The 52,946-nt window shown below is 38.3% G+C and overlaps 2 protein-coding genes, 1 long non-coding RNA gene and 1 pseudogene across 6 annotated transcripts; all 4 read right to left on the bottom strand.

Annotated features, from left to right (window-relative positions):
• Nucleotides 1-18,993: 18,993 nt before the first annotated feature.
• Nucleotides 18,994-19,749, bottom strand: LOC113297141 (F-box/kelch-repeat protein At3g23880-like). The gene has a single exon (XM_026545587.1). It carries the CDS (start codon nt 19,747-19,749, stop codon nt 18,994-18,996), a length of 756 nt encoding a protein of 251 aa, XP_026401372.1.
• A 1,253-nt stretch (nt 19,750-21,002) lies between these two features.
• Nucleotides 21,003-22,724, bottom strand: LOC113284603 (annotated as a pseudogene).
• A 229-nt stretch (nt 22,725-22,953) lies between these two features.
• Nucleotides 22,954-26,006, bottom strand: LOC113284593 (F-box protein CPR1-like). Its single transcript, XM_026534091.1, has 2 exons — nt 25,764-26,006; nt 22,954-24,175 (listed from the first exon to the last, which is right to left on the bottom strand). Exons 1-2 carry the CDS (start codon nt 25,775-25,777, stop codon nt 23,269-23,271), a joined length of 921 nt encoding a protein of 306 aa, XP_026389876.1. The 5' UTR covers nt 25,778-26,006; the 3' UTR covers nt 22,954-23,268.
• A 1,401-nt stretch (nt 26,007-27,407) lies between these two features.
• On the bottom strand, nt 27,408-30,638 carry LOC113284608. 4 transcript variants are annotated; one of them, XR_003328277.1, is made up of 9 exons: nt 30,401-30,638; nt 29,833-29,923; nt 29,652-29,717; nt 29,420-29,557; nt 29,232-29,325; nt 28,827-28,914; nt 28,516-28,577; nt 28,242-28,365; nt 27,408-27,817 (listed from the first exon to the last, which is right to left on the bottom strand). It is a non-coding gene; the product is annotated as an uncharacterized LOC113284608 (long non-coding RNA). The 4 variants fall into 4 exon arrangements; XR_003328285.1 differs by having other exon boundaries at nt 29,420-29,577; nt 29,833-29,906; XR_003328273.1 differs by having other exon boundaries at nt 29,833-29,906.
• Between the last annotated feature and the right edge of the window lie 22,308 nt (nt 30,639-52,946).

Below are 52,946 nucleotides of genomic sequence, written 5' to 3'. Positions count from 1 at the left end.
CCATACCGGCCTTCCCTATGTGGCTACCAAAACGAAGGCGTGCGACGATCAACAGCCACCCTTCAATCCTAGATGCAAATCCTAGTTGTCCAAGGTCGCCAGACAACGCATGCCTTTGGCCCCAAACCCTAGTTTTGGCCACGCCAAACCGTGCCAAGGCATGCCATGCCACATGTGCCAATGGCATGCCAACCACCTTGTCGGGCCATGCCATACCGTCCTTCCCTATGCGGATGCAAAAACGAAGGCCTGCAACGATCAACGACCACCTTTTCATCTAAGATGCAGATCTTAGCCGTCCAAAGTTACCAGCTAACGCATGGCAACTTTTGTCCCTAGTTTGGTCGCGCCTAAACAAAGCCAAAACCCTAACTTTTGGCCACGCCTAAACCAGGCTGTATTAAAGCCATACCGAGCATGCTTTCATGCCACTGGCTACCAAACGAACGGTTGAAATAATCAACGGATACCTTTCCTCTTAAGATGCAAAATCTCGACCGTCGAAGGTCACCGAGTCGGCAAGTCTCCCAAGCTCGACTTTCCAGAAGACAACAACATGCTACATGTTTTCCACGACAACGCCCGAGACATCAACACATATCACAAACTGGAGGATGCTCATTGGGTATTGGTTTGGCGGTTTACAACGTGCGGCGTACACTACGCCCGTTATAAGAAAGTGTCATAAGGATGAGACGGTTAGTAAATACAGGGAGTAATGGTGAAACACTTTCTTTTATGGAACATCAATTCCAGGCGTTACCGGTGACCACCTCCTCCCATTTAATCACCCGTTTTCCATTTCTTAATGAGACCAAAGTACGTTTCACTTCGACTTGTATAAATAGGTATTACCTATTTCCACCGAATAACAGGTTCTGTTCAGGAGCATACAACACTCAGAAAACATTTTGCTAGCTTTCCCATCTGTTAGCTTCCCACTTTCTGACACAAGTCGTCAAACAACTACTCTTCCGGAATCAACTATTCTGGTCTCAACACTCTCTTCGCTTCCCTCCCCAAAACCAACCCTTCTCCTTCACTTTGTTACCGAATCAAGTCTAGAACGACCATTTATTGGTTTAGGCCGGATTTGTACAAATTGATCTCTCGAATATAAAGTACTCCCTTGCAGTACATTGTTTAGGGTTTAAGCTCGCTTCTCATCCACAACACACGAAATTACCGAAACCGGCAGAAACTGTTTTCACCCTCAAACAATTGGCGACCACAGTGGGAGATTGATCTTTCGGTTACAATGTCAATTTTTCAATCCTCGATCTCATACTTCGACCCAGACGTCAGGATGGTAGAGGCAAACGATCCGCTCATGGATCGACGACTCAGCTACCAGACGGCCGATACGATCCGCTCAGGGATCGACGACTCAGCTACCAGACGGCCCGATACGATCCACTCAGGGATCGACGACTCAGTTACCAGACGACCCGATTACCAGTCATGACACCGAAGGGGCGACTGGGGACTTCCCAGAGGTTAAAAGCAAACGATCCGCCCAGAGATCGACGACTCGATTATCAAGTGACTTAGGGACGACTGGGGACTTTCCACAATCGCGGTGCTTCCCACAAAACTCGTACTTGCACCTGACTCATTTTTCGTTAGCACATAAAAAACCGAGTAAGTCTTGCCTAGACAAAATACATGGTTTACTATTTCAAGTTTCACGGGAATGATAAAACTGATAGCCATGTTATGTTTCATCCCATGTCATCTACCGACACGCAACGTTCACGGTTCCATATCTTCCCTGGGATGTTTGTGTCAGTTACAATCATAACCAAAAACGGCATCATCCTAAAATAGTTTATCCCGAATAATGATCCAAAACCCTCATAGGTAACACTTGTCTATCAACCCAAAAATCCAGAAAATCAAACCATAAACCAAGTGTTTTGTTTGACTTACAAAAAAAAGAAAAAAAAGAGGAAAACCCTAACGCCCGGTTCTTCGTGGAATCAGTCACCTACCCGTACGTACCCATTTTGCATAATAATGATTACCTGTCACTATTCATGAGGTAGCCGACGCTACTACGGTGATATTCGAATAGTAATTGTTTACGATGAATTATTTCTACAAGTTTATGAAAGGCATCCGTACGGCTAGGGTTTACACCAGTTCATAAGAACAATATTTCTATAGATTTATGGAAGGCATACCTATGGCTAAGGTTTGCACCAACACAAGAAAAACAAGAAAATAAATTGAAAGAGAAACACTGGAGTACATACCTGGAATATGATTTCCCACTTTATTGCTACCGCGCCATGCCAAGCCAACGCCCATTCCAAGCCGATCTAGCGCTAACATCTTGCATCCATCCAACGCTAACAACTTTCATTTTTCCAGCGCCAGAAGCTTGCATCTCTTCCATCGCTGACAACTTTCATCCTTCCAGCGCTAACAACTTGCATCCATCCAGCGCTAACAACTTTCATCTTTCCAGCGCCAGCAGCTTGCATCTCTTCCAGCGCTGACAACTTGCATCCTTCCAGCGCTAACAGCTTGCATCTTCCCAGCGCCAGCAGCTTGCATCTTTCCAGCGTTGCTTTTGAACGCTCAGTAGAAGGGAATCAGCAAATCCAATTTCATCACACGTAGAGATCATGAACGAATTCTCCAAAATCAAGGCAAGGAGATCAACAACCCCCCTGAGTTCACAAAGACTCTCTTCCCGTCAGGAGATGCATGATTTCGGGGGACTTCACCCACAAAATTGTGCTGTCTATGGTGGAACATTTATGAGAGATTTTATATTTTACCAAGGCGCAACGTCAAGACATATTTGCATCCCTCAACCGCGCTGTCAGGAAAACATTTATTTCCAGCCAAGAAGTCGTTCCCAAAAACATCTATTTCCAGCCAAGAAGTCGTTCCCAAACCCCTACCTCTCTTGGAAAGAACAATAGATAGAACTGGGGACTCCTAACCACTGTTCGCTTGAAGGGTGTCCAGTTTGATAGCATACTGATTGACGCAGCCTCTCTGCTTCAACGTTCTCCAGCAGCGGCTCCGCTTCAACGTTCACTTCAGCAGCCGCTCCGCTTCAGCATTCTCTCCATGAGCTGCTCCATGATCGAAGCCGAAGCTTCAGCATTTGTCTTCTTAAGTTTCAACATACTCTCCAAGAGTCGAAGACGCCTCAACGCCGCTTTCTCCTGCCAAGGATCGTACCGGGGCCGCCACTCCTTCCTGCAAAGGGTCGTACATCCACGCTCCCCATGTCAAGGATCATGATCGCAGCCAACCAATTTTCGTAGTCATGATCGCCTTTTGATCCATCCCGCCAAAACTCATGATCATGGACAGTTTGCTCGCTTACGCATCCATCCAATCCTTTTACTTCCATGGATGCCCATACAATTCCAACCAACCTACTTTGTTACCACGACAATGTAGTCTCTTCTGATTACATCTGCTACCAAGAACTGTTACCACTCATTTGTTGATACCATCCAGAGCTTCATCACAGCAGCAATCGCTACCTAGATGAAAACATGTAAACCATACTTGGGGACTGAGGATATACGCGGAATCCCTTCACTGCCAAAGCTCAGAAGACACAGTCAACCAAAAAGCCATAGCCACAACAAGGTCATCTACTCTTCAAGGGTGAAGTGCAAGAATATCATCACCTCTCTGTCTAGAAGACGCCTTCAACACTTTGCGAGGCCGCGGAGGATCCCAAGCCTTCTTAGAGGAAAACAACTTCAGAAACTAAATAAAAATGCGACTGGGGACTGCTCATCGCACTCGACGACCATCAAAAACTCATGAGATAACTCCAGAGACGTGGCTGAAACATTTTCTTGAAGAAATAGAGGAAGCCACGATAAACAACATAACTTTCTCATTTCTACCTCTTCGCTATCCAGAATATTTCGTCCATGTGATATTCTGAGCATCTCAGCGTCGCATCCAAAAGAATACAATAAGCTTGTATCAAACCCCGTGGACGTGGAGTCAAGACGATGCAATGAAAGTAGGATACATATGGGTACTACCAGCATGGGACGCTTTCACTCCCCTCAACCAGGTAATTTCTGATTTCAACATCATCACTGTCGAAGTTTTACGATCCACAGGAATTTCTCAACACAAAGTCGTACATGTGCATCGAAGACTCCAAAAGCACGCCACAGAGATACATTCACATGTTCGGTCGTGCCACTGGATCTAACAGAAATATAACTGGGGACTGCTCACCGCATCTCATTCCATACGATAGTCCAAGATTTAGAAGATGGTTCGAAGGATGTCTCTTGGAACAAAGTCCTTGAAGACTTGATAGCAGCACGTCGGTAACGAAACGTCTCCCAACTCATCTATTTCATCCAGTGGCTCCGGAAGATTTCGACCATACAAGCATCCACAACATACTGTCATCGCGATCAGAAGGTCCAGGACAGAACAACCTAAAATCAAGGACGGACCGAAAACGCAACCACATCCACCCGTCCCAAGAATGCAATGAAGTTTGGTAAATTTTGGAATCCACTGGAGAGATACTGCAGACGAAAGCACGGATCCGGACGAGCGACAAAAAAAAAAGTCAATACCTCTATTTATACGGACGGAGTTTCTTGAGTTTGCACCAAATAAAGTTTTCTTCTTGCTCCATGAACGGGAATAGATGACTCGGTGCGACTATGTTATCCTGGGCCCGCAACATCCTTCCTGAATTCTTCCTGAGTTTCACTGTCGGGCCGTTTTCACCCCCTAAACGAGCTCAAAACCTAAATATTCCCGCTTAAGGAGATAAAAAAATTCTTTTCCGGTCAGATGGAGGGGCGGACCGTCAAAATCCGAGTTCGTACGAGAATTTTACAACGATTCTAGTAAGGGGCGCTAATTAGGGTTTCGGCATGCCAAACCCTAATTTAGACAAAGTTTCCAGGCGCCATCACTACCATTTGATAACCGAAGTTCCAGCGTCATCACCATCGTTTGGTAGCCGAAGTTCCGAAACCATTTTACACCATTCTGCGGACTGAAGCCAGTTTCCTCCCACTCCAAGCCGACAGACGCCTGCGGCTCCTATTCCAAGCCGACCGACGTCTGCGGCTCCCATTCCAAGCCGACCGACGCATGCGGCTCCCATTCCAAGCCGACCGACGCGTGCGGCTCCCATTCCAAGCGGACCGACGCCTACGGCTCCCATTCCAAACCGACCGACGCCTACGGTTCCCATTCCAAGCCGACCAACGCCTGCGACTCCCATTCCAATCCGACCAACGCCTGCGGCTCCCATTCCAAGCTGACAATCTACATCTCACCACTTCACGGTCTATCCAGCAACACCACAAGTAGAATCTATGCAAGGCCTCCAACACGAGAATCACGAACTCTCCTTACCTCTCGAAAAAGGTTAGCTGGGTCTTCTTGACCATCTTTTCACGACTTGTCATTTCGATTTTGTCCTCGCCTGTCACCATCTTATGCTTACCTCACAACAATGCTCATGTTCCGAGCTAATCAGGGGACTTAATGTTTGAAAAAGCGGGGGTCTAACAACACCACCCAATATTTCGTTTGGCAATCTGAATAGACAAACTCCGATATACTTTCTAGAGAATCAACTAGACAGTCAGACTCAATCTAGAGTAAAGTATATCAAAGAGTTTAATATCTCTATTTCAACACAATCAAAGTTAAACAGAAACAAGTCTGTAAACCTGATTTTAGTGTGAAGCTCTTGAAACAAAGTCTTTTGTTTTAATCACAACCTATTCAATATCCACCGTGTATAAACCTCTTTAAGCAACAATCACTAAAGGAATATTTCAACACAGTTTCCACTTGAAATAGGGTTAGTCCAGACTGGTCTAACAATGTGAAAATAACAAAATCAATTATTCAAGATCAATCAAGTCTTATCCAACAAACAAGGTCGGATTTAACAACTATGATTGACTAACGTACAACCTGTATTATTTCAATTATATAAATAAAATATAATGCGGAAAAGAAATAACACAGACACATATTTTGTTAACGAGGAAACCGCAAATGCAGAAAAATCCCGGGACCTAGTCCAGAATAAACACACACTGATTATAAGTTGTTACACCAAATTCCTACTACCTATTCGGACTAGATGTAATACCTTCTTCAGCACTTGTATAACTCCTAGCAGAATACCGATTCTCTTTAGGAACTCTTCACATAAATCTTCTAGCAGAACCAAAGTTCTCTTTAGAAGATACACCACAACGATCGATACGATTTTATATTTTGTCTGCACAAAACACCAGTTTGATTTCCCTTTAGATGTGAATCAAGGTTTTGGAAATCTTGTGTTTATTTTGATAGAAACAATTACTAGGTAAAAGTAATATCAAAACAAACTTGTAGATTAGGGTTTTAACTTACAATCAGTATGCGTACACACAAGGAGTCCGTGAACCTGTTTTCCGTAAGTAAACTTGGGTGATTCCAAAGATCAATTTCCAAGTTAAGAAAACCCTAATAAATCTACCACAAGAACAACTAGAATAAATCTAGAGATATCTTGTTTAAAACTTCTCAAGGATTTTTACGAGATGCCTCAAAAGAAGTTTTTCTTTCTAGTCTCCGATTTCGACTAACAAGTGTTGGTATACGATCGGAAACTGAAATCTATCAAAACCTAGGGTTTATGATCAACAACTCTTGAATGGTTTTATATCAGAAGAAAAAACCTTAGAATAGACAAGAGGTGAAAAACCTAGATTACAAGTTGTATGATCAACCACGAAGATTAAATCCAACTTGGCTTTGTGATCCCTAATACAAAGACTTTTATCTCACTCTCGTTCACGAAGAACGAAAGACGTGGAAAACAACCTGCAGAGCTTATGCCAATTTTCCAAAGGGATGAAAAACTTGTAAACTCACGAACTCCTTATTTATAATGAACAATAGCTTGGAAGCTAAGCAAAGCTATTTTCCGTTTACAAGACTCTCCTAAATAAAGGAGTCTTTCCTAAGTTAAAACTCTTGCCAAAATAATTAAATAAATAACTTATTTAGCAAAAATTATATTTATGTGAATAAATCACATTTTAACTTACGCAGGAATCACAAACACTTTAATATGGTAATCAAAAGTGTTTGGACCAATAGCTAACTTGCCTAGATAAGGAAACATCACCAACTTGACCAAAAATCCCTTCTAGTCACGTATTGGGCCCAAGTTCGCGGACCTCTCCAAAGCCCATGGAATGTTTCCTACTAATGAACTTAAATCACTCATAACTTTGTCGTTATAACTCGGAATTGAGTGATTCTTGGCTCATTGGATTCGCAAGTTCATTCACTATAACATGAGATCCTTTATAGGGATAAAAGTTTATTATCACCAAAGTCATGAATCAAATAACCTCAAGTATATATACATAAATGTACATTTACCGTCATCGGAATTGTTTCATATAGTGAACATATATCTTGATAGATTAGAAAGGTAGAATAGAACAAGAATCCAAATGAAATCAATCACATACCTTTGATGAAGTATTTGTTGATGTCTTCTTGTAGTCTTCAATCTTCATCCTTTAAGAATAGCTTCGATTCAACTTCTTAGACCTAATCTAGTCCGAAACTATCTTTAGTATGCTAAATCAAGAATGCATTTTGGCAACTAAAATTGACAACTAACTTGACATACCAACGCTAGTGGGTTCAACCGATCAGTGTTCTAAAAATCTCCCCCTTTGTCAGTTTTAGTGACAAAACCATTTTACATATGGCTTGTACTTGTTAAAAGTAAAAACAACAATCTTGATTTCCTTGGTTCTTCAACTCTTCATGTGTTCATCATGTACTTGTTGAAGATCCATCATAGTATTATTACACAGCATCAAAGTTTCATTGTATCACAACTTTGACAATAATACTACGGTGATATGTATCACTCCCCCTTAGTCAATACTCCATCTCTCATGGAAACCACTCCCCCTTACACAATGATCCGAAAACCATATGTATATGTAGTAGAACTACACATTAATTCTCCCCCTTTTTGTCAATAAAATTGGCAAAGGTACAAGAACGGGTTCCTAATGAAATTTTCAAGAAGAGACGTTTCACATACTAAAAGAAACATACATACCAACTTAATTTAGATGCAATCATAAAGCCGAAGCTAAATGCATTCATAAAGGAGTTTTAAGATACAAGATAACCCTTATATAATTCCACAGCCGCACACCCCGCAAGATATTACCATTAAGCACAAGTTCAAAAGAACTCTCCCCCATTTGATGTCATTCCCGAAAGAACAACAAGAGAGACCTTACTCCAGAGAGAAGGATTTATAATGGATCTTAGAAATCCTACAAGGAGATATGATTTAAGAACCAATCATTGAAAGTCTCTCATGAGGTCATGTTACTAAAAAGTTTAGAACTATCTCGTGGTAACAATACACAATATGTGATCATTTTTCCTAAGATACAAACTTGTATAAACAAGACTTGATATGCTTAGGAGGAAGAATAAACTTTTCCACAAGGATTTACACCAAGAATGGTTATCATAAGATTATGAAAAAGTTTCTTTGACAATAAAAACCAGCATCCATGGATTTGATAATTGCTTCTAACCTGTTATATTTAAGAATTTCAATCACAAATCAAGTTAGGTAATTAAGACTCATACATGTGGTATCTATCCATATGATCACTTCCATATAAATCATATTCTTCTTCACCATAACTAATTCAATTGACTCAAATGAACTAGTTAGAGAGTTGTTCAATTGCTATGAGATCTTATGTAACTACACAAGACACAATTGAAACAAAGATGATTCGATTTGATGAATCGGCTCATGAACTTTATAGCCACGGTTTGCATAAAGCATTCCTTATTAATTTAAGTTTCATGTTCATAGCACATCTTTAGATCGTAACCTCTTAAGTTCACAAACAAGTTCGCGGACTTAAGTTAATCGGTTGAGTTTTCCAAACTCAGCAGAAATTCTCGGAAAGAGAACTTCCGCCAGTTCGCGGACTGGGTTCGCGTACTGAGTTTGCGGACTTAGCACACAAATGAGTTTTGGAAAATCCAGCAGAAATTCTCGGTCGAGAACTTCCGACAGTCGCGGACTTGGCAAGCCAATTCCACAATCCTTCCGAATTCTCTTGATCAACAAAGTTCGAAAACTTCGGTTCAAAGAATACATGGTTATGTAATCTAAACTCTCATTTCAATCATTGAGACATTCTCAGAGGACGATATGTAGCCTTTATTCACAGACTAATTCACGTCAGAGCAATTCTCAAAGTGATTGAAACTTTTCATGACTTTCGTCACTTGGTAAAGATAAACTTGATCAAAGCGAAATCTTACCAACACATGTTTCGAGGAATATATAAGCGAGTTAAACTCAACTCAAAACAATAAATTGTTCCACATATTCAGAAATTTCCCAACTTAATATGTGCGCCCCAATTCTTTTGTAATCATCACCGCATTTATTAGGGCTTCTTGGCGAGGATGCACTTTCAACACAATCAGGTTGTGTTGAGGTGAGCAAAATCTTGCTCACTATAGGTATTCGAAACAAAATCATGCATGGACTCTAGGAATTTAAAAACTTCCATGAAACTTTCAATAAATGTTCCATACCTTTTTAAGATGTTATCCCTTTTCAAACTCTTGTCTGGGAGATCCTTCTTAATAGAACTCGTTGCTTTATTGGTCTTCTTTGGTACCCATTTCTGAGTAGCTTTTGGAGCAACGTATTTCTTTTTCTCCCCAATATAATTGTGAAACTTCTTTGGGGGAATACTGAAAGAACTGATATTATGAGACTCAGTTTTTCTCCAGTTTGGAACATCAGATCTTGTCATCCTAACAGAATCATATCTGGTTTTATCTCGTTTAAGAAATATGCAATTCCTTTGCAAGTGACTTGGTTTTCCACAATAAAAACAATGTTTAGTATAATGGAAAAAAGTTATGTTTAGTATTACCTGAATGTGTATGTGCTTGCTTTGGAGCTTGGCAGGATTTCTTCTTTTCGCCATCCGTAGTTGGTAGAGATACTTTACTTTTGTCAACCGTGGAAGCTTTTGGTTGAGAAGAATATTTAGATTTGAAAATTTTTACCTCTTTACAAATACTAGGAGCGTCTATTCCTTCATAGCCCAATCCTCGTGTATCACGATGAATTCTACATGCTCCCAATATCGAGGTTAATTTATCTGAGCTGCTATTTCTAGACAAACTCTCTTTTAAGCTCAAGTTTTCTTATTCCAAACTTTTGACCTTCTCAAGCGGAATAACTATATCATTCTTGGATGGTTCACATTGAACTTTGAGATCTTCTCGTTCCGAATAAAATAACAAGTTCATCTCAATATTCTCCAAGTTATCTAGCTTTGCTTGAAGAGTAACTTCCCGATCTCGACCTTCGGCAATTTCTTCTTTAAGCTTTCGTATTTCGTTGAGATAATCTCTTGCACCAATAGAATCAAGTTGGTCTTGCAAGTCTTTATTCTGACTACGAAGTCTGTCATATTTAACTTTCTCACTGAAAATGGTGCTTTCAGCCTCTGAGAGTTTCCGATGACTTTCTTTAAGAAGATTATTAGCTACTGGATCATCATGGAACACTTCTTCGTCAGAATCAGAATCAGTATCAGAAAGAATTTTTCCAGAAGCTAATGCAACCTCGCCTATGAGCTCTTGAGGATTGTAACATTCAGGTCCATCATCAAGAGTAGGCAAATCTGCTGCATATGCCGATTGTCTACCACTCCAGCTAGGACATACTGCAGACAAGTGCCCGAAACCACGAAAGTTATAGCATTGTACATCATCCTTAGGAGATGTTAAACTTTTAGAAAAACTCTTTTTCCTGTCTCTCAAGAATTTTCTAAATTGTCGTGGAGTAACATCCTTAGTATCTGGAGAACCAGATTTATCCTTAGAGGATTCAGAATTGTTTGCAGCTTTAAGAGAAATCACCTCTTTTCTTGCGTGTTCATTATCAAAGATCTTTACCTTTCCAGCAAGAGTACTTCCAGAGACTGTAGAAAGATCGTTTCCTTCTTCAATTGAATGTTTCTTAGACTAGTATCTTGATGGTAGAGACCTGAGAATTTTGCACATAATATTTTTCTCCGGAATAGTTTTTCCTAATGAAAAAGAGGAGTTAACTATTTCAGAAAGTCTTTGGTTAAACTCATTAAAGGTTTCATCATCAGACATGCGAAGATTTTCCTAGTCAGAAGCTATATTTTTAATCCTTGCTTCTTTCTCAGCGGCATTCCCTTCGAATACGGTTTTTAAGATATCCCAAGCATCTTTAGACTTATTGCACGTAGTCACGTGGTGCTGAAGATCTGGGGTAATGACATGGATGATAGCATTCAAACCGTCAGAGTTTTGCTTTGCAGAAAGTATCTCGGCAGGAATGTATTCACCAATGTTCTTGGGAACTTTTACATCTCCAACTGTCACAACGGGCGCATCATAGCCATTAACTATATATACCCATGATTGAAAATCACGTGCTTGAAGCAAAGCTCGCATAGAAATTTTCCACCATAAGTAATTAGTGCCATCGAAGGCTGGTGGTACGTTTATAGAGATAACACCTCTGTCCATAGAATCAGATTGCTACAAACACAGACTTATGAGGTCTTAGCGTGTTTGCCTGCTCTGATACCAATTGAAAAAGCGGGGGTCTAACAACACCACCCAAAATTTCGTTTGGCAATCTGAATAGACAAACTCCAATATACTTTCTATAGAATCAACTAGACAGTCAGACTCAATCTAGAGTAAAGTATATCAAAGAGTTTAATATCTCTATTTCAACACAATCAAAGTTAAACAGAAACAAGTCTGTAAACCTGATTTTAGTGTGAAGCTCTTGAAACAAAGTCTTTTGTTTTAATCACAACCTATTCAATATCTACCGTGTATAAACCTCTTTAAGCAACAATCACATAAAGGAATATTTCAACACAGTGTCCACTTGAAATAGGGTTAGTCCAGACTGGTCTAACAATGTGAAAATAACAAAATAAATTATTCAAGATCAATCAAGTCTTATCCAACAAACAAGGTCGGATTTAACAACTATGATTGACTAACGTACAACCTGTATTATTTCAATTATATAAATAAAATATAATGCGGCAAAGAAATAACACAGACACATATTTTGTTAACGAGAAAACCGCAAATGCAGAAAAATCCCGGGACCTAGTCCAGAATAAACACACACTGATTATAAGTTGTTACACCAAATTCCTACTACCTATTCGGACTAGATGTAATACCTTCTTCAACACTTGTATAACTCCTAGCAGAATACCGATTCTCTTTAGGAACTCTTCACATAAATCTTCTAGCAGAACCAAAGTTCTCTTTAGAAGATACACCACAACGATCGATACGATTTTAATATTTTGTCTGCACAAAACACCAGTTTGATTTCCCTTTAGATGTGAATCAAGGTTTTGGAAATCTTGTGTTTATTTTGATAAAAACAATTACTAGGTAAAAGTAATATCAAAACAAACTTGTAGATTAGGGTTTTAACTTACAATCAGTATGCGTACACACAAGGAGTCCGTGAACCTGTTTTCCGTAAGTAAACTTGGGTGATTCCAAAGATCAATTTCCAAGTTAAGAAAACCCTAATAAATCTACCACAAGAACAACTAGAATAAATCTAGAGATATCTTGTTTAAAACTTCTCAAGGATTTTTAGAAGACGGGGATGAAGAACAGATTGATGCTATCTTCTGTGAGAAGAACATATCTGAATAAATCTAATAATCGTATCTGAATCTTCTGCATTATGCATCAATTTTTTATATGTACGGCTAAAATCAACCAAAACAATGGTTACATAACTTGTTATAGATGCATAACTTTGTTATGCAGATACATAACTTGTTATGCAGTCGAAAAAATGGTTGCATAATTCGTTATGCGTCTGCAGAATGTGTTATGCATTGTTTTTGGTGACTGCATAATGGTTAAGTATCAAGTTTTCAAAAAATTTCCCTATGAGGATCACCTCCGATTTTTCGTTAAAAACAAAAATTTGATATTCTTGTTTGTACTCGTTGCATAGCTCTTTTAAAAAGATTTCCAACGATATAAAATTTGTAAAATTCTAAGGCGCGGAATTTTAGATATGTTATGTCCAAGTTGCGCTGCCAATTATACCCCTGAAAAAGATAGTATGCATAACGAGTTATGCCTGGAAAGATAGTATGCATAACCAGTTATGTATTGATTCATATAATAATTTCGTATAATTATGGGTGTCACGGTATACAAAATTAATTGTGGGCCTGAGAAGGAGAATATTATTTTTTTGGGTCTCCCCCTAATTTCCCCTGACCAAAAATCCCTTTTAGCCACGTATTGGGCCCAAGTTCGCGGACCACTCCAAAGCCCATGGAATGTTTCCTACTAATGAACTTAAATCACTCATAACTTTGTCGTTATAACTCGGAATTGAGTGATTCTTGGCTCATTGGATTCGCAAGCTCATTCACTATAACATGAGATCCTTTATAGGGATAAAGGTTATTATCACCAAAGTGATGAATCAAATAACCCCAAGTATATATACATAAATGTACATTTACCGTCATCGGAATTGTTCCATATAGTGAGCATATATCTTGATAGATTAGAAAGGTAGAATAGAACAAGAATCCAAATGAAATCAATCACATACCTTTGATGAAGTATTTTTTGATGTCTTCTTGTAGTCTTCAATCTTCATCCTTTAAGAATAGCTTCGATTCAACTTCTTAGACCTAATCTAGTCTGAAACTATCTTTAGTATGACAAATCAAGAATGTATTTTGGCAACTAAAATTGTCAAATAACTTGACATACCAAAGCTAGTGGGTTCAACCGAGCAGTGCTCTAACAATGTAGATGGTGGTTTTTAACTTAGGGTTAAAATCATAAAACCATACATCTGACATGACGTCACTATGACCACTAGCGCATTTATTGAATCAATCAGCATGCCTACGTAAGAATTACCAGGGTACCTTTTTTATACATGTGTCATGTTCCACGGCAGAACCCTTAGTATTGACCGACATCATCTTCGTACATACCAAACCCTAATTCTCACGCCACCGTGCCAATGGCAAACCATGCCAGCCACGTTTCCGCGCCAAGGCATGCCAGCCGCACCACCGTGCCAATGCCAAACCATGCCAGCCACGTCTCCGCGCCAAGGCATGCCAACCATGACAATGGCATGCCATGCCAGCCACAACCCCGCGCCAAGGCATGCCAACCATGTCAGCCACATCTTCGCGCCAAGGCATGCCAACCATGCCAGCCGCACCATTGTGCCAATGGAAAACCATGTCAGCCACGTTTACCGCACCAAGCCATGCCAGCCATGCTGTCCGCGCCATGCGCCAATGGAATGCCCTTGGCCCTAGCCATGATGGTCGCACCATGCACCAATGGCATGCCAAACCCTTGGCCCTATCATGCCAAGCTGTCCAAACCCTTGGCCCCACCATGCCAAGACAACCGCACCTTGCCTTGGCCCTACCATGCCAAGCCGTCCAAACCCTTGGCCCCACCATGCCAAGCCAACTACACCTTGCCTTGGCACTAGCCATGCTGGCCGCACCATGCGCCAATGGCATGCCAAACCCTTGGCCCTAGCCATGCTGGCCGAACCATGCGCCAATGGCATTCCAAACCCTTGGTCCTACCATGCCAAGCCGTCCAAACCCTTGGCCCCACTATGCCAATCCATCCGCACCATTCTACCTTGGCCCCACTATGCCAAGCCATCCGCAACATTCTGCCTTGGCCCCACTAGGCCAAGCCGTCCGCACCATTCTGCCTTGGACCCACTATGCCAAGCCATCCGCACCATTCTGCCTTGACCCCACTATGCCAAGTCCGCACCATTATGCCTTGGCCCCACTATGCCAAGCCATCCGCACCATTCTGCCTTGGCCCAACTATGCCAAGCCGTCCGCGCCATTCTGCCTTGACCCCATTATGCCAAGACGCCCGCACCATTCTGCCTTGGACCCACTATGCCAAGCCGTTCGCACCATTCTGCCTTGGTCCCACTATGCCAAGCCGTCCGCACCATTCTTCCTTGGCCCCACCATGCCAAGCCGTCCAAACCCTTGGCCCCACTATGCCAAGCCGTCCGCGCCATTTTCCTTAGCCCTACCATGCCGGCCTTCCCTATGCGGCTACCGAAACGAAGGCGTGCGACGATAAACGGCCACCCTTCAATCCTAGATACAAATCCTAGTCGTCCAAGGTCGCCAGACAAGGCATGGTAACCTTTGGCCCCAAACCCTAGTTTTGGCCACGCCGAACCGTGCCAAGGCATGCCATGCCACATGTGCCAATGTCATGCCAACCACCTTGCCGCGCCACGCCATACCGGCCTTCCCTATGCGGATGCCAAAACGAAGGCCTGCAACTATCAACGTCCACCTTTTCATCTAAGATGCAGATCTTAGCCATCCAAGGTTACCAGCTAAAGCATGGCAACTTTTGGCCCTAGTTTGGTCACGCCTAAACAAAGCCAAAACCCTAACTTTTGGTCGCGCCTAAACCAGGCCATATTAAAGCCATACCGAGCATGCTTTCATTCCACTGGCTACTAAACGAAGGGTTGCAATAATCAACGGCTACCTTTCCTCTTAAGATGCAAAATCTCGACCGTCGAAGGTCACCGAGCCGGCAAGTCTCCCAAGCTCGACTTTCCAGACGACAACAACATGCTACATGTTTTCCACGAAAACACCCGAGACATCAACGCATATCACAAACTGGGGGATGCTCATTGAGTATTGGTTAGGCGGTTTATAGCGTGTGGCGTACACTACGCCCGTTATAAGAAAGTGTCAAAAGGATGAGGCGGTTAGTAAATACAGGGAGTAATGGTGAAACGCTTTCTTTTATGGAACATCAATTCTAGGCGTTACCGGTTACCACCTCCTCCAATTTACTCACCAGTTTTCCATTTCTTAATGAGACCAGAGTACATTTCACTTCGACTTGTATAAATAGGTATTACCTATTTCCACCGAACAACAGGTTCTGGTCAAGAACATACAACACTCAGAAAACATTTTGCTTGCTTTCCCATCTGTTAGCTTCCCACTTTCTGATACAAGTCGTCAAACAACTACTCTCCCGGAATCAACTATTCTGGTCTCAACACTCTCTTCGCTTCCCTCCCCAAAACCAACCCTTCTCCTTCACTTTGTAACCGAAGCAAGTCTGGAACGGCCATTTCTTGGTTTAGGCCGGATTTGTACAGATTGATCTCTCGAATCTAAAGTACTCCCTTGCAGTACATTGTTTAGGGTTTAAGCTCCCTTCTCATCCACAACACACGAAATTACCAAAACCAGCAGAAACTGTTTTCACTCTCAAACAACAGGATTCAAGCACATATTGAACAACAAGCTGGATTTAATAACAACCAACTTGGTGGTGGTGATGATGAGGATGAGTTTGACGTAGTAGAACCTCTAGATAATTGATGTATTAATTTGAAGTGTTTCATTTTAATTTGATATGTTGTTATTGCATTCTACTTAATATTAGTTTGAAATGAAAAGTTGATTAATTTGAAAGGTTGTTGCAGTCTACTTAAATAAGATTCACTCATTAACTTAATATTGAATAAAACAAACTACAAACAAATTAACAGTTTAAACTAAAATACATAACTTAATACTTACGTCCACCCACTCTTTCATACTCTGCCCTAAGATTCACTCTCAGATCATCTCTTAATTGATCACACAGATTCTGGTTCTGAATGTAATTTGTCTTTTCCCCATAATTTCTTGCAGGCAAGCCTCTTTGTGGTTGAATCCTAGGCCTCGGATCTTCATTTTTATAATTAGTCCACTCCTTATCTCGACGGGTTTCCTGAATTACCATGTTATGAAGAATTATGCGAGTGAGCATAGTCTTGTGCAATTCACGAGGGCTCAACCCATGATACGGCCCACAAATGATATCGAACTTCTCCTCAAAATTCCAAAAGCGCGGTCCACGTACATCCTTCCTCACAATCATTTGGTAATCGTAAAAATGCCGGTACGAATGGCCCAATGCACCAGCAGGGGGCTGACGGTAACATTGAACCAAGGTAGACCATTTTGGGTAGATATCATCCGCAAGATAATACCCATGAGTGTACTGATATCCGTTGATCATGAAACGGACTTGGGGACAAATTTCATACTTCGGATCTTCAAACAGATCAGGCGAGTTGTGCAAAACATTAATATCATATTGTGAACCCGGAAGACCAAAAAAAGTGTGTCATATATCCAACAATCATAAGAAGCATCAGCTTCAAGGATAACGGTTGGTTTCGGATAATGACCCTTATATTGACCGCATAATAAACAGGGCATCCATGCCATATCCAATGCAAGACTATCTAACATTCATGGGAATCCTCTTTCCTCATTCTCCCTCAATATTTCTCTAAAATCTTCCTCGATTGATTTTCGTAAATATGTTTGACCAAAATGTTTAATCAGTACTTCACAAAACAAAGTAAGTGAATGAAGTTGTATTACCCATGCGAAGGTACTCATTGTCCGCATCCGCTGGTTTGCCATAAAATCGACGTTGGAAAATCTTCATCAGAGTACACACAATTGGTAAGAAAATGATTTTGCATCAGCTTCTGGTGGTAAAATTCCCTCCCTTGATACGTATATCTTCTTGAGAATACTTCTTTTGGCTCTGAAATTATAGGTATTTGGCCCGAATATACGAGCATCAGGGTGTCGATTAGTTTATTATCTCCATCTTCCTCATCGTCAAGTTCTTGCAACCTCCTTCGATGCATTTCTTGCTCTAATTTAAACCGATTCATAATAATTATGAAATTAAGAATTGTGGATCCAAATACAGAAATTGGTAAAATATAAGAGATTTGAAGAAGTATTCGGTTTTCCCATAGTGGCGCAACTCGTTTGCCATGCTGCATAGGAATAGACCTTAATGCTCGGAGTTTAATAGCGCGTTTCTGCTTCTCCAGAAGGAGAAGTCAGAAGCAGAAAGCAGAAACAAAACTATTTTGATTTACAAAAAGTTAATTTTTAGACTTTTACTTCTAGAAGTGGTTTTGATTTTGTCTACCCAAACTGACTTCTAGGATCAAAAAATTATTTTTGAATGCACATCCAAACGCGCTATAAGATCAAAATCCGTCATGTCCACCAAGATTTGTGATGCACCCCAAAATTTAGATAGGCACCAGAAAATTTTAGGAGCTTAACTGCATAGACACTTAGTAGAAACCAGCTCTAATCTCCTCGCTCTCTAAACTCAAGAAGACTTAACAGCTTACGAGACACAATCTAGATTCTAATACCCTGCACCTCAACTTTCTTTCTTTTATCGGTCAAACAGAAATTTCATTGCAAAAAGGCACTTAAACCCTGCACCCCAACTTGGAGGCCAAAGAAAATCACATATACAAGATAGAAATGCATGCATGATCAACAAAAACAACGGATGAAGTTCTAAATATAGTACCTAAAGGATACAACTTAAACACTTTAGTACCTAAAATTGCTAAAGTTCGAAAGAAATGAAATAGAAAATCTGGAGTCGAGCAATCAAATTGTACCCTTGATGTCCTCTTCTTCAACCCCCGAACTACTGCCATCAGTTGTGGACAACATCATCGTTATCAGTTTCAGAATCTTCCCTTCATGAGAATCCGAGTTAAGTTTGACTAAGCTCTTCACGTACCTATATAAATATGATTGTAATTTTATATACTCAAAATGGGAACAAAACTTAGTAGGAATAGTAGCCTTTCCATTCTTTGGAACATACAACACCAAAGCCGTTGTAGTCAGAAAGCCGCTACTAATACTCTCGAGTAGAATTTCGCCAGATTTTTAACAATCAATCTTCCTCAAGTTAGCACATGTTTGAAATCTAAGTGATGGTAGTTCCAAATTAATGTTGTGCATCATTGTCCACGATTCTCTCATTCCGTAATCCTTCATTACCCATACATGGAAACCGGCTGAACCACCACTGTGAAGAATGCAAAGACTTCCCGTCCAACACATCAACATATTTGCTGTTACCCAGATTCTTGACATCCATATTTTCTGGCTCTGGAATTTCTCTTACACCCACCCCTATCATATCAAAAACTAATAATACCTTGGGGGATGAATTCTTTCTTGCAAACCAGTGAAGAGCTCCATTACAAGATACCCCGTTTGGTGCATTTTCGTTTCTATCCACATTGGTGAGTATATATGGGACATACATTTCTTTCCACATATTTGTTCTAAATGAATAAATCTGCACTTGGGATTGACTATCAGGGCTGCTTCTGCTTCCATTGCAGAAAATACGCACATACTTGTAATCATCACTCTTAAAATCGTAACCAAACCCATGTCCTTTGCCTAAAGAGCAACGCGTCTTTTTCCTAATCCCTTGAAATCCAGATCTTGGTAGAAATCTCACCTCAGTAGTACATGGATTCCATAAACAACACTGCTCCTTAACCTCACTATACATGCAAAACAAGCCATTACAAGAACCCACAACATTCGTAAGCTCGGGACTGAGTGGGCAGTCTATCTTCTTAACATGTCCTTGAATACCATCAAATAATGACGATGACAGTGTATTATTATCCAAAGAGTATGCTATATTGTCAAGTATAAGCATGACACTAAAACTATTCTTAATCATGCGAATAAATTCGGGATTATTATCAGGGACGGATCCAGGATGACGGATTTTTCATTTTAGACCCGGGCTAATACACATAATTAACCAAAAAATTGGCTAAAAGCCCCGATTAGCCCTCTCATAGATCCGTCCCTGCTGAATATCAAGAGATATCTCTCAAAAGTAACTTCCCAAGGATTTCCAGGATGGTTTCTTCTGGGAGTCTTTTTAATGTTTCCACCAATTTCTGGGATCCTACTTTGAAACTGAAAAAGAGGAAAATATACATCCCTAAATTAGTAACTACAGATAAGCAAAGCCCTAACGGATTAAGAATCAAAGAAAAAGTTTAAATTACTCACTCATTCGCTTCCATTGTCACAATTCTGTCGATCCCAACACCAGAAATGGAATCGAATTTGAAGGAACTCGAATATTTGGTGAACGATTAATGAAAAACAAGTCTCCTTCACTCTACTTTTGGCCAGTAAATGAACATTTGGGTATTTGTTGGAATCAGATAAAGCAAGCAAACGGGCGATTGGAGTGTAAGCTGAGTGTCAGAATACTTGATCCGTCATTTCAGCCCAAGAGGGAAGAAAAATTACTACAGTATCTTGGAAAGCTGAATTAATTATTTTTTATAATTAACAGAAAGAAAAGATTCATTTCTTGATATCCAAATGTTACACAAAATGCAGGATCCATAATTTAGCTAGAGTCGATCTTCAATCCGGAAGTTCAATCCATTGCTGTAGAAAAAAGTGGTTTCTGCAATCCCGACCATAAAACAAACGACTGTCAATTCTCTTTATTTTCTCTTTATTTATAGAGAAACTACATCAAATGTCCAGCAACAGATTATTACTAACCAAACAAACTACATTATCACAGAATCTGCTCCCATTTCACAACGCCAGGCACAAATGCAGCATCTCACAGAATCACAATACTATTTTAGGAATACAGAACCATAAATCCCAGGCCACAAGATTGATGATCTTGCTTGGATCATTCAATGCGGAAATGCACCCCAGACCTTCTGCTTTCAGCATGATATCGAAAGCTTCATGGGTAATGAATTTCCCTAGTTCCTACAATAATAACAAATTCGTTATCAAGTTAAAGACGGGATTAAATAAAAATACTTTGCCGTTAAAATATTGTATTATTTCAATGCTGACTAAAATTACCCTTTTCATGTAGACCGATGGAAGTACTGCAACACTCCAGCCCTGTCCACACCACACCGCAGAACAAGTATTTAAGTTAAACAATTTCGTTAACATTGCAAGCCGTAAAATTATGGGATTTGTAAGTGAGAGCATGCATTGATGTCTCCATTAAGATTCATAAAAGTTAAAACATACAAGTGAACAAACACAACAACAATTTTTAGATACAGACAAGAGCTTACATCATGAACGCATTCAAATGCGGAGATCATGGCTTGGATACTCCCTGTACACTCGATACTGTGGTCTACCCCTCCGTCAGTCATCTTAGCAATCACCTATTCATCAAACCAGAAACAATCAGATATCATCAATTGAACGAAACAAGTTCCCTAACTTAATTATTAGCACTATGAGTTACACTGAGCAAATCTCTTGAAATGGTTTTGCATGGTCATTTGGGATCACAAACTCTGTACGCCCAAATTTCTTCGCTGATAAAGGGATGTTGGGATACACAACAATACATATGAAAAAGGCAAACCATGGGAACAAAAAGGAATTGCAAAACAAGAACTGTATAAAATCAAAAATCGATCAAGTAACTTAGTTTGTTTTCACCTTCATTTAGCATTCAAATCAACCTCAATAATCCTCGATGCACCAGAAAGTCTAGTCCCTTCACAAGCCTAATCAAGTATATAATCTATTAGATGCAGCAATTTAATGAAAATGGGACATAACTACCACGGCACTAGATTTTTCTATGCAAGAATTTTCAACATGCACAATCATCAAAAGAAGAAAAGTAAATTTCTTACAGCAAGATCAACAGCTCCCAATCCGAAAACAGCAAAGGCTGAACCTTTTTTAGGTTTCGCTACATTCAGAGTAGCCCCAAGACCTGAAAAACACAAATTATTCAATAACAACCACATCGGAATCAAATCAATTGCCATACAAAAATGAAATTTCGACTGAAATCCTAACCTGAAGAGATCCCACAGCTAAGAATATAAACTTTATCAGGAGATTGATCTTAGCAAGACAACCAACATGAACAAGTGTAGTGTATACTCACTAAACGTAGAGCAACCGACAAAATTGTAAATGGGTTTGCCATAGATTGAGCATTACACCTTCTGTCAGTGTTGATTCTAAGAAAATCACACATGTTGCTTTCTTTACATTCCCCTGTGAATACCGGAAGTACATGATCTCCTGGTTAAATATCTGTCACACCCTTGCCAACACTTTCAACAATCCTGAAATATCCACAGCCCCAAGATTCAAACTCAATTAGAAACATAAACTATATATTTCTATAGAAATGTATGGCTTTGTTCAGAGAATTAAAATTTGCATACTCTCCTCCGGCTTGATGACTGAAAATTCGAGGAAATACAAGTGTCTGTCCCTGCAATTTTCCAAACAGAGGCAATCTTTCAACACCAATTACAGTAAAAACTTAATAAATTAATAAATGTGGACTAAAATTAGTGTGTTAGAATGGTACCTTGGCTTCCCAGAAGTAAACATCAGTGTGACAGAGTAAGGTGAAAAGAATCTTAATACGAACTTCCATATCTTGTGGTGATGCAACTTCTACTTCTTCAATCACTAGTAGTTTCCCTGCTTCCCATGCAACCGCAGCTACATATACACCATAACAGCATTATACCCAAACTCCATTAATGCTTACATTTTGCCAAAAAATGCTTAAAATACCATGAAATACAGAGTAGCAAAAATAGAGCTTACCTTTTACCATGAAAAAGAGCTCACTGTTTCTCAAAATTTATACCGTAATCGAAAATCCACCATCGTGTATTAGTGTCATGTGAGTAAACTGTAAAATCTGTTGTGTACTTCAAAATTTGTTCAGTAACTATGACCTTCACAAATCATAAGACGCAACTAGTTTAACCAATTGATCTTCACATGACTATATTTCCAAGTAACTGGAACGTTAGGAGTTCTTTAAAATCTACAAGAACAAGACAATCTAGTCGGAATGTATCAAAACAAAAAGACAAAAAAAAAAGACAACATCAACGTCATCGTTGTTGGTTTCAGAGTCTTCCCCTACCTGAGAGCACGAGTTAAGTTTAACAAAGCTCTTCGAGTACCTATAGGATAGTGTAGTGATCTTAATTTTGAATGCCCCAATTGCTTACGAAGCTTCAAAACTGTAGCCGTTTCATTCTTCGGATCATACAACACCAAAGCTGCAGTAGTCCAACACTCCTGAGCATGAACCTCAAGTACAAGCTCGCCAGTTTTTAAAGACTCAATCCTCTTCAAGTCCACAAGTGATTTAAATTTAAGTACTGTCAGTCCTGAAATGTTATATCATTGTCCACGATTATCTCATTCCATAATCATTCATTAGCCATACTTGGAAACCAGCAGAATTACTACAAAGAATGCAAAGACACCCATTCAACACATCAATATATTTGATACCAAATTGTTTGAAACCCGGATTTTCTGGTTGTGGAATTTCTCTTACACTCTCCTCTGTCATATCGAAAGCTAATAACACCGTGACGCAATATGATGAAATCTTTTCTGCAAACCAATGAAGAGCTCCATTATAAAATATCCCATTTGGAGCCCTGTCTGAATCCACATTGGTGAGTACATATGGGACATACATTTGCTTCCACGTATTCGTTCTAAACGAATAAACGTGCACTTCAGATCCTTCGCGTTGACTAGGATAGTAGAAAATACGCACATACTTGTAATCATCACTCTTTGAGTCATAACCAAACCCATGTCCTTTCCGAAAGGCGCAGATCGCCCTCTCTTCAATCCCATGAAATCCAGATCTTGGTAGATATCTAATCTCATTAGTACATGGATTCCATAAACAAACCGGCTTCTCATGATTATTATACATATACATGAAAAACAAGCCATTACAAGAACCCACAAAATTTGTTAGCTCAAGATGCCATCCCAAGGGAACCATTGGGCGACGAATCTTCTCAGCACATACTTTAAAACCACCATCAGATAACGACGAAGATGTCAGTGTATTAATATCCAAAGAGCATGTTCTGCCGTCAAGTATAAGCATCACGCTATAACTATTCTTAGTCATGCGAACAAATTCGGGATTATTATCAAGTTGGAAGCACCAAAATTTGGAAACACACCTGAACACCATGAGATCTCTCAATGGTAACTTCCCAAGGATTTCCAGGATGTTTTCTTCTGGGAGTCTCTTCAATGGTTCCAGTAATTTCTGGGATCCTACTCTGGAACTGAAAAAGAAGAAAATATTTTTTTTTGATGCAAACAAACAACTTTATTAATACATAGATAACTTCTACATTAACTTCTTTTCATCCCTTACAAGTCTTTCGAAATTAGTAGGGATGATTTCACCAAAATCAAAAGAAGTTTTTTTAGCTCTTGCTTCTTTAGCTATAACATGAGGTACATTGTTTGCTGACCTATTTACATAAACCACACCAAAAGATAGAACAGAACATAGGAGATGTCTTATTTCTTCTACATAACTCATATTCAACCACTGGACAGTAGAGCTGACACTGCTGATGGCTTTAACTAGATTTGTACAGTCTGAGTCCAAAGTGACGTTGTTAAGATTAAGTTGGTGGGCCCACAAGATAGCCTCCTTCATGGCCATGCACTCAGCTTGTTCAGCATTCATTCCTCCATTGAAGTACCTCCCCCTGATTCCTTTGGCTGAACCTGCAGAATCTATGAGAATTAGTCCAACGCCAATTTCTATTGTATTATGATCAAATGAAGCATCTATATTAAGTTTGAGGCAGTTATCACTGGGTGGAACCCAAGTTTTAGTATGACATTGAGTTGAAGTATGATGATTTTGTTGATTGATATCCATGCAGTTCTGTATTAGGCTTCTGATTTCATGACAGGCAAACCAGCAACTAACTCTTTTGTTTTGGAATAACTTAGAGTATCTGCTTTTCCAAATGTACCAAGCAGTACGCATTAGAGTATATAACCAGACCAGAGTGTGTTTAGATTGATTTGCAGTTTGAAACCAGCTTAAGATCCAGGTCACTACATGAATATTTTCTTGCTGAATGTGAGCCACATTAACATTCATTCTGAGCCATACTGCCCTTGCAAACTCACGGTCAATAAGAAGATATTGGATGTCTTCATCCTGACTGTTACAGAATGGACATTTCGTGTCAATTCCTCTCTTGTAATGACTAATTTTAGTGAGAGTTGGAACAATATTCCTCAGACATTTCCAAATGAACAATTTAATCTTATGTGGAACTTTTGTCCTCCAAAGATTCCTCCAAGTTTCTTTGGAAATGGAACTTCGCTGCCTAACCCGATTAGAGAATTCATTGTTAATTGTCTTGTAAGCAGACTTGACAGAAAAGTCTCCTGATCTATTTGGATCCCATATTAATGTATCTTCACCATGTTGAATTAATCTCATCTGTAATATTAAGTTGGCAATATTCTCTGGGAAGACATCTTTTATCATGTTAGAGTTCCACCTCCTAGGATTTTGTAGCATGAGATCAGAAACACGCTCAATTTTGTGATGTCCTCTATAATTATCTTTTGGGTATGGAGGATCATTTAGCCCCAAAACCCATCTGTCATACCAAACTAAAGCCTTTTGACCATCTCTTATATCCCATCTATAGTATTTCTTAACATATTCAAGACCCAATTTTATTCCCTTCCATATCCAAGAAGAGTTTTGGCACTTTTGCTGCAGATGTAAGAATTCACAATGAGGAGAATATTTTAATATACATCCCTAAATTAATTACTACAGATAAGCAAAGCCCTAACAGATTAAGAATCAAAGAAAAGGTTTAAATTACTCACTCATTCGCTTCCATTATCACAATTCCGTCTATCCCAACAGCAGAAATGGAGCAAGAAATCGAAGGGATTTGAACGAAATGGACGACTAATGAAGAACAATTCTCATTCACTCTACTCTCGTCACTATTAAATGGAAGGCGAAAAAAACAATGATTTGGGTTTTGGATATTTGTTGGGGTTAGAGCTATAAAACGAGTCCGTTCGTGTGACACGGAGATCAGCACCAATTGGCCGAGGCAACGACAGTGTTTTAAGAACCGGACCGTACCGGCCGGTTGGACCTGTAAACCGGTGAACCAGTGAGGAAAACGGTCCAGTTTTACACAGATCCAATAACATGTTAAAAAAACCAGAGACCCGGCGGATCCAACCGGTGAATCTTACGATCCAGTCCAGGTTCGAACTGGTTTTTCCAAGTGACCCGGTACATACAGCTACAAGGCAATGATTGTTGGGGGGGAAATCAGACGAAGAACAACCTATTTCTAACCAAAATTCATTCAATCACTGATCTTCTTCATTCAATTAAAGATATCATCTAGATCATGGAAAAAGCTTTAGATTTCAAAGAGATTACTACTTAGAGAATCAACCAAGACCAAAAAAACACAAAATCCTTGACTATTTGATGTTAAATCAAGAGCAAGAGAAATAATTCTTCCATCAAAATAAATGTTTGTTACAATAGATCTCAATTTATTTGTTAATACATGCTCATTACAATAAGTCTTCAATTTGTTTTAAAGGTATGATATTCTTGATAGAGGTGGTGTGTGCATCTGTAATGGAGGTAAGGGGCATAGAGAGTTGGATCTCGGCAGTGGTTAGGTAGGCGAAGGTGAGAAACTCAATAGAAGAAGAATTAGTGGTGGCAAAAAATGTAAAAATACTACTTTCAAGGGGCAAATGTGCGGAGATAAAGAGCTAAAAGGAATGCACGTGCCTATCCCCTACTGTATCATCTTTAGGTCTTTTATTAACTAAGTTAAAATATTGAATACTACACCTTTTTACACCTGTGACCCATTGACCCCAGTTGAACCACTGGTTGGACCAATTAACCCTGACCCAGCTAGTTTACCGGTTCGTTGTGCGGTCTGGGTTTCAAACATTGGGCAACGGGCGATTGGAGTGTAAGCTGAGTGGAAGAAAGCCGGAAGTTTCATTTGAACTCATTTTCAGCCCACGATGAAGAGTATCCGTTGTCCGATAATTTCTCTGGACAAAAATGATAATTTTTCTGGACAAAAATCCTGAGAAGGGATCGAGTGACGGTTGTGTGGCTGCTCTAATATTGGGATAGTTACAGTTAAAAAATAGCTTAGCTCCCTTTTCTATTTTTCCTACGGAATAATCGTCTAGGAAAATTGTCGGCCAGTTAAGCTTTTCTGATGATGAAAACGTCAGTGTGAAAAAAGGGAAATGAAAATGATATTGCTATATTCTTGTCGCAACTGCCGCGTAGCCGTTGCGAAATTTGAAACCAAAAAAACTTAGAACGGCTCCTTTTAGCCGGACCGGATTTTGTTATTCTGGTTCAAATTTTAGTAACAGCTTATCTTGCTAAAATTTGTAACAGTAAAAAAAAGTCAAGTCAATCTTCTGTTGACCTAGTCAGTTTCCTGCAACATTTACAGGCGAATATTCAAGCCAAAATGAAAACCTTTAAATACAAAACGTAAAATTATAACAAAATTTCCTTGGTAATTAAAGTTGCCAAGGTTTATGGCACAAGACATAAATCTACAGTCAGATTCATGTATCAAAAGATAAAATCTTTAAGCCAATAACAAAGATAAAGACTACAGAGAAAAAACAGATGAGCTTCATTTTTTCGTCAAATACAAAAGGAACGTACCCCAACTGGTCCTGTAACTAAAAGAACGTTCTTAAGTCCTTCATCAACACTTTATGCGTCAGAATAGTTCTCGTCTGATCTACAATCGTTATCTAGGGTGATAAACTTATTATTAAGAGCAGAGTTCTTGTTGGCTTGAGGGCGTTTTTCACACTAATAATGCCACTCATTAAGAAACTTTACGGAGTCCACAAACCTGCACAATCACATTATCCAATAAGACCGAATGTCTAAGACATACATGTTCCACTATGACAGGAAATACATGTATAATATTCAGAAGGTCATTAAGCTGCAATTTTCTGACTTCTTACACATTACAACAATGCAGTAAAATATATCCACATGCGGCAGATACTGTCTTCTATTTAGTTGATGACTCTTACAAATAGCAAACCTATTTACCATGTGTTAAGTGTCAGAGTGTCTATAATGAGTTCTAAACCTCTAACGCATGTATGGCTTAATAACTCTATGCAATAAAGATTTGACATGAACTGATTCCACTTGATTGAACTGAAAAATTATTCGCGAACACCATAAAGACACGACTTATAGAAAAACAATGGCACTAAAAGTTAACAGCATTAGCACTAGAATTTTTTAAGAAAAAGACTTACCATCTGATCAGCAAGCATTAAATCAGCCTTTGAAGAGATCTTTCGGACTAGGTCCAAGTAAATTCATGACAAGAACATTATTTTCTCCTTCGACCCCAAACCATCTCACATTTGGAATTCCTGGCTATAAATCATAGACAAAAGAAAACATGTCGTCAAAAATTATAACACAACAACACACAAAGCTATATGAGTAACAGATGTAGAGAACATCAATAAACAAAAACCGTAAATTCTTTGTCATGCACATAATGAGTAATGGTAAAAATAAAACCTTGAAGGACTCATTCGAGGGAAGCAATGTAGCAAGACAGGCTCCACCTTCAACTTTTATACCTGGCAATCACAGATAATGCTGTTAATTAGCTTCATGAACCAAACTAAGTTAAACTCCCTTAACATCTGTAAACCCATAAGCAAAGTTGAACAATGTACCTGATCAGTAAACATGAGAAGAAGATAAAGATATAAACACAACTGAATGGTATAAATTAAAACTGAACTATACAATATTGAAGTAGAGATATGATGCCACCATGTATCAATAATAAATATGAACCAACAGGTTCTGGTGTTGCTTCATACCTAGGTATCTTTATCAACCATACAATCATTAGCGTAAGTTCCTTAGTGAGTACATGGCAATCTCCCACATCGAGGATCCTTTATGGTACTATCAAACAACAAATGACATTTCACAAAGTTTAGCTTAAGAATAATCCCTGGATTGCAAGAGGTCAGCTTTCTTCTCTAATAAACATGCTAGCAACTATATTAACACATACATAACAGTAGATGTTAAAGTATCACATGTTGTCAGCTTTCCAGGCAACATATTGAATTTCTTACCATGCACAACATCCCTAAGGATCAACACATACAGATCAATTATACCAATTGTAAACCTAGTAGTCAACTATCTTTCCCGTCGCATGTTAATTAGTAATCAAAGTTATATAAATCAAAGACAAAATCTCATTGGACAGTTACCATACACCCATCCACTTCCAGCAGCCGGGAACAATAAGAACATTAGCTTTCCTCAGTACATCAACTGCTTGAGGAGTACAAGTCATAGTTGAGCCTGTGAACCAAATCATGATGCACAATTATGAGAGATACAAGTACCAAAAAAAGTGAGAAACATTTATGACGGTTTCACTATAATATTTTTTTACCTTCTACCAATATAATGCCAACCTGAGCTGACCAAATTTACAGCACCAGATGTGCAGGGAAGTGCAAGGTCACACATCTCATTCCAAGGTTTTTCATCCTCTTAGTACTTTGATCGAGTATAAGTCTTACAATACTCTCTGCAGAGTGAGGACGAAAACTAATTGTTCACTAGCGAAACAAACCTCAAAATAAAGAACCATAACTAAAGGAGTTTCGAAGCTAAACACTCACTTTCCTTTGCTGTAAGCCCTGTGTCTGTCAAGTACAGCACACCAATGAGCACGGCACAGGATTTATCTGCAAGATTTGAGATGAAACTAATACAAATAATGAAGTGATAATAGGAAAAATTGTAACAGATTTAACAATAAGGAAAAATTGTGTGGTACTTGGAAAGAATGAATGTTATTACCTTGATGGCTGGTAGTTCGAGAGCAAAAGCACTTCCTCATGGTCGATAAATCACTAATTTCATTTGATGGGTCTCTGCAACAAATCCGTTACTGATCTAAGTTTGTTAAAAACCAAATGAAAAGAGTCACAGAAAATGTAGAGTTCCAAACATTAAAGCTGAAGGTTTAGATGAGCTGATGTAAGGAGCCAAATATAGATTGAATGAACTGAGTATCTTCTATCACCCGTATCCAACCAAGCGAAAATCCAACTTTATTCAGTTAATGACAAAAAACAGACAAAATTAACAAGCCCAAATTAAGTTTGAGTGGATGCAAACTCTAAAATAAAAGAATTCAATCATGAACCCTAGAAATTTTTTGGTACTTTTTTTCGAAAATTATATCTCAAAAGGAAGATCAAGATAAAATTAATGCAGACCTCAACTTTTATCATGAATCAGAAAAGAGAGACAAGATGAAATCGAAGCTATTAGGTTACAAAATAGAAAACTTTCTTTTTCTGAAATTTCAAATCAAGATGGATATGTTAATTTATTGAACTAGAACTATAAGGAGAGATTATACCCATCCTTCGATTCGTTTTTGTTGATGAATCTTCGTTTTATGTTGTTGATAATCTTCATCAAATCTTCTTCATCGATTCAGAGCATATCTTCACGAACTGATATTGTTTATGGATCTCGTTGAAGAATTAAAGAAGAAGAGGAAGCAATACCCGATGAAGTTATGAGAGGGTGATTAAGTTGTGAGATCTTAAGAAGAAGAAAGTAAAAAGAATCTCATAAGTACGAATAGGGGGAGTTGTTTCTAGAATAGAAATAGAGAAAATGGGATAGAATGATAGAATCTAGGGTTTTAAGGTGTTACCTTGCACACGGATTGTTCGCAGATCTGCAGTTCAGGTGTTACTTTGCACATGGTCGAGCATCACATGTGGTGTGGCCAGCCGTTGCCAATTGCAAGAGGGCTCAAATTTTCGCAACTACGGGAAACAGTTACTAATATTTAAGTCGTTGCAAAATTAGTTGCGAATTCGCAACTGCATAAGAGCTGTTGCAAACTTTAGTTGCTAATCGGGAAAAATGGTGTAGTGATATCTTAACTCGTCCTTACATTCTCAACTTGGATTTTCAGTGACTTAGACTCACCAATAGATAGTTGGATCTACCATGTCCTCGTCTATTGAGTATAGGAAAGCAAACGACGGAATAGCAATGGACATTAGGATGATCGAAGGAAAGATAATCCAACGAATATCGATTGTAGTTACATATGCACAATCCTTTGTGGGATTAGATTAGTTTGATAGTGTAAATACCATAAAACTGAAACCAAGGTGGTGAAACCGAAACCGAAATTACCGGTGAGATCTTGACTACACTGAAACCGAAGACAAGAGGTCTTAAACAGTGTAGTCAAGATCTCACCGGTAATTTCGGTTTCGGCCATCAAGGTGGTGAAATGTTTGACTCCGCCGAGATTGAATTTGGCCGGAAATCTCGGTTAACTCGTCCGGAATTTGGTCGTAATTGGACGAAAATCTTGAATGAAGTTTATTTCTCTTTTGTTTCCAGTTTGAAATTTGTATGGATCTTGGTTTTTTACTATTATGAAATGAATGTTTGTTTCTTTTTTTCTTAAAATTGATCGATTGTGTTAGAGAATTGCTCGGTTGAACCCACAAGTTTTGCTATCTCAAGCTTGTTGTTAATGTTAGGTGATCAACACTATATTTGATTTCTGGTATACTAAGTCAAGTCTCGGACTATGTTAGAATTCGTAGTTGAGTATCAGAGATCATCCTTGAAGACTGAAGATCGACGAAGACTTTTGGAGAACTTCTGTATCAGGTATGTGAAGACTGGACCATTTTATTTTACTCATTATCTTATTCTATCTGTTGAGACTATGTCGTATGACTTCTAGTATATTTACAAAGAAAAAGTTTCAAATCATGCTTGCTGAAAACGCGGGGGAACCAAAATACACCACCAACTTTCTCTTAGAAAATCTTTTATAGAAAAACTCAAATATGATTCTGCGAGTTCAACTTAATGAATCTCAATCAAGAAAGAATATTTAGAGTTATATCTCTATCTCTCAAATCAGAATGTTTACAGACACAAGTCCGTGAACCCGATTTCCGGGTGAGAGTACTTGGGTGATTCCAAAGATCAATTTCCCAAGTAATCAAGTCGTACCCAACAAACAAGGTCGGATATATCTATTATGATTGATTAACGCCAACCTATGATATTTCAATTATAAAGATAAACAATATAATACGGAAAAATAAATAACAGATACACCATAAGTTTTGTTAACAAGGAAACCGCAAATGCAGAAAAACTCTGGGACCTAGTCCAGATTGAACACCAAACTGTATTAAGCCACCACAGACACTAGCCTACTGTCAATTAACTTCGGACTGGAATGTAGTTGAGAGCGAATTAAACCCTCCCCGTAATTCAGTTACAGTCGCGTTCCTTACGCCTCTTGAATCCCAGTAGGACTCCGCGCAATTGATTCCCTTGGCTTACGTCACACCAACTAAGAGTTGCTTCAACTCAATTGAAGACTTTAAACCAATATGCCTCCCACAGATAAGCTTATATGTGATTTCCTTTACAATCAAAAAGTTTGATAAAGGTGATAGAAATCGATAGCAACATACAGAGTCTAGCTAACCTCAAAATGCGGACTTATGCAACCCGAAGTGCAGCCTAAATTATTATTCAACTCACAAGTATAAAACTTATGGAATCAACAAAGTCTGATGTGAAGAGAACAAGATCAGGATACTCGAGCTATCAAAATAAACAATAGCTGGACCTGGCTTCAACAATCCCAATGAAGTCTTTGTAGTCGTTTAAAACCTAAAAGGGTTTCAGGAAGAGGACGACTCTAGTTACAACTAGGAAACACCAATAAATTTAGTATTGGGATTCAAAGATCCTAGTTGCTTGAAGTTCCCCTTCATAGACATTCAATATAGGTTTCTTTAGGTTTAAGCTAAGATAGCTTTGGAACCAAGAAATCAATATCCACCTTTAGTTGAATCTTTGAATCTAATTTACATAAACAAGATATACACTCTGGTTAGGTGAAACCATAACCGAACAGTGTATAAAGACTATGTTCAAAGTGGTTAGCCGAAACTAGCCGATTTGAACTTATAAGCTTAATATTCATTTTCATAAACGCTTAAGACTTTAACCCTGAGTCACAATCATGTGATCAAATGAGTTTATGGTGTTTTTAGAGATTTGATCAAATGTTAATTATCTCGTAGAAATAATTTTATTGCATTTTAAAATAATCAACATGGTTAGTAGATGTACAAAGTACAAATGCCGTAGTCGTTCGTGAGTCAGGTCAGTCACAGTATGTGTATCGGTTTGTATACTATCAAGCATAACCAAAAAAAAAAAAAAAAAAAAGTTCCGGAGTTCAGAGAACTATTTAGGTAAGCGTACCGCTATGTGTACCTTAAGACTATAACCGGTTTCGAAGAGTCCACAAAAATATTTTTGTACGTTACCGGTATAGATACACAAACCGAGTTCCGGAACACCGAACTTTTATGGTACGCGTACCGGTATGGATACCAAATCGGTTCCGTGACCACAGTTCCTTTTCGGTTTGCATACTGGTATGCATACCGATCCGGCTCAAGAGTTAACAGATTTATACAGGATATGCATAAGGATATGAGTACCAAGAATCTTCTTATCGACATATATCTACTCCGCTACGCGTATGAGTACATATAATACAGCTTCAGACTTATAAGAGTTTTCGCAGTTTGTAAGACTGATAACATTGTTTTATATCTGAATCTACAGTAGCTCTATATCTCTCTCTAAACCGATTCGAAACATTACCGAATAACATCAATGACACGGACCACTGTTCCAGGATTTTTTCGAATGATAAAACTTGAATCATGATTTTGATTGGGAACAATAAATTGTCCTTAACCAAAATTCATCAAGTATTACCAAGATAAACTTGCCTCGAAATTGTTTTATATGCATGGTAGTCTAATTAGTTATGAGACATCGTCTAATTAGTTATGAGACATCGTCTCATAGATAGAAAGATGAATATAACTTGAGAAATAGGTGGTTCAGTCTTCACTTACCTTTTGTTGAAGAAGTTCTCCAAAAGCTTTACATGATCTTCGCCTTCAAACGGTAAAATCTGATGATGACTGACGCGATGTCTGTTTCTCAACTACACTTTTATCCTAATCCGAGACTTAACTAATTGTAGACTAGAAATCAAGATATAGTTTTAACAACTAAAGTTGACAACAAGCTTGAGATAGAAACACTTGTGAGTTCGACCGATCAATGCTCTAACAATCTCTCCCTTTGTCAATTTTAGTGACAAAACTATCAATACATATAGATAATAAAATAAATCTTTGAAACTCCTCGAATTTATCATGCTTGATTTCTTTGGTTTCTTCAACTTCTTGAATTCTTCGTTACTTCGAGTTGCAATGATTCTGAATGTGTTCAACTCAGCATCGTTGTTGTTGAATATTCGTAGCGATAACAACTTTGAAACAAATATTCACAATCGTCGTTATACAGAAACATAGTATTATTATCTTCTCCAAAGCTCAATTGTATACCAACTCTGATGTAATACTGCGATGATATATTTCTCCCCCTTAATCAATACTTGCATCTTTTTCATAATAGGTGAAACCTATAGATTATTGATTCACTCCATCTTACATAATGATCTGTAAACCATATGTATGTAGTGAGAAACTACTAAATAATTCTCCCTCTTTTTGTCAATAAAATTGGCTAAGGTACGAAAATCGTGGGATCCTAATGAATACAACCAAAAGGTACTTCAGGATTCCATGGCATTTACATATCAACTTTATTTAGATTATTTCACATATTAAGACAATACTTAGCGCTCCTATAGGAGATTTAAGATACAAGCACACAACCACACACCCCACAAAGATATAACAATTAAGCATGAGTTCATTTAAGAACTCTCCCCCATTTGATGTCATTCCCAAGATAACAACATCAGTGACCTTGCTTTATGAAAAAAGAATTGTCGGACATTAACAAATCACATGGATTTGTATCCACAATATCGACTTAAATTAATCTCAATGCCAATTACAAACAAGGAGATAATTTTAATCGGTATGACTCAACATAAGAAAATCTTATGAAGTGTATGTTGTAGTAATAACATAAAAATGTGATCACAAGTAGATCAATACTGCGATAAAATTCTTAAAGAGTTTTCAATTTTCAGTTCATAAAAACATAATAGATTTAACTTCTGAGCATATATGAAATATCAGCTCGATTCACGAAAGACGCAAAGGAACAAATATTTCATAAGAATTTTGTAATAATTAAACCAATAATGATTACATACTGTTGCAATAATTAAACCAATAATAATTACATACTGCAAGTTCATCTTCCAACAAATCTAGAATGTAAATAAATAAATCTAAAAACATGCAAGATGAAAATGTTGGAAATAACTTGTGTAATCACAATTTGCTATACCAAATACTAGTTATCCTTCTCAAAAGTAAAAATAAATTCTCACAAGAAGTTTCCTATAAATAAAAAGAAAACAAATTAAACTAGATTTTTCCAGGCTCTTCATCGGTATTGAGACCCTTGAATTTATCATCAACTGTTTCCACGAGTTCTTCAGAGAATATATCCTCATTGAGAAGATCACGAACATGAGATTTCATGAGAACAAGGTCAGGATAAACCTTTTTCAACTCAGTCCTTAACATGTATATACCCTTAAGTGTTTCAACAAGTTCTAGTTTTGTTTCTTCAAATTGTTTTAAGAAAAACATAAACAACATTAGCAGAAGTCATCTCTTCACACTCAACATCTTGATTATCATAGGAGAAATAACAATTCACCCCAAGAAGACCTTCAAATGATTCACCAACTTCGTCATCAACTAGAATTTTCTTCTTTCCTCTTGTTTCAATACCATCGTAATTAAGAGCTTTCTCCATGCTTCCGAAGATTTGTAACACAGAAGACATGCTTGGTTGCAGAAATCCTTGGATGAGAATTTTCAATCACAAGCTAAGGTATATAAAGGAGTTTGTAAGAAGGACTTCTATGATATGGTGATATATAAAGGAGTTTGTAAGAAGGACTTATCTGAGATGGCGGTCGGTTCGTGGCCTAACTAGATATTAGGGTTTTCGTACAACCACAAAGGAAGAGTACGTGTACCTTTACGTGATACGGGACCCTTCATTACTAAAGAGACTAGACACAAAATTTTGAGTAAAGAAAAACAATCTTTTTGAGAGCACATAATAATTTTTAGTGCTGCAATTTTCTACCTTTTCTATGACAAATATTCTTCTTTGAATATCAATGCATTCTTCGCTCAACAAACCCATGAGTGTAGAGCACAAGAGAATTAATATTCGTGTAAAGAATTTTTATCAGAGAATGCTTTACTTTTGGAGCTTGGCTCAACAAGAATTTTTTAACATTCGTGTCTGATTGAAATTGTCATATAGAATACGTAAAGGTTACAATATGAAAAAGAAATTATAGATCATCACTCCTTAGTACTACTTGAGAAAAATAGTACACTTGTCACGCAGTAATCCTTATCCAACAAGATTTTTATGGATAAGGTTCCAAGACTTGTGCCTAATTTGCACAAGGGTGAGTTGTATGCTCACCAGAGGAATTATGATGTCGTCTGTTTTAACCTCTTTCTTTTGAAAAAAATCCTTTTAGAATGTGAAAACTGATCGTAAAATTACTGTCATCATTATAAGAGATATGATTAGAACCCTTACGTGAGATTGTTTCCTCGAAGAAAATGACATCTTATCAATAATATCCATATATCTTGTAATGATCAAATTCATGTTCGCTTGTTGAGATGTTTCGTTGACGAAACCATCAACTTCCGTATGAGGCATATGAGGATCTTTTCGAACCCATATTTGTGACGGTTTCACTGAGTCCTTCTTAAACCGATTTTGCATACTACCTTTTTGACTTGTTCAAATACTCGTGGACAATGAAGTACTGACATTCCTAGAAGCAGATTTGCTTGAATGTGATTTCACCTCAAGAGGTTAGACATCTGAATATCAGTTACACCCTTCAGAATTAAATCCAAGGTGTTTTGAAGACGACCAAACTGATAGTTTTCCAACCCCAGTTTACACTTTCTTTGAACATGTCCTTTAGTGTTACAGTAAAAGCAAACTTTCTGAGTTTCAACGAAATCAGAATAGGTAGTTTTATCATGCTCGTCTTGTAAAGAACTTTTCCTCTTTGGAGACACAGTTTTTTCTTGGTCAAAGAATTTTAACTAATCATCTCATGTCAAAGTAATAATACTTTGGTTATCAGTTTCTGACTGTAATTTTGTTGGCACATCATGAACAACGCGTGTTTTTACTTTTACCAACTCATTGCCTTGTACAGAGCTGTTTTCATGATAATTTCTTTGGATTCACTATGGCAACGTGGAGTAGTGTTCTTACTCGAAAATAAATCGATTTCTAAGGCATTATCTTTAAGTTTAGCCTCAAGTGAAATAACTTTCAATTTCACTTCAGCACGTTCCTCAAGAAGCATCCTTGTTTTAGAATCTCGTTCAGAAATCATACCAATGAGATTGTTGACTTTGTGTTTTAACCGATTGGCCACATAAGACTGGAAATCAATAAGATTGGAAATCTCAGTACTTTCTTTGGTTGCTTCCCGTTCTACTTCTGAGTCAGACTCATCAGAAAGATAACAGGGACAACGTTTATCAACATTCAACTGTTTTATGGGAATAAAATGTTCGTCTGTATGAGAGTTTGAAAAAACAGACTCTTTTACAAAATTCATAAAAAAAGTTTTTCTTAAACTGGTGTGACTTTCATTAGAGATTTTACTCACTTTCATATTGTCAGATTGCTTCAAACACAGACTTGCTAGGTCTTAACGTGTTTGCCTGCTATGATACCAATTGAAAACACGGGGTTACCAAAATACACCACCAACGTTTTCTTAGGAAATCTTTATGGACAAACTCAATATGATTCCGAGAGTTCAACTTAATGAATCTCAATCAAGAAAGAATATTTAGAGTTGTATCTCTATCTCTCAAATCAGAACGTTTACAGACATAAGTCTGTGAACCTGATTTCCGTGTGAGAGTACTTGGGTGATTCCAAATATCAATTTCCCAAGTAATCAATCAAGTCGTATCCAACAAACAAGGTCGGATATATCTACTATGATTGATTAATGCACAACATATGATATTTCAATTATAAAGATTAAAAATATAATGCTTAAAAAGAAATAACACAAACACCAGAAGTTTTGTTAACAAGGAAACCACAAATGCAGAAAAACCCCGGGACCTAGTCCAGATTAAACACCAAACTGTACTAAGCCGCTACTGACACTAGCCTACTACCAATTAACTTCGGACTGGAATGTAGTTGAGACCGAATTAAACCCTCCCCGTAATTCAGTTACAGTCATGTTCCTTATGCCTCTTGAATCCCAACAGGACTCCGCCCAATTGATTCCCTTAGCTTACGTCACCCCAACAAAGAGTTGCTTCAACTCAATTGAAAACTTTAAACCAATCTTCCTCCCACAGATAAGCCTATATGTGATTTCCTTTACGGTCAAAATTTTTAATCAAGGTGATGAAAATCGATAACAATAGACAGAGTCTAGATAACCTCAAAATCCGAACTTATGCAACCCGAAGTGCAGCCTAGATTATTATTCACCTCACAAGTATAAAACTTGTGGAATCAACAAGGTCTGAGACGAAGAGAACTTTGATGATTTCTATCTATCTTGTTCAAGTGATCAGCTCAATAATCGAATAAGATCAGGATACTCGAGCTATCAAGATAAACAATAGCTAGCTGGACCTGGCTTCAAGAATCCTAATGAAGTGTTTGTAGTCGCTTAAACCCTAAAAGGGTTTCAAGAGAGTATCACTCTAGTTACAACTAGGACACCAAGAAAAGTAGTGTCAGGATTCAAAGATCCTAGTTGCTTGAAGTTCCCCTTTTATAGACATTCAAAGCATGGGTTGCTTTAGGTTCAAGATAAGATTTCTTTGAAACCACGTAATCAATATCCACTGTTAGATGAATTTTTGAATCTGATTTACATAAACGAGATATACATTCTAGTTAGGTGAAACCGTAACTGAACCGTGTATAAAGACTATGTTCAAGGTGGTTAGCCGAAACTAGCCGATTTGAACTTATAAGCTTAATATTCATTTTCATGAACACTTAAGACTTTAAACTTGAATAACAATCATACGATCAACTGAGTTTATAGTGTTTTTAGAGATTTGATCAAATGCTAATTATCTTGTAGAAATAAATTTATTGCATTTGAAAATAAATGACATGGTTAGTAGATGTACAAAGTAAAAATACCATATCGTTCGTGAGTCAGGTCAGTTATAGTACGGTATCAGTTTGTATACTATTAAGCACAACCAAGTTTCGGAGTTCACAGAACTATTTACGTATGCGTACCGGTATGGATACACAAATCGATTTCCAGGACAGGGAACTTTTCGGGTACACGTACCGGTATGAATACCTAACCGGTTCCGTGACCACAGTTCCTTTTCGATTTGCATACGGGTATGCGAACCGATCCGACTCACGAGTTAACAGATTTCTACATGATGTGCATAAAGATATGTCGACAAGAATCTTCTTGTCGACATATACCTACTCTGCTACGTGTACGAGTACATGTAATACGGCTTCAGACTTATAACAGTTTTCCCAGTTTGTAAGACCGATAACACTATTTTATATCCGAATATGCAGTAGTTCTATATTTCTCTCTAAACCGTTTCAAAACATTCCCCAAATAACATTAATGACACATATCACTGTTCCATGCTATTTTCGAATGATAAAACTTGAATCAGGATTTTGATTGCGAACAATAAATTTTCCTTAACCGAAATTCATCAAGTATGAACAAATGTTCATTATGCTTAGTCATTATATTTTGAGAACTAATTACCAAGATAAACTTGACTCGAAATTCTTGTATATGCATGATAGTCTAATTATTCATGCGACATTGTCTCATAGATAAAAAGATGAATATAACTTGAGAAATAGGCGGTTCAGTCTTCACTTACCTTTTGTTGAGAAAGTTCTCCAAAAGCTTTGGTTGATCTTCACCTTCAAACGGTAAAACACGATGATGACTGCCGCGATGTTTGTTTCTCAACTACACTTCTATCCGAATCCGAGACTTAACTAATTGTAAACTAGAAATCAAGATATAGCTCTTGCAACCAAATTTGACAACAATCTTGAGATAGCAACACTTGTGAGTTCGATATAGCAATGCTCTAACACTTGTCTTGTGAAAAATCTTGAAATATGATTCTAAGCAAAGATGTTCAACGATCCTTAACAATATTAGTTTTATGGATTAATTTGTGGATCTATTGAAAATTTCCCATGCAAATGATTTTATCACTTGGTAATGTTTCAAAAATCATAAGAGAGAAATATGAACATCTGATATTTTGGGGTAGGTTGGCAAACCAGTTTACAAACCATAGATATTTGAATTTCAGAAATACATGAAGGTTCACGAACCAGTTCACAAACCGCAAATTCAGTTGGGTATATTTCACGAACCCGGTTGGCGAACCGTGGTGAACTGAATTTCAAAGTTGGTATAATAGGCTAGAAGTTCGCGAATCCGGTTCACGAACCATGGTCAACTGAGTTCGGGAGTTTTGTAGGGTTGGCGAACCCGGTTCACGAACTGGAGCACCCTCACTTGTGAACAAGCCTTACGTTTCATGAACCGCTCTACCAATTGTCCCAGTTTATATTTTAGCAAATACTCAAAGACTTATTTTTAATATGTTTAGCATTGCAAGAACTCCCTTAAACACTTAGGTGTGTGCATCATGATTAAACTTTTAAGTGTTTAAATGAATATAATATTGTTTTAGTTCTTTAGAAAACTTTCCAAGACGAACGGTCACTATATACGGTTCCGTAACCGGACTAAAATGTATATTCTTTTATTTTATTTTTCAAGAATAAAATTTATTTGATTCTCAAGTTATCTTAGCTTGAATTTCAACATATGGTTTTGGAAAAACTATAAATATAGATTCTCTTTCAACTGGGAAAATCAATCCCTGACCCTTTGTGTCCTAGTTAGTTCTAGAGTCGCCTTTATTGACCTAGGTTTCCTCTGAGAAACATAATTAGGTCTATGACTAAATGACTTATATTTTGGGATTCGTGACCCCAGGTCTGACTATCTTTACCTTGATAGTTCGTGTATCCTGATCTTGCTTTTCTGTTATCGAGGTTCTCCTAATCTCTTTTAGGCAAGATAAATCGAAATCACAAAGTCTGAGAAATCATAAAGTTCTCATCGTCTCAGACTTTGTGATTCCTAAATATAGATATATGAAAATTGATCTTAGTTTATCTTTTGAAAATTGTTCTTGAGAGGTGGTTAAGAATCAAGGCTTCTCTTCAGAAGTCGTAAGTTCCGTATTTGTGAGGTTTGTTAGCTTTGTCTATTGCAAACATATTTCTTCACCTTGATCTTTGATCTTAACGGAAATCAAATAAGCTTATCTGTTAGAGACAGATTGGTATCAAAAGTCTTCACTTCAGCTGAAGCAACTCTTAGGTTATAAAGGACGCCAGTTAAGGGAATCAAGTGCGAGCCTTCCGAGGTTCAAGAGACGTAAGGAGCGCGACTATAACTGAATTTCTTAGAGGGATAGTTTGGTCTTAACTACATTCCAGTCTGAAGTCTGATAGTATGCTAGTGTTTGTAGCAGCTTAATACAGTATGGCGTTGAATATGGACGAGGTCCCGGGATTTCTATGTTATTGCAATTTCCTCGTTAGCAAAATTTCCGGTGTCTTGTGATTTTCTTTTTCCGTATTATATTGTTTATCTTTATAATTGGATTTACACAACTTTGTACATATTCAATTTAAGTAGATACGCCCACTTAATTGTAATCGATTACGAGACTTGCTTCTTATAGAATTCGTATCTTGAAAGACAGATAACAAGTTTAATCACTTGGCAGAATTCCGATTGGATTATTTGGATACGACTAGATTGATATTGGATATTGATTTTTGGGATCGTCCAAATACTCTGCTTAAAAATCAGGTTCACTGACTCTATATCTATATACATACTGATTGAGTAGAGCTTGAGATATAAAATCTATATACATATTGTCAAGGACCGTTCGGTTTGTCTACTTAATGTTTTATTAAGTTTTGTCTATACAGGTTGCCGAACAAAAAAGTTTGGTGTATTTGGTATCTCCTGCGTTTTCTAATTGGATTACATCTACATACACCTTAACAAGTGAAAAGTGTGAAAAATATTTGATATACGTACTTACTCCGAGATTTCACCGAGAATCTCCCTGAGATAAAGTTATCCCAGAATCTCGATCCCGACCAAGACAGACCGAAATCCGGAATTGACTACATTAGTCTCAAGCCAGAAAACTATGAGGGATGACGAGATAGCATCAAAGAAGATGTCGACTCGACCAACATAAGCTTCTTGGGTTCCTAGTGGTTTTCTCGCTTCTATACAATCACAGCTACATCCCACCCAAAACAACATTATACCCCATACATACTTTTAACGTGTATACACTCACTAATCAACACAATTATTGGACTTCTTATCTAGTTGCTATTTTATTTGTATTGATAGCATGTATACCCTGTAACATAAGATAACTTTGAAAAAGCGGGGGTCAACAACCACACCCAATATTTCGTTTGGCAATCTGAGAGGACTTACTCCAATATACTTTCAAGAGAATCAACTAGAAAGTCAGACTCAATCTTATAAGAAAGTATATCAAAGAGAGATATATCTATTTCCCAATTCAATCTGCAATCAACAAACAGGAATCTGCGAGCCCGATTGAATATAAGAGAAGTAACTTGAACGGTACCAAAGACCAGTGTTCAAGGATCAATCAACAACCAAAGGTTGGATTTACCAATTGATTGATTCAATGCAACCTGTGATATTTCAATAATATAACAAAATATAATGCGGAAAAGAAATAACACAGACACCAGAATTTTGTTAACGAGGAAAACCGCAAAAGCAGAAAAACCCCGGGACCTAGTCCAGCTTTGAACACCACACTGTATTAAGACGCTACAGACACTAGCCTACTACCAATGAACTCCGGACTGGAATATAGTTGATCCATAATCAATCTCACATTGATCAAGGTACAGTTGTGCTCCTTATGTCTCTGATCCCAGCAGGATACTACGCACTTGATTCCCTTAGATGATCTCACCCACAACCAAGAGTTTCTACGACACAAAGTCGAAGACTTGATAAACAACTCAGTCTCACACAGAAAAGTCTATTAGAATAGATAAATCAGTCTCCCACAGAAATACCTATGAGTTTTGTTTCGTATTTTGATAAATCAAGGTGAACATGATCCAATTGATAACCCTGACTTATATTCCCGAAGAACAGCCTAGTATTATCAATCACCTCACAATAATATTAATCGTATGGTAGCGAAACAAGATATTGTGGAATCACAAACGATGAGACGAAGATGTTTGTGACTACTTTTAATCTTACCTATCAGAGATAAATCTCAAGAAAATCTTAGCAAAGATAATACTCAATCATGATAGTAGAAGTAAGATCAGAACATGCAATGGGTCTGGCTTCACAATCCCAATGAAGTCTTCAAGACGTTAACCTACAGGGTTTCGTGAAAAAGCTAAGGTCAAAGGAGAATCGACTCTAGTTTATGCAACTAATATCACACAGAAGGTGTGGGGATTAGGTTTCCCAGTTTCTAGAGTTCTTCTTTATATAGTTTTCAAATCAGGATTTGCAATCTAAGTTACCTTGGTAACAAAGCATTCAATATTCACCGTTAGATGAAAACCTAATTAGATTCAAGATAATATCTTTCAACCGTTATATCGAACTTACCTTGTTATACACAAATGAAATGTACCTTCATTTAGGTTTAAGTAACCGTACCTAAACGTGTACACCATGTTGGTTCAACAGTAGTTAACCGAGGTTAGCTATATGAACACTCTCATATCAACCTTACTCATCTTAACCATAACTAGTTCAAATGACTCTAATGAAACTAGTTAAAGAGTTTTTCAATTGCTATATTCTCATAGAAGTATACAACAACACAATTTAAGCAAAATTGGTTTGATTCACTCGAACCAATTCATGAACATTATAGCCACGGTTTGCAAAGAATGCATATATAAATGTATTAGTTCATGAACAAACCAATTCTAGAACTTTAACCACTCAAGTATGCAAACGGGTACGCATACTTAAGTAGCCGGTCTGAGTTTGGGTTCGCCAGTATGCAAACGGGTACGCATACTTAAGTAGCCGGTCTGAGTTTGGGTTCGCCAGTATACGAACGGGTACACATACCTTAGTACACTTCCAAAACCCAGCAGAAATTCCCGGATCTATACCTTACGCAAGTATGCGTACAGGTGTGTGTACTTGGTACACGGAATTTCACAACTACAAGTACGCATACTGGTATGCATACTTTAGTTCCGGTCATGGATCACATACATGCAAGAATGCACACTATGTTCATAATCCAATAGTTATAAACTCTATTTCAATCATTGAAACTTTCTTAGAGGATGAAAATAGCCGTTTTCACACAGTATTAGCATCAAAGAATTTTTCAAGTTATTGAAATAATCATAACGAAACATTCCAAGTCTACACCAAATGATTGTATCAGACAAACCATGTAAGATGTTACTTGACAATTTTCACATGATCATCTTTTGAATTTCGTCAAAAATATAAGATGAACTTGGTTGAAGCGAAATCTTACCAACACATATTCCGAGAAATATGTAAGCGATTTAAACTCTTCTCGAATTCTCAAATGTGTATAATAGAAAACTATATAGTAATACGACTAGGAGATAGAGTAGAAATAGACTTTCCAAGTGATATATGAGTTTTAGCCTCCACATACCTTTTATTGATGAAGTTCCACAAGCTCTCCTTAGTAGTTCTTCGTCTTCAATTTATGAACGTCGTGAAGTCTAATGCTAACTCAACTACACAATCTATCCTAGTCTAAGACATCACTATAAGTAGACTAGAAATCAAGACTTATAGTTTTGATCACTAAAATTGACAAACAAGCTTGAGATAGCAACGCGCGAGTTCGACCGAGCAGTGCTCTAAAAAACTTGACTAGGTAAGTCTAGGATTAGTTATTCTTACAAATTTGTCTCGGAACACACACTTTTTGTGTAAGGAAGACCACTAGTAGTATTCTCGTAATACTCACAGGAGAGAAGAGTATTCTAATTAATTGAAAATCTCTTATGTGCTCTTTGCTTAAAGAATTTTTTGGGATCAAGAAGCTTCTAGTAGTACCATTGGTTGGAAACTATATCTTATTGTATTTAGATTTCGATACGTCTTTTAGTTCTTCGGAGTAAAACGAGTTTGTCTCAACATTTCGAGTTTTGGATTTCATATTGTTTAAACCTAACAAAGTTGACTCTCAAGTAATCTAATCAAGCAGCTTTGAGTTTTGGAGCTAAAATATGACAACCAAACTTGACATACCAATGCTTGGTGGATTCAACCGATTAATTCACTAACATTATGGTGTACGACATGTACGCTTCGAATGACCAACTAAGAGACACATTAATAGCAGAATTCCTTTCGTGGGGACTAACTTAAAATATTACGTAAATTTACGCTCTCGATACTACTTTTGCAGGAGCACATTTGAGGCATGAAAGGTTGTTCATGTTTTCTCTAATGTTTGCTCTTCAGCGACATTTTCACCGCAAAATTTTAGTTGTGAGGTTATTCTAAACAGTGCATAGTTGAAGATGACATTGATCGAAAATATTGCAGCCGCATGTTCAACCTATCATTCTGGACTTTTGGAAGTATGACTAACTTCAAGTGGTCATACCGCCTTTTCAGAAAGTTCCACAAAAACTTTAACTCTCAAGTATTCAGATTTCAAATCATCGTAGAGATAGTACCGAAGAAAAATTATAAGTTGTGGCGCGGTCCTTTTTGGACGCGTTATTTCCTGAGATTTTCGAGATAAAAGCCTTTAGCTTCAAGATGAGCTTGGCATCAAGTATCCAAGAGATATAATTATTTCCTGAGATATCAAGACCTTTGAAATTGAATTTCGTTAGATTTTCCATTTGAAAAAAGTATTCAAAGAAACAACAAGTATGTATACTTCCTGCATTTTTGCTGCTGAATAATAACAGCTTGACCATCGACCATCGAGAACTTCGTGCTGATAACGTCTTGTAATATTATATTATCACTCTACCATTTATTAATTTGTAACAATTATATATAATCGGGGTACGACAAAAATAATAGGCTAAACTAAAAAACTATTTATAGTGTTAGTATCTTGAGCAAACAAGAATAGTGTTACTCGTTCTTAGTTTTTTCGTTACAAATTATAATTTTAAAAACCTTACAAGCAGAAATGCATGACATGTTAAACATGAGAGAAACACGTTAATTTACTCATGTCGTCATTACATAGTGCATGAACTACATAATTATCTTTAACTTGTCAAAAGAGGTGGGAAGCTTTCCGATTTTACTCTGAGTAATTTGAGAACGAGATAATGGTGAGCCACTCATGAAGATTACGTAACAAATTCTAAGTTTTGATTCATGAAGATTACAGACTTTTGTAATTCTGTTCTTGGATTTTGTTCAAGTTTAAAAGGATTATACACTTCTGGTTACCTAACTTGATATTTTTGAAAAAGGATGATCTTCCTTGCAATATGATTTGCGGGCCCGTCTACATATATGCGGGTCCTTTTAGTCCGATTACTGGTTCCTCAATCTCACTTGGTCATTCAGCTGGTGCTATTGAAGAAAATGCTCCTTTTGGTGGATCTATTTTAGACCTTGCTTAATTCGGAACTGTTAGAGATGCTATATTTAGTCATTAGGTTTCTGGCTCTTCGACACAAGTTGGTTATTTTAGTATAGCTGGTGGATGAGCTTCTAATAAAGAAAAGTAGACAGAATCCGATTCATCAGGTACATCTGGTCGGTCAGTAGATACATAATTAGCAAGTAGTCTAGGTCCGAAGAGAAGCTGTGCTAGGTTAGGATCCATAGGTATGAAACGTGACCTTTTGGCTGAGCGCTTGGCAGGTTCCTCAATATCAGTTAGTTATTTTGAAAGGGAAGATTCTACTAGGACAAAAAGGGATCCTCCACGTACGGACGTAATCGCATTTTCGTGACACCATAAATTTTTGTTACACGTGACAAAATCAAAGTGCCGTGTGGTTTAGAGTTATCGCAATTCAAACTAAATGAAACTGGGACATGTATTCATGAATACACTGGAATAAAAATAAATAAATTGACCAACTGCAAATATGTTTACAGTATTCAAACAATATATTTACGTGAGATTAAAATGATATCGTACAAATTAAGACCACTGATGTGAGGATCGTAACATATTGTTAGGGTTACGTCCAACGAAATATGGTGTATGATTTTTGAATAATGTCGATCTGTAATAGTGGTTACTTAGTGGTCCCTAAATATTGTAACAACAATTACAAGGTTCAGGAATCGAACCCTACTTCTTTCGAGGGAGGGAGCATGAACATCACGAGACCACTTAATGGTTCTCAGGAATTGGTTTACTAGTGAATTTAAAATTATGGCCACCATTGCGTGCCAAAATAAACACTATTATTGTTTAGCAACTAATAAAATTTCTCGAGGGCTAATTATTTGTTGATTATATTCCATATTGAGTTCAATTTTTCTCTTGAACAATGATTTAAAACATGAGGAGGACTGTTTGTCCAAACACCCTCTAGTATAGCTAATAACTTCAGCACTTTTAGCCAGCAGAGCAGATCTGCACTTTTACTTACTCATTCGCATCCATAGTGACATTTCTCCCTAACAGCCATGATATTACTCTTTCTATATCCAGCAATAATTTACATCCCGGGAAAAAACCGTGTGAGAGAGTGCCGGGACTCACATGGGCCTTTACCATCCCGTTTTTGAGAACGCTCCCCCTTTCTGCCGCACGATCTATCATCGGGATATCACCCCGTATTTTTGGTTGTCATCCCGTATTTTTGGTTGTCATCGGGATATCACCCCGTATTTTTGGTTGTCATCGTAGCATCACTCAAATATCTCTCGGTATGCTTAATTTTCCTTATCCTCTTTCTTCTTCCATTGCTATTAGATATTCCCTACCCTCTATAACCTTTGTTGGGTGCAATAATCAAAAACAAAGAAAAATCAAATAAGCAAAAGTTATTGATACTTAGCTCGTTTATAATGGAAGTGATTGCTTTGACGAAACGAACAAGCTCCCCGTATCTCCGCAACAACAACAAGGCAAAACTTTGGAAAATAGAGTGAGTCACGTGTTCAACACGCTGTCCTTAAGACATTAGCGCCCGGCTACACTCAAAGAGTGATGCTATAGCCCTCACAGGACGGATATCTCCAGGATAAAACACCCTAATACACCTACTACTAGCATATGTAGTAGATGCTCAACTTGAGCTTGGCAACTCCGAAAAAACCGTTAAGGAAAATCGCGAATGCTTAAAAACCGCTATAAAATATTTTCCCTTAGGGGTCCCTCTAAAATATAGAGCAACCCCTTTCCCATAGATTTTACAAAAGTAGTGAATTTCTTTATATAATTGACAAATACAACTTAAGAAGAAAAACTCCCCGATGTGGGACTAAAAGCTTTATATAGTTTCTTAAACTACTAAAAATTAGAAACTCCACGATGTGGGATTAAAAAGTTTCATTCACAAAATAAAACAATAAATTATAATTTTTTATTAAAATTTTAAAAAATTATTTTTTTATTAATCGTTTTCCAACAACCTTTTATAGGGCTAAGAGAAATCTTTCAAATTCAATACAACTTCATTAATGCAGTTATTGATCAGTGTGCAATATGAATTCAAAATTTAATCCTTGTTCATTTACCTTTTTCAACTGTCTGGCGTTCTAAACTCCCTTGTTTCTTCTTCTTTCCTTTTGCTTGATATCCTTTCAAATTCCCATTCCGGTCTCTTCTATTCCGGCGCTTTCTTTTAGGCCCGTCTCCAAATTCTGGGCCTTGACTCTGATCACTTTCAGGCCCTTGACACTTTTGTTTTGTTTATCGGTTAATGCCTAGACTTCAAGTCCTGCTCCCGAAATAAAGAATTTTACCATAAAAAATAGCTCACTGGTTTTCTCAAAAATTCAAAAATCCAGAATGTATCTTTACTCTTTAGTAAAATTTCTCCAATCCCTTATGGAGAGTGCTTTCTGTTGGTCATTTTCTTCTTGCTCGCTTTTTCCCTACATAAGATTCCTGAGTTGAGTTTAACTAAGCTCTTCACGTACCTATAGAAATGTGATCGTAGATTTGAATTCTCATGAACCTTCAAAATTGTATCCTGTGTACACATATATCTCACTATCAGACACGTGTATACAGAAAGGTACGTGGAAAGCATGCAAGCCAAGACATCAAAACACGATGCGCCGCGAAGCACCAAATAAACCCCTAGGAGTTGCTTTATCTCATCCCCAGAAGAGGAGCTAAGATCAACGGTGTGGAGAAAGTCAGCTGACACGGACTGACAGGGGCAGAAGACACTTGTCTGACACGAGCAGACCCCTCAACCACCCGCATTAAACACTCTGAGCAGTGCACGTGTCGACCGACCTATGGAACGAGCGAAGATGCCTCCGCGGGATCGAGGGGGAAACGCAGACCTCTGCGTGATGGACACAAGACACTAGAAGATAAGGTTCCAACGGTCTTCAGAGATGGGTCCCACATTCCTACCTTATAAATACCCAATCTCCACAAAGGGGGAAGGGGATCGAAAAAACATCAGGAAAGAGAGAGAGAGAGAGAGAGAGAGAGAGTAGCAAAGGTAAGGAATCCCATAGTGGAGAGAAATATGTAAACCCCAAGTCATTCAACTATTCGTGTAACTGTGAATAATATAGCAGAACAACAAACCCCGTGGATGTAGGCCTTAGTGCTGAACCACGTAAACCTTGGTCTTATTTACATTTCAGCACTTTATATTCATTTAGTTCCGCATGCATTTACTTATATATGTTGTTTTCCTTTTATATTTGTACCCCATGCATAATCGCTACGCATGGGGAAGTTGGAGGAGGCCATGATAAACCCGCGGGTTTTGAGCCAATGAACCCACATCAGGGTATCATCATCGTAATCTCTTTAGACTTTAACAATTGATTGCGGGCATTCGGACCCCGCGTAGTTCGTGTGTCCACAATTTGGCGCTAGAAACAGGGACTTCGTCCCGGTAAAAGATTTATCTTGTCCTGTGATTTCATTCTAATTTGGCATACGATTGCTCCGATTTTATCAGCTCTGACTGTATAGATCATTCGTCAACAGTATTATATTCAAAAACCCACCTTTTGCCTTCGATAAGAGTTAGTGTTCCAAGCATGGGTTATTGTCCTAATCCGTCGGATTTACAATTTTCAGTTTTTTTTTTTATATACTAAAGATCGCCCTTAATAAACCCGCTTTTGAAAAATTGTATTTCGACAACTAACCCGCTTCACGCGGACATCCCCGTTTCTGTTTGAATAAATTTATACAGAGAGAACGTGTTGTGAGTAAAGAAGGCGAGTTTACGCTAGATTTCGTCAACAAAAAGGCACGTGATGGAGAAGACGCACGAAGCAGGAAAATCCAAAGCTTTGTCAAAAGAAACACCCCGGACAACCCCGATCATCACCCGAAGCAAGCAGAAAGGAGATAAAACTAAAATGACCAATCGAAGGCAGGATACCACTGAAATCACTTCACCCATGAACGCTAATTCTGTTGCAATGGCGGCTCTCAGAGCAGCAACGATAAAATACGGGGAAGCCGCGGTAGTCCCGAAGGCTGCGGAGGCTAGCAATACCTTCGCCATGAGTCAACTTAACCAACCAAGGGAGAGGGTGGATGAATCCAGAACATTCCAACCCGCGCATCTGCTAACCTTTGGAATGCCGCTAACAAATAACCAGAATCAAACCATACCGGCGGCTCGGGCACCGCAGAGGGGCGCTCACTCCAATTTGGAAACACCAGCAACAGAAGTTGAACCCCTGCCACCTTTAGTACAGACCATGGAGGAGGGCGGCGCCACGGCTGTAGCGGCACGTGCGGGGACTCCCAATCAGGGGTCCAACCAATCACACCAACTAATGGCTGAGCTCGAGGAACTGAGAAGGAACCAACAGGTTTACGCAGAAGCTGTAGCACTCTTGGCCAGAGAAAATCAAGATTTAAAGGAGCGGATTGCTCTAAGCACAAAGACCAACCAACAACTTGATGAAGCAAGCTCCAAAGCACCAGAGCCAAACCAAGACTGCAGAGTCGTCCCAGCGACCAATGAAGACGCGACAAGGAGACATAGCGTATCCGACCCGGATTATGACGATGGAGAATCAAACGGAAATGATCTGAAGAATTTAGAACACCAACGCGCAATGGAGGAACTGCGAGATGAGATGATGGCAGAGATCAGGCAATTGAAAAATAAACAAGGAGGGGGAAGGTTAGAAGAGGTTATGAGAGAAGCTAACTCCACGCCCCTGACGCATCGCTTGGCCAACACCCCTATTCCCCTGAAATGCCCTGTCCCGACGTTCGAATGCTATGATGGGTCCAGCGACCCTGCTGCACATGTTCGGTACTACAACCGCGTCCTAGCAAGATGGGGACAGAACGACGCCGTACTCTGTAGATACTTCCCGTCAAGTTTGAAGGGATCGGCGTTATCATGGTTTGATAATCTGCCACCAAACTCCATACACTCATACGACCAACTGGCAGAGAAATTCTTAAGAACATACATGTACAACAAGACTGTAAACACTGGGATGGATAAGCTTTTTTCACTAGCAATCGGCTACAAGGAAACCACGAGAGAATACACAAACAGATGGCATAGGATCTGCCAAGCCATAGGAAGCGTGGACCCAGTGGTAAGCATCAATTGTTATAAGTGGGGCTTGGACCGAATGAGTCCCCTATTTGTTGAAATTCACGGGAGCGTGCCCAAGACAGAAGGCGATCTCCGAATAATTATCGAGAAGCACGCTCGACTTGAAGAAATTCAACGGGAAAACCCGAGGGCATATCCGCAGAGGTCTCACCGCACCAATTCAGCAGAACAAACCAATGGGGCCAAAAGGGGTTCCTCAGATGAGAGACCTCACGAAGATAGAAAGGAACGGAGGGATGAACGAAGAACAGGCGACCGAAAATTCGAAGACCAAGTTTACACGAAACTCAACGCTAGCTATGCTCGTATCCTGCGGGAGATCAAAGGGAGGGAAAACTTAGAATGGCCATGGTCTAAGGGAAAGCAGCCCCCAAGATCCGAAAAGTCTAAAGATTACTGTGAGTATCACTGTTTCAACGGACACCAGACCGAAAAATGCAAGAACCTTAAAATAATGATTCAAAAATTAATTGATGCAGGTGAGCTCAAACATTACATACGGAAGGAGGTTACCGAGGACAGATCCAAACGAACCAAGCCAGTCCAACTTTCGGAAGAAAACCGAACAATCAACACCATCTCGTGTTCCGACGCCACAGGACCCTCGCTCACAGCACAGATTGGAAAAAGGTTACGGAAGCAATTCGAAGATCGCTGCAAGTTATATAAGGTCGATGGGATAACAGTGGACGAACATGAAAAATGGATGGAATTACCCGTCATCTTCGATGCCGAGGATATCGAAGAAGATATGGAAGACCATAACGATCCCTTGGTCCTGACATTACCAATAGCGGGATGTAACCTCAAAAAAATCCTCATAGACGGTGGAAGCTCTGTGAATGTCCTATTCTATGACGCATTCAAGCGGATGAAGCTCCATGATGAACAGTTGATGACCTCTTATCACACCATCT

Source organism: Papaver somniferum, chromosome 1 (genome assembly GCF_003573695.1).
Source record: "Papaver somniferum cultivar HN1 chromosome 1, ASM357369v1, whole genome shotgun sequence".
In the NCBI taxonomy this organism is placed as follows: Eukaryota; Viridiplantae; Streptophyta; class Magnoliopsida; order Ranunculales; family Papaveraceae; genus Papaver; species Papaver somniferum.
Note: the sequence above shows the minus strand (reverse complement) of the source record. Positions and strands in the feature narration are given on the sequence as shown.

What these genes read in the sequence shown, in the direction of transcription:
- LOC113297141 (XM_026545587.1), bottom strand. Translation starts at nt 19,749, where the DNA reads ATGATTAAGAATAGTTTTAGTGTCATGCTTATACTTGACAATATAGCA.